The sequence below is a fragment of the Stomoxys calcitrans genome, chromosome 1, assembly GCF_963082655.1.
Source record: "Stomoxys calcitrans chromosome 1, idStoCalc2.1, whole genome shotgun sequence".
In the NCBI taxonomy this organism is placed as follows: Eukaryota; Metazoa; Arthropoda; class Insecta; order Diptera; family Muscidae; genus Stomoxys; species Stomoxys calcitrans.
The window spans coordinates 40,270-112,358 of record NC_081552.1 but is presented as its reverse complement, the minus strand read 5'-3'; the positions used below and the strand labels follow the sequence as shown (position 1 = coordinate 112,358).

General features: G+C 38.6%; 2 protein-coding genes and 1 long non-coding RNA gene across 4 annotated transcripts; 1 reads left to right on the top strand and 2 right to left on the bottom strand.

The window, feature by feature from the left end:
* Positions 1 to 20,354: 20,354 nt before the first annotated feature.
* Positions 20,355 to 20,993, top strand: LOC131994257 (uncharacterized). Its single transcript, XR_009396579.1, has 2 exons — positions 20,355 to 20,385; positions 20,539 to 20,993. It is a non-coding gene; the product is annotated as an uncharacterized LOC131994257 (long non-coding RNA).
* Positions 20,994 to 25,974: 4,981 nt separating this feature from the next.
* LOC106094086 (uncharacterized) lies at positions 25,975 to 65,851 on the bottom strand. Of its 2 annotated transcripts, none has more exons than XM_013261260.1 (12): positions 65,665 to 65,851; positions 65,290 to 65,407; positions 64,688 to 64,791; positions 64,521 to 64,635; positions 63,457 to 64,458; positions 63,279 to 63,394; positions 56,076 to 56,532; positions 55,808 to 56,007; positions 55,559 to 55,758; positions 55,082 to 55,505; positions 26,169 to 26,272; positions 25,975 to 26,112 (listed from the first exon to the last, which is right to left on the bottom strand). In XM_013261260.1, exons 1-12 carry the CDS (start codon positions 65,755 to 65,757, stop codon positions 26,043 to 26,045), a joined length of 3,003 nt encoding a protein of 1,000 aa, XP_013116714.1. In that variant the 5' UTR covers positions 65,758 to 65,851; the 3' UTR covers positions 25,975 to 26,042. The 2 variants fall into 2 exon arrangements, with proteins under 2 accessions (XP_013116714.1, XP_013116715.1); XM_013261261.2 differs by having other exon boundaries at positions 65,661 to 65,750.
* LOC106094085 (fibroblast growth factor receptor homolog 1) lies at positions 37,812 to 42,192 on the bottom strand. The gene is made up of 2 exons (XM_013261258.2): positions 38,850 to 42,192; positions 37,812 to 38,796 (listed from the first exon to the last, which is right to left on the bottom strand). The coding sequence occupies exons 1-2, from the start codon at positions 41,601 to 41,603 to the stop codon at positions 38,224 to 38,226; spliced, it is 3,327 nt and encodes a 1,108-aa protein (XP_013116712.2). The 5' UTR covers positions 41,604 to 42,192; the 3' UTR covers positions 37,812 to 38,223.
* Positions 65,852 to 72,089: the final 6,238 nt, after the last annotated feature.

The following is a 72,089-nucleotide window of genomic DNA, read 5'->3' as shown; positions in this document are numbered from 1 at the left end:
GTGTGCCCAGGTTCGAATTCCGGCCGGGCTCTCAAGAATTGTTCAAGTTTTGGAGCCTGCTAGGACGAAGACAAATAACTTTTACAATTTTTGTTTGTTTCTCTTTCGAGACGAGTTCAATGATCGAAGATTTTCTTTGCAAATGGAAAAGGAAAGCCAGAAATCACAACACACACCAACCGATATTACCTCAGATAAACCAATCCCATGGCATACTGGCTATGTCGCTAGGTGCTGTGCGAACATAGCCAGCAGTGGGTCACAAGCGTCGCCGTCGTCGCCTTCGGCGTCCTCGTCGTCGGACTATGTGACCCCCCCGACCTCTCCCGTACGGCAATTTATGCAAAGACAGCACCCTAGCCCTACTATTGCCAGGCCAGTGCCCGGAAGTGTATCGTTCTTGCAGTTAAACTGCAATGGACTGCGAGGCAAGATTGATGAGATTGTAGATTTTATGAGTCGGAAGAGCATATCGGTCGCAGCGATCCAGGAGACAAAGCTGACTAACACCTGCAGCTTGCACAGTTGTCACGACTACAATGTGCTACGTAAGGTTCGCTCAAGGAATGGAGGTGGGGGATTTGCCTTCGTTATACACCATTCCGTGCAGTATAGACCTATCTCGCCTGCGCTTGACGTTAGTGACCCATACATGGAATGTATGGGGGTAGCAGTCAGGTCAGGTACTGCCGAGATAGAGATATACAACGTGTATATACCGCCGGTTGGTAGCTGTGTCCCGATTAATGGCCAGGCCTACAGCCCCGACATAAGTGGGTTGCTATCTGGCCATAGTCGTCTGGTTCTGGGGGATTTTAATGCACATCACTCGTCATGCCATTCTCCCCTAGGTAACGACCAGCGTGGCATAGCTTTGGCAGAGCAGATAGATAGCTCCACGTTTTGCACGGTGAATGAGGATGCCCCCACTAGGATTACGAGGAGGTGCAGCAGCTCGCCAGACATCTCAATCGCATCCCCTGATCTCCTGAGTGACGTATTCTGGCAAGCCGTCATCTCTTTGGGGTCAGACCACCTCCCCATAATCCTCATCATCGACCGACCACCCGACTTCATAACCTCTGAGCGCCGGACGTTCATCAATTACAAGAAGGCCAATTGGACTGGCCTCAGAGAGTATACCAATCGCCGCTTCAATGAACTGCCACCCCCCTCTGATGTGCTTGTGGCCTGGAGGAAATTCCGAGACATCATCAACGCAGCAGCCGCTCGCTTTATACTAGCCGGTCGAATACCGCAAGTGCGACCCAATTTCCCGGCGCAAGCAGTGGTACTCGCAGACGAGCGTGATGGGATTCGTGCTATGGACCCCTCTAACCCCAGAATCAGCGAGCTGAATCTGGAAATAAACAGGGTAGTCAACGAACATAAGCGGAATTTGTGGCTGGAACACTTGGGGCAATGTAACTTAGGCACCGGTGCAGGCAAACTGTGGGCCACTGTTAAGTCTCTCTCGAACCCCGGTAGACGGGACGACAGGACCTCAGTCACTTTTGGCGAGATAACCGTGACTGATCCGAAGAGATGCGCCAGGTTGTTCAACCGTCAATTTATTGTGCATCCCGAGAGAGACAGGGCAAGGAGGAGAGCCATTCGCCGTATTCGTGGTCTCCGAGCCGATGAACAGCCATCACAATTTACCGTGGGCGAAGTTACGAATGTCATCTGTGGCGCCAAACTTCCAAGGCGTTGGGCCCCGACGGAATCTCTACATTAATGCTGAAGAATCTGGATTTACCTGGAGTTGAGTACCTTACCACTGTCCTTAACCTGTCATTGAACACTCTTATAGTTCCCGATGTCTGGAAAATGGGCACAGTGATCCCGCTACTGAAGCCTGGTAAAGACCCGAGTTTGGGGGAGTCGTACAGACCGATCTCCCTTCTCTCACCAGTGGGTAAGACGCTTGAGGCATTACTCCTCCCGAGCCTCGTAGGAGAATTTCCATTTGCCGAGCATCAACACGGATTTCGGAGACTGCACAGCACAACAACAGCTTTGCATGCCACCACCACACACATTTGCCGTGGCTTCAATCAACCCAGGCCATGTGATAGGACGGTCCTCGTGGCACTGGACCTATCGAAGGCATTCGACACGGTCAGCCATGCCAAATTATTTGAGGACATCGCCAACACGTCCCTCCAGCCAGGCCTGAAACGTTGGGTCGCGAATTATCTGTGTGGCCGCCAGTCATTTGTGGAATTTAGGGATAAGAAGTCAAAACACCGTAGAGTGAAACAGGGAGTTCTCCAAGGTGGGGTGATATCTCCGGCTCTGTTTAACCTCTACCTATCCTCCATCCCACCTCCTCCAGACGGCATAGAGATCGTATCATATGCGGACGATTGTACGATCATGGCATCAGGCCCCCCACCCATTGATGACATCTGCGATAGGTTGAACGTCTACCTCAACGAGCTTGCCTCATATTTCGCTGCAAGAAATCTGAAGATATCCGCCACCAAATCTTCAGCCACACTGTTCACTACAAATACGCGTGAGGTGAATTCTGAGCTGACTGTGATGGTCGATGGAGAAATGATTCCGACCATCAAGTGTCCCAAAATACTTGGGACACACATGCCACAGCAATCTGCAATAAAGTCAAAAGTAGAAACAAGGTCCTCAAGTCACTTGCCGACAGCACTTGGGGTGCAGACAAAGAAACCTTGTTGACCACGTACAAAGCAATTGGCCGGTCTGTGGTAAGTTATGCAGCGCCAGTGTGGTCACGTCAACTTTGTGACACGCAGTGGAATAATATTCAGATCTGTCAGAATGCCGCCCTCCGAACTGCGACGGGCTGTCTCCTTAGTTCTCATGTGGACCACCTCCATCAGGAGACAAAGATCCTACCAGTGCGAAGATATAACTACATGCTGTCTAAGCAATACCTTTTGGGCTGTTATCGCAGAAATCATCCAAATCATCATCTTGTGGATAGATACCCACCGCCCAGAAGCCTTAAGGTAGATCTACACGATCTAGAGCGTGAGGTCCAGCGCTACAAGAGAGAACCTCTAGATCAAGCGGCATATCAAGCGGGTCTGAACAACCGCCACCCATTGCACCCGAAGAAATCGACCTCCCCCGGCAAACCAGAGTGGTTCTGGCTCAATTACGTTCCGGCAGATGCAGCCGCCTCAATTCCCACAGAGCTAGGATTGATGCCGACGTGCAAGATGTATGTCCCGATTGTAACCAGGGACCGCACGATACACGTCACCTGTTTAACTGCCCGGCCAGACCCACTCGACTCAGACCCAGATCCCTGTGGACGCACCCCATCTTAGTCGCGGAGTTCCTGGGTCTTGACACAGAAACAAGCAGACGAAAGATAGTACACAATAAACTGCCACAACAACAACAACAACAACCTCAGATAAACCGAATTTACATTTTAATTGATTTAACACGATGTCATAATATCTATATAGTTGAAATATAAGCCTTAAATGTTCTTTTAGATTTTTACACGCGATTAGTACATCATTCAAACAACAGAACACAAAATCTAAGCCACGAAGTACACTATCCATTATTCGTTGAAAATTTTGAGCGGCATTTCTTAACCCAAACATGGCATGTTCATATATTCAAACAAACCAAGAATCTGGACGACGCACTTTGCATGACATGGAGAACCATTGGTTTTTTATATGATGATAAACGGTATGCTGTGGAAGTCGTTGCAAAACATTTAACACTTTGTAAATATCTGGAAATTCAGAGAGTACCGGTAATACTACTCCATGATACTCTCGTAAGTTCTGCTTTGGTCTTCATGAGTCCTTGGTTTCGGCAAATTTTTTTCGACCAATCAGATCAGAAGGAAGAAGTTTATTTATTTTTAAAAATTTTCAAAATTCCCAATAGCTCAAGAGGCTTAACCACAAAACCAACAAGGTGGAAGATTTAAATAGTTTTCACTAGGTAATTGTAGCGGTAAAAAAGCTACCAAGTGAATGCCTTTAACCATCCACGGTAGACCAGGATAGTTCTGGCTCAAAGTACCCATTTTTCACTATTTGTCAACTATGATGCAGGATTCACTGAATATGGTTAAGCCAAGTGATCAGCCAATATACAATTTTTTTAATTTTTGGCAGTACTTGGCATTGAGGATGTCAACTTATTCCCATTTTACATTCATTCTTTGTTTACGTTTTCTTCTATTTGATGACATTTAATTAATATTATTCATGGTAGCTATCCACTTTATGTTTGAGCAAGTGATCGAACCTTCTATTTGTGAATCCTGACTTTGATGGAAAAATTTAAAATGCGCTCTTTGATTACCCGTTACCATAATTCAAAAGAGTTTATCTGCCCGTACTTGCCCCAATCTTTTACAGGCAAAAAATGTGAAAAGCCATTGTTCAAGAATTGTGTACACAGAAAAAATATAGACCTAAATTTAAATATGATTAAATATGGTATTGGCTTATAGTTTAGTAGTTTTTTATCTCTCCATACCATATAATGTATTTAATTATAATTGAAAAGTAAAAAAAATATTATGCAAAACGTTACGCTAAAATAGTGAAAAGCTTTAAAAAAATTAGGACATGAACAAACGCAACAAATTGGAGAAAATTGCAGAATGCAAACGTGGTATATATAGATAGTTACAAATTATTAATATTATCTTATTTTAATAGTTTATTATCCATATAGAGGTATATTGACTTGGCAAACGGCGCTGAGAACGGAAGATAACATATGTAGTACTTGGTTCTTATTACGATTAATTTTAAATATGTATATTCATTAATTTGTTTATAATACTATTTACAGATCATGTCCCCGACAATGAAAAGAGGTTGTTCTTTTTTTCATACACAAAAAAAAATATAGACCTAAATTTGACCGATTTAACATGGAATTAACTTAAAAGAAACTTTTCAAACAAGGTGTTAATTGCTTTAATTATTTTTTACGACAAGTGATTGGTAAGAGATTGCCATACGAAGTGTTTAGTAAACAAGGCATACGTTGGACATATTTTTGATTATACGAATTAAACTGTTATTTAATAGTATAAATTGCGTATTGACCAAGATTACATTGTGTCCTTCTTCACACATATGTAATGCGAATGAGCCGTATATATATCTAGCTTCATCACAAAGTGGCGTGGCTAGACAAAAAAAAAACAAGAAATTAAAGGCGTGGTTTTTATCTCTACATAAATGTAATTTTTTGTTATAATTTTGAAGTTAAACAACTTTATTGTGAAAAAATTGTCGCTGTCGGTTTCACCGGCAAGAAAGAGAGGCTAAAAATGCAATCGACAATTTTTCTTTTTTAGAAGCCTGGGACCATGAGGAATAAAATATATATATTCCTATTAAAAGTTATACGCTTTACAACTTAAAATCTCCTAAAAAAACCTAAATAACGAATTGTGATAAAAATTGTATAGAAAATTTCAAAAGTTATTAAAAAAAATATTTATATTTTGCAGGATTTACTAATAGAAGGTTGGGTCAAACATAAAGTGGATAGGCCCCATGCACATCATTAAGGATGCCAAATCTGGCGATTGAAAATGTCATAAAATAGGAGAAAACGTAAAATGAATCTAAAAAGAGAACAAGTTGACATCCTCAATGCCAAGTACTGCAAAAAATTAAAAAAATTTATGTGGGCTGATCGCTTGGCTTAACCTTATTCAATGAATCCTGTAAATTTTGGTTGATAATTTTAAAACATTAAAAAGCCTTAAAAAGGAGTTGACCTAGTTTTATAAGTAACCTGAAAACTACTTTACTACGTTGTTATGTTGTCATGTGTTTATGAAAATCTTTTTCTTTAGTCAATAAAATACTTTTGAGCTCAATAAGTTATGAGCCCAGTCTTGTAAAAAAAATATTTTTCACAAGGCAAAAGGCGTAGAGTTCGGCCGGGCTGAACTTTGGATACCACCACCTCGGGTATATATGTAAACCACTTTTCGTCATAGTCCGGTGAATAATCCATAATTTATGCCCCCATATCAGCTATATCAAAATATGATCCGATTTGGACCAAATTCTTCACGCACATTGATTGGTCTAATAAGTACAAGTCATTGTTCAATTTTGTAAAACAAAATATTGATCTTTTTGTAGCTATATCCAAATATCGACCGATCTGAACCATATACGACACGGATGTCGAAAAGCCTAACATAAGTCACTGTGTCAAACTTCAGTGAAATCGGATTATAAATGCGCCTTTTATGGGGCTAAGACTTTAAATCGGGAGATAGATCTATATGGCAGTTATGACCAAATCTGCACCGATCTCAACTCACTGTCCCAAATTTCGGCGACATCGGACAATAAATGCGCCGTTTATGGGCCCAAACCTTAAATAGAGAGATCGGTCCATATGAAAATAGAGAGATCGGTCCATCGAAATTTGGACCGATCTGGCCCAAATTGAAGAAAAATATCGATGGGCCTAACGCAACTCATTGTCCCAAGTTTTGGCGACATCGAACAATAAATGTGCCTTTATGGGCCCAAAGCCTGTAGTGGCGCATGTCGATGTACCCAATATGAATATATTTCTTGGAATTGGCCCGCCTGATAATAGATATGGACATTCCTGTTTTTTTTCCAACCCCAACGCGAGTTAACATACAATGTGGATGCTAGAGTATTTTTGTTGTTGTGATTGCTTGTCTCATGTTGTTCCCTTATTGGAACATATTTGGAGCTTTGCCTATGCTGTTTTTCTTCTTCTTCTTCCTTGTAGCACTGTTACAGTTGGATTCACTTACATTGACCGCTGTTGATGATTCAAAGCTTAGTGTGATCATGTGTTATAATCACTTAGCTAACAGAGACGCATCATAGGCGGTAGCCTAGGGGAAGCGTTACAGCCTACGAACCGGTGAGCGTGAGTTCGAATACCGGCAGCAGTGTTTCTTTATACATTTATATTTTTTATTTATTTATTTTTTTTTTTGTTTGTTTCATTTCATTTGTTTTCTTTTTTTTGATCATTTGATCACATCAAAGTTCAAATGAGTTGTGTAATTTTTTTTCCTTTTGGTTTTCTTTTTTTTGACAACTATTGGATAAGGTGGAAAATGGTTTTGGTTGTTAACATCCACACATATAAGTCCGACCAAATCATAGGTTTAGAGCACTTTGTCTCCATATTGAAAAGTTGCTATAATTTCCCCTTAGCCATAGTGGTGAATGTTAACTTCTTTTCTATGTTCTTTGTAGCTTTTCTTTCGCATTGGAGTTCCCATACACTCACAAATGGATTATTATTGTATTTGTGGCATGTATGTAAAAGAAGACATTTTTGGTTTTGAGAATTTTAATTTGTGGTAGTAATTCAGCAATTTGCCCCATTGTTTAGGTCAAGGCTACAAAAGGTGGTAGCAGACTGATTTGAGATCCATTTTGCTCCAACCTTGCAACCGTGTGCACCCAAAAGTTTAAGTTTTTGTGTCGTAAAGGACTTGAGATTCTTTAAAAGTGTAAAAGCGTTATCCTTGCTTTAGTAAAAAAGGGATTAAATTTTTTTTTGTTGGTGGCAGTTCTCCTCAATTTTTATTTTTTTATTGTCCTGCAGAATCGATGTTTATTTATAAAATCGCGGGTAAATAATTGTTGCAAGTGTTGGTTTCCTGCATTTTCTTTTTGCTGAGGGTTTTATCCCCAAAGCTGGAGTGTTGGTCCCCTGTGATCATTTGACTCCTGGATTAATACATTTGGTAAGGTGGCATTTTTTCTAAACAATTTCTCAATTTCTTTTGAGAACTCATTGTTCTGTGGGCCTTGTTTCTCTGATTCTAGGATTCCCCCTTTCCCTGTGCTCATATGGATTTCTCTGTTTCTGCTGTGCAGATTTGGCTGCCTGAGAGAGTCTAACAAAAGTCTTTTCATTTTTTTTGATCAGTGGATTCTGGTGTTTTAAATGGATCGTTTGTCTTGGTTTCAAGTACAAGAAAAAAAAAGAGCCGTCGGGATTGGTGCAACTCATTTAGTTTTTGTTTTTCGGGAATCGAAACAAACGCGTTTTGGTTGAAAAATCACTCTCGAAAAGGAAAAAAAACTCTTGCGTGCTAATTCTTAGGTTTTGTAACTTGCTAAAAAAAAAAAAGACCTTAAAAAAATAATTATTTTTCCGTATTTTTGCCCATGTAATTTGCCTCAAGTGTTATATAGTTTAATTTTTGCTCATTTGTAAGGCAGAGATGGAGAACCGAATCGGAAGTGAAACAAAAAGTTAATGCCTAATTGAGAGTTTTTTTTTGTAAAAGTAGTTTGGCAATCCAATGTTTTACGAAAAGGCGAATATAAAAAAAACCGATAGAGTGAATCGTATCAAATGTTAAAGACTATATTGAAAAAAGTGATTTTTTGTGTATGCCGCGTATTTTGTTAAAAACTTGCAATTGGCTGGAGTTTGCTGGTTTGTTTTAATAACCCCTCACCCCTCGAAAGGCCTTTCAACGTGGGAGCTCCAACAAAAACCAAGTAAGTGCAAACTGTTATACTACCACTGAGCAAAGCCAAACAGATTTATTTTTTTTCGGAGAGTGAGAGAGATGCCGTTACCTCTCTCAGGTAATTTTTGTCAAATTAAATAATTTTTTTCTTTTAAATTAATTTAAAAATGTTTTAAATCTTCCCCCATAATTTTTAAATTGGAATTTTTGCAAGTTGGCAACTTTCAGATGATCTGTTTGTGCTTGTTCAGTTAAATATCCTGCATATACATATATATCTGATTCTGTGCTGGTGGATATGTCAATGCTAAAGTGTTAACATGCTATTGGAACCTCTGTTAACTATGTTGATTCGCTGTTAACAAGACTCTCAGAAAATGTTCTTGGGTCTGAAAAGCACTGCTTCGATTGAAATAGCTTTGATACATTTTTTTTGGCAATATTTTTTATATGAATGTACGTTTTGTGCCTTTTGATCATTGACATATCTAGCCCAGTATGCCTATAAAATATTGTTTTTACATTTGATACCATTTTTATTGAAATTTGGCTGCATATTAGTCAAAACTTCGCGATTTAAAATTAGTTTTTCGTTTTATACAACCGAGTGGGTTGTGTTGATGTATGTGTGATTAGAGGAAAAAAATGAAGTAAGGGAAAAAAGGGGTCAATGCACTCACAGCTGTTTTACTTTAACAGAAGTACAAATGGAAATACACTCACACAGCTACATATCATTTTTTTCATAATGAGCCTTTTAAATGAAGTTTGTTTCACAGCCGATTTAGTTTTTTTTCTGCCGTGCTATGAATTCAAATAAACTCGCCTATTGATTCTTATTTGATATAGTATATAAATATTTTTTTTCATGCCGTGTTTTTTTTTAACCCTTCTTGTTAAGTTTTGAGATTTAATTTAAATGATTAGTTTTTTTTAAGAGTTATGAAAATAATTTTAGTAAATTAAAGGATCAATTTAGATATACAAAAAAATTGGTTGTTAGCCTTGACTTTAATATTTCTTTTATTATATTTTTTTTTGTCTGTTTTTAAAGTATGATGTGATTCATCTCTATAGTGAGCGACCGGATTTGATAATGAACTTTTTCTTAATAAATTTAATGAATTTGTTAAATATGGAGTAAGCCCAAACCTTTGAGTTTGATTTGTAGGGTCGGTAAAGGAAGGTAGGGTAAATATTATGGGTTTACCAACCAAGAAGCGATTTCTTTGGATGCTTTTGGTAAACAGGAAGGGAGGGCATGCTGTGCAGCTTACACCTTAGCACAGCCGATCGAATGATGTCGGAAATAGATCCTCTGGTGTTGTGACCCCCTTATACTTTGTGTATTTGTCTATTCTATCTGACTTTCTTTTGTTTTGGTTTTGCTATCATTCGTGCACGCATTAACATTAAAGCTGGTAGTTGGTAAAATTAAACGATGAACATTGGCAAGATCCCCCCCATCCGACGAGCAATAAGGCCGGTGAAATATGCGTGCCATGCCGTTTTGTTTCATCTATAGACATTTATGTGGAGTTTTGCTCAGACTAGACCCTTGCACACTACAGTTTTTGGCGCCCAACGTGGGGCCCGAGTGAATTAAAAATTTTTTTTATATTGAACGGCTTGATATTTCAGATATCGTAGGATTTTTCACTCAGCTCCTAGTATTTTTCCTCTCTTTTCTTTATACTGCCTTTATTTTTTTCCCCATTTATTTTCTTTTGTCGGGATAACTAAACTTCGTTGGAATTTATATGTTTGATATGCAGCGGTGCTGAAGCATATAACCAGGAGTTAGGTTGTCCTGCCCTTTTTTCTCTCGTGTGAAAGTTTCAGTTGGTGTTCAGGTTGAATGAATACAGGTTTTGGACTAGGCTCTAATTCTGGCTTCAGCGTATATCTGATTGGAAACTTTTATTATTTGTTTTCTCTATTTGCGATTTGGAATGTATGAATATTATCGAGGATGTTTTTACCCATCGTAAATAACCATTTTTCTTTCTGTCTCCCCTATCAATTTGTTATTCTTCTCCTTAATTATTTCCATCTATTTTCGCATAGTTTGATAATTTTTTTTTATTACTATCCTACCTTACCTCCTATGCCCGAACAAATCAAACTTGGTTTTCTTGATTGAATTGTTGTTTTTATTTACTTTTTGATTTTTTTTTAGTTATTATTTTGTCTTGATTTACCTTAGATTTTGATTTTTTTAATGTTATTTGAACATGCCCCTTGAAAGAAGTTCTGAACATATTTCAGCTGCTGGAACAGCTGTTGAGGGTAACTTGCTTTTATGCCAGATTTGTAGTTCTGTTATTCAGAATCCATTACTTTTAACAGAAACCTCCTGTAGACATTCCTTTCATAAAATATGCATTACGAATTACATTAAAACTCAGTCTGATTGTCCAGTGTGTGGGTCGAACATAGTCAAGGACAGCAAAAAGTCCGGTCTTGCAACTTCGCAGAAAACAACTTCATCGGTTGCAACTAGGTCGTCTGCAAAAGCCAAGAGCTATGATGCCAATAGGGCTGAAGGATCCTCTAACCAGGATATAACTACAAATTTAGATGCTAGTGCAGGTATGTCACTACCTCAACCCAGCTTGACTTTGGACAGCATAAAGGACTTAGTGACTGCAATGATGAATAGGCAACAAACAGAGATTGTTCAGTCTCTTTCCAATCAGGTAACTTCGTGGGTCGAGAAGAGTGTTGAGGTTAGTCTTGCTCGTTTAAATATTAATCAGGCTCCACAGATTGCTAACGCATCTTCGCCGGTAGTCAATAGAAACCGTCCCTCTATGCTGAATGTAGGTGAGGTTGAGCAGAGGACATTAGAGCAGTTGCTGGGGTTGCCATATTCAAATAATGAACAGGTGAATAATGATTCTGGTAGAAGTAACCATGATGGTAATTCTGCAAGCCGATCTCGATTTAGTGCCCCAAATTTAAGCCATGATTTAGCCTTTCGTCCTGATAAGGTTAGCCAAATAATTGCCAATTGGAAGATTAAGTTCAATGGTAGTTCGAACAGCTTACCTGTTGATAATTTTATTTATCGTGTTGAAGCCCTAACTAGACAGACATTAAATGGTGATTTTGACATCCTTTGTCGTAGCGCAAGTGCACTTTTTGAAGGCAAAGCCAGTGACTGGTTTTGGAGGTTCCACCGTACTGTACGTGTTGTTCAGTGGTTCGATCTTTGTAGAGCATTACGTCAGCATTATAGGGACTCCAGAACTGATATTGACATAAGAGAATTAATACGCGACAGGAAGCAAAAGCCAAACGAACCGTTCGACACTTTTTATGATTCAGTCATAGACTTGGTCGATAGACTTGATAAGCCCCTTGATGATAAAACGCTGGTTGAAATCTTACGTCGCAATCTACAACCAGATATCCAGCATGAAATATTAAATATGTCGATTAGCTCGGTTGGTCAATTGCGTGAAATTTGTCGGCGTAGGGAGTTCTTCCTACAGGATATGAGTCGTAAGCATGGATTCTCCGGTAGCAGGCATAATCATTTTTCAAAGCGTGCAGCAGAAGTTGAATTCAATGAAGTTAACGAGCCTGAATTACTTGAGTTTGAAGAAGTTTCGGAGGTCTCATCTGTGTGTTGGAATTGTAGGCATACAGGTCATAGATACCAAGAATGTTTAGCTGATCGCAGTGTTTTTTGTTATGGTTGTGGTACTCCACAAGTATATAAACCCAATTGTAGGAAATGTAATGACAATCCAAAAAACTTCCAGAGCTCTGCACTGAGAAGTGCACCCAGACCGAAAACTTGTCAACAATCCTCACAGACCATGTAAAAATATTTTCTCGTTCAAATTTTCCTTCGGATACTCAACCTGAGGAAACCCCTAATACTGAATATTCAAAGAAAAATTATGATACCCAGGATAATACTGTGATTCAAAGTACTTGCCCTACTACTACAGGACCTCGTCCAATAATACCTTTTCATGTGAGGTTAAAAAATTATCTCAAGGTCAGAGACAGGATATTCAATGAAGAGCCTAGGGTTGCCAGGTCAAGCAAAAGGATGAGAAAATTTTGGAAAATTGTCAAGAATTTAAAAAGGGACTTTAGTGTTTCAGTACTTGAGAGGCCAGGCGATGTTCGTCCTTATGCTGAGGTGCGTTTGTTAGATAGAAATGTGATAGGTCTTTTAGACACTGGTGCCTCCGTGACGTGTCTTGGTGCTCAAGCCGCTATAGATTTTCTAGGATCTCAGATTCCTTATAAGAAATTAAACACCACTGTCAATACGGCAGATGGTAAACCTCAAAGGATTGCGGGTGTTTTTACGACTGAAGTGGTTTTTAGAAATAAAAGTGAGCCCATTACTATTTATGTGGTTCCTAATTTGTCACAGGATTTGATACTTGGCATTGATTTTTGGAGGAAATATAACCTTCTTCCTCAGTCTCTTTTAAATGGAATTTCCAGTTTATCGTTCTCAGTAGGCGATGCCCAAAATTTAGACCAGAAATATCTCTCGGTGGATCAGAAGTTTCAGCTGCAATGTGCTATTGATTTATTTCCTTCGTTCGCGAAAGAGGGCCTAGGGAAAACGAATGTTATTTGCCATACTATTAATACGGGTGGTGCAACCCCGATAAAACAAAGGCATTTCCCTGTCTCTCCGGCGATTGAGAAGCTAATCTACGAAGAGCTTGATCGCATGTTGGCTATGGGTGTAATAGAGGAGTCCACTAGTCCTTGGTCTTCACCGATTGTTTTGCATAGAAAACCAGGCAAGAATCGCTTATGCTTGGACAGTAGAAAACTTAATGCTGTTACAGAGGGGGATGCTTATCCACTTCCACATATCGATGGTATCTTGAGTCGTTTGCCTAAAGCTGAATTTATATCCAGCCTTGATTTGAAGGATGCATTCTGGCAGATACCGCTAGATGAATCGTCGAAAGGTAAGACTGCATTCACGGTTCCTGGGAGACCCCTTTATCATTTTAAAGTTATGCCATTTGGCTTATGTAATGCCCCGCAAACCATGTGCAGGCTTATGGATAGGGTGATACCGGCATCTCTCAGAGCTGAGGTTTTGGTCTACCTGGACGATCTTCTAGTGGTATCTCCCACATTTGATCGGCATCTAGAGGTACTCAAGGAAGTGGCTAAGTGTCTTCGTAATGCTGGACTTACAATAAACGTAGGAAAAAGCAAATTTTGTATGAGAGAAGTCCGATATTTAGGCCATGTAGTTGGGGACGGGACCATTCGTACCGATCCAGGAAAAATCTCGGCCATTACTGAATTCCCGGCACCGAGATCGGTTAAACAAGTCCGACGATTTCTAGGTATGTCAGGGTGGTACAGAAAGTTCATCAGGAATTACGCTGCTATTTCTAGTCCCTTAACTGATTTGTTAAAGACTAATCGAAAATTCGTATGGACCGAGGAGGCCCAAAAATCCTTTGAAGATTTGAAATCCATTCTTAGCTCAGCCCCTGTTTTGCACAGTCCTGATTTTTCACAGCCGTTTTTTATACACTGTGATGCCAGCAAAACAGGAATAGGAGGAGTCTTGGTGCAAAAGAATGCGGAGGGCGATGAGTTTCCTGTGGCGTTTATGTCTAAGAAACTTAACCAAGCCCAACGTAACAATAGTGTCACTGAACAAGAATGCTTGGCAGCAATGCTTTGCATTAAAAAGTTTCGAGCTTATGTCGAGGGACATGAGTTCACGGTGATTACTGATCACGCCTCTCTTAAATGGCTCATGTCCCAAACTGACTTAAGCACGCGGCTAGCTAGATGGGCCTTGAAGCTTCAAGGATACCGGTTTAAAATTGAGCATAGAAAAGGGTCGCAGAATATAGTTCCTGATGCGCTTTCGCGTACGAATACCGATGACTTGTCCGAAATATGCGGTCTGTCCGAGATAAGAAATGAACGCGGGGTTTTTGTTGATTTAAAATCTGAACATTTTTCCTCTGACGACTACAAGGACTTATTGAGAAGGGTTGAAGATAATATCGATTCCACTCCCGACTTGAAGATTATCGATGGTTATTTATACAGACGAACGGAACACGCCGTTGGAGAACAGCTTGCTGATGACATGATTTGGAAGCTATGGATTCCTAAAAGTATGGTTCCAGAGGTATTGCAGAAACATCATGATGACCCCTTGTCTTCGCATTGTGGGATTAATAAAACATTGGAAAGAATTCGCAGATACTATTTCTGGCCTAACTTAGTTTGGGATGTTAAGAATTATGTTAACTCGTGTGAAGTTTGTAAGAGTACAAAGCACCCTAATGTTGTTATGAGACCACCCATGGGTGACACTGGTTCATCCCATAGATTCTTTCAGCGCTTATATGTTGATTTCATAGGACCTTACCCTCGATCCAGTTCAGGGAATATTGGAATTTTTATTGTCCTTGATCATTTTTCAAAATTTTGTTTTCTCCGCCCGGTTAAAAAGTTTACAGCTGATGCTGTTATTAAGTATATGGAAGAAGATTTGTTTCACGCATTTGGTGTACCAGAGAGCGTTATCTCGGATAATGGAACGCAGTTCAAAGCAAAGAAATTTAATGATCTTTTGAATTTTTATAAGATTTCTCATATTTATACCGCAGTTCATTCGCCACAGGCTAATGCCTCTGAACGGGTGAACCGATCCGTCATTTCTGCTATTAAAGCATATGTAAAACCCGATCAAAAAAATTGGGATGAAAAACTAAGCCACATTGCGTGTGCTTTGCGTTCGACAGTACATACTGCCATTGGGACTTCCCCTTATTTTATGGTTTTTGGTCAAAATATGGTGACTAATGGTTCTATTTACCAACTGCTAAGAAAACTGAATGCTTTAGAGGATAGGGCGATACAATTTAATAGATCGGACACCTTTGATGTTGTTAGATCTAAAGCTGCTAATGTGATGAGAGTGCAACATGATCGTAATGAAAGACAATACAACCTACGTTCGCGTGAAGTGTCATATAATGTTGGTCAAGAGGTGTACAGGCGAAGTTTTAGCCAAAGCAGTTTTGAAAAAGGATACAATGCTAAACTTGCACCTACGTTTATTAAATGCAGGGTTCGTCGTAGAATTGGTACTTGTTATTATGAACTTGAAGATCTTCAAGGCAAGTTGGTTGGTACATATCATGCAAAAGATATGAGGCAATAGATTACATCTCCATGCGGTATCAGACTTAATCTCCAATTTGTCCATTAAGCCTGATTTTGGCGGGGGGTATTTGTAGTGGCGCATGTCGATGTACCCAATATGAATATATTTCTTGGAATTGGCCCGCCTGATAATAGATATGGACATTCCTGTTTTTTTTTTCCAACCCCAACGCGAGTTAACATACAATGTGGATGCTAGAGTATTTTTGTTGTTGTGATTGCTTGTCTCATGTTGTTCCCTTATTGGAACATATTTGGAGCTTTGCCTATGCTGTTTTTCTTCTTCTTCTTCCTTGTAGCACTGTTACAGTTGGATTCACTTACATTGACCGCTGTTGATGATTCAAAGCTTAGTGTGATCATGTGTTATAATCACTTAGCTAACAGAGACGCATCATAGGCGGTAGCCTAGGGGAAGCGTTACAGCCTACGAACCGGTGAGCGTGAGTTCGAATACCGGCAGCAGTGTTTCTTTATACATTTATATTTTTTATTTATTTATTTTTTTTTTGTTTGTTTCATTTCATTTGTTTTCTTTTTTTTGATCATTTGATCACATCAAAGTTCAAATGAGTTGTGTAATTTTTTTTCCTTTTGGTTTTCTTTTTTTTGACAACTATTGGATAAGGTGGAAAATGGTTTTGGTTGTTAACATCCACACATATAAGTCCGACCAAATCATAGGTTTAGAGCACTTTGTCTCCATATTGAAAAGTTGCTATAATTTCCCCTTAGCCATAGTGGTGAATGTTAACTTCTTTTCTATGTTCTTTGTAGCTTTTCTTTCGCATTGGAGTTCCCATACACTCACAAATGGATTATTATTGTATTTGTGGCATGTATGTAAAAGAAGACATTTTTGGTTTTGAGAATTTTAATTTGTGGTAGTAATTCAGCAATTTGCCCCATTGTTTAGGTCAAGGCTACAAAAGGTGGTAGCAGACTGATTTGAGATCCATTTTGCTCCAACCTTGCAACCGTGTGCACCCAAAAGTTTAAGTTTTTGTGTCGTAAAGGACTTGAGATTCTTTAAAAGTGTAAAAGCGTTATCCTTGCTTTAGTAAAAAAGGGATTAAATTTTTTTTTGTTGGTGGCAGTTCTCCTCAATTTTTATTTTTTTATTGTCCTGCAGAATCGATGTTTATTTATAAAATCGCGGGTAAATAATTGTTGCAAGTGTTGGTTTCCTGCATTTTCTTTTTGCTGAGGGTTTTATCCCCAAAGCTGGAGTGTTGGTCCCCTGTGATCATTTGACTCCTGGATTAATACATTTGGTAAGGTGGCATTTTTTCTAAACAATTTCTCAATTTCTTTTGAGAACTCATTGTTCTGTGGGCCTTGTTTCTCTGATTCTAGGATTCCCCCTTTCCCTGAGCTCATATGGATTTCTCTGTTTCTGCTGTGCAGATTTGGCTGCCTGAGAGAGTCTAACAAAAGTCTTTTCATTTTTTTTGATCAGTGGATTCTGGTGTTTTAAATGGATCGTTTGTCTTGGTTTCAAGTACAAGAAAAAAAAAGAGCCGTCGGGATTGGTGCAACTCATTTAGTTTTTGTTTTTCGGGAATCGAAACAAACGCGTTTTGGTTGAAAAATCACTCTCGAAAAGGAAAAAAAACTCTTGCGTGCTAATTCTTAGGTTTTGTAACTTGCTAAAAAAAAAAAAGACCTTAAAAAAATAATTATTTTTCCGTATTTTTGCCCATGTAATTTGCCTCAAGTGTTATATAGTTTAATTTTTGCTCATTTGTAAGGCAGAGATGGAGAACCGAATCGGAAGTGAAACAAAAAGTTAATGCCTAATTGAGAGTTTTTTTTTGTAAAAGTAGTTTGGCAATCCAATGTTTTAGGAAAAGGCGAATATAAAAAAAACCGATAGAGTGAATCGTATCAAATGTTAAAGACTATATTGAAAAAAGTGATTTTTTGTGTATGCCGCGTATTTTGTTAAAAACTTGCAATTGGCTGGAGTTTGCTGGTTTGTTTTAATAACCCCTCACCCCTCGAAAGGCCTTTCAACGTGGGAGCTCCAACAAAAACCAAGTAAGTGCAAACTGTTATACTACCACTGAGCAAAGCCAAACAGATTTATTTTTTTTCGGAGAGTGAGAGAGATGCCGTTACCTCTCTCAGGTAATTTTTGTCAAATTAAATAATTTTTTTCTTTTAAATTAATTTAAAAATGTTTTAAATCTTCCCCCATAATTTTTAAATTGGAATTTTTGCAAGTTGGCAACTTTCAGATGATCTGTTTGTGCTTGTTCAGTTAAATATCCTGCATATACATATATATCTGATTCTGTGCTGGTGGATATGTCAATGCTAAAGTGTTAACATGCTATTGGAACCTCTGTTAACTATGTTGATTCGCTGTTAACAAGACTCTCAGAAAATGTTCTTGGGTCTGAAAAGCACTGCTTCGATTGAAATAGCTTTGATACATTTTTTTTGGCAATATTTTTTATATGAATGTACGTTTTGTGCCTTTTGATCATTGACATATCTAGCCCAGTATGCCTATAAAATATTGTTTTTACATTTGATACCATTTTTATTGAAATTTGGCTGCATATTAGTCAAAACTTCGCGATTTAAAATTAGTTTTTCGTTTTATACAACCGAGTGGGTTGTGTTGATGTATGTGTGATTAGAGGAAAAAAATGAAGTAAGGGAAAAAAGGGGTCAATGCACTCACAGCTGTTTTACTTTAACAGAAGTACAAATGGAAATACACTCACACAGCTACATATCATTTTTTTCATAATGAGCCTTTTAAATGAAGTTTGTTTCACAGCCGATTTAGTTTTTTTTCTGCCGTGCTATGAATTCAAATAAACTCGCCTATTGATTCTTATTTGATATAGTATATAAATATTTTTTTTCATGCCGTGTTTTTTTTTAACCCTTCTTGTTAAGTTTTGAGATTTAATTTAAATGATTAGTTTTTTTTAAGAGTTATGAAAATAATTTTAGTAAATTAAAGGATCAATTTAGATATACAAAAAAATTGGTTGTTAGCCTTGACTTTAATATTTCTTTTATTATATTTTTTTTTGTCTGTTTTTAAAGTATGATGTGATTCATCTCTATAGTGAGCGACCGGATTTGATAATGAACTTTTTCTTAATAAATTTAATGAATTTGTTAAATATGGAGTAAGCCCAAACCTTTGAGTTTGATTTGTAGGGTCGGTAAAGGAAGGTAGGGTAAATATTATGGGTTTACCAACCAAGAAGCGATTTCTTTGGATGCTTTTGGTAAACAGGAAGGGAGGGCATGCTGTGCAGCTTACACCTTAGCACAGCCGATCGAATGATGTCGGAAATAGATCCTCTGGTGTTGTGACCCCCTTATACTTTGTGTATTTGTCTATTCTATCTGACTTTCTTTTGTTTTGGTTTTGCTATCATTCGTGCACGCATTAACATTAAAGCTGGTAGTTGGTAAAATTAAACGATGAACATTGGCAAGATCCCCCCCATCCGACGAGCAATAAGGCCGGTGAAATATGCGTGCCATGCCGTTTTGTTTCATCTATAGACATTTATGTGGAGTTTTGCTCAGACTAGACCCTTGCAAGCCTTAAATCGAGAGATCGGTTTATATAGCAGCTATATCCAAATCTGGACCGATCTGGGCCAAATTGAAGGGGAATGTCGATAGGCCTAACACAACTCACTGGGACACTGACAAAATCGGACAATAAATGCGCCCATTATGGGCCCAAGACCGTAAATCGATAGACCGGTCTAAATGGCAGCTATATCCACATCTGGACCGATCGGGGCGAAATTGAAGAAGGATATCGACTGGCCTAACACAATTCACTGTCTCAAATTTCAGCAAATTCGAATAATAAATGTGGCTGTTATGAGCCTAAGACACTAAACCGGCGGATAGGTCTATATGGGTGCCATATCAAGATATAGTCCGATATAACCCATCTTCGGAATTAACCTGCTTACTGCTTACAAAAAAAAGAATCTGTGCAAAGTTTCAGCTCAATACCTCTATTTTTAAAGACTGTAGCGTGATTTCAACAGACAGACGGGCAGACATGGCTAGATCGTCTTATATTTTTATGACGGCCAAGAATATATATACTTTATAGGGTCGGAAATGCATACTTCGATGTGTTGCAAACGGAATGACAAAATGAATATACTCCCATCCTTCGGTGGTGGGTATAAAAAACGACAATTCCGGATTTTCAAGAAAGGAAAAATGCAATTCACCAAGAATTTGAAGCCGCTACCAGGTCATACGGATTGGCTTATATGGAAAACGAAATTAAGGAATGTTCTAGATTTCTATGAAGGCGCTTTAGATGTGGTAGACAAAAACATTTAAGCACCATGTCCCTCGCAAGATAGAGCTACAGATCCTCAAATTAGAGAACACAAAAAATGGAACAATTTTTCCGTAAAGCAAATTGTTATGCGAAGAATATTATTACCAACACGGTCATTGATGAAGTATATTAGAAGATTATGGATAAAGAGAATGCCAATGAAGCATGAAATGCGTTGAAGAACATTTATGAAGCTACATGAAAAGACTAATTGTTTAAAATATGTTCAGACATGTTTTCTTTCGGATGACAAGATAATCAATATGCATCGACACATATTGCGAAACTAAGAGGTTTATGGGATGAATTAAATGCTGGGTTGAGATCTTAAGTAGAAAATATACTGCCAGATTTGCTCTTGGTATGCAAAATCCGTCATATTCTTCCGTCGTCTTATGAAATGTTCAGAAAATTTTAAGTTAGGAATTCAGTCCTACTTACAAAATCATTAATTGTTTGTGTATCCCGTTATGATACCAATAGCTATACTGACCTCCCTCTTACTTCATTTCAGTAATAGCCTCGTCTTCTCACGATCTGGATCGCCCCATTTTCTCCGTCCTACCGACCGTTTCGCTGTTCCACAATGTTGCGTGCGCATTCGTTCTCCGTCCTACCGACCGTTTCGCTGTTCCACAATGTTGCGTGCGCATTCGTCGACCACTCCCTTAACTCGGACTGCGTCGAACTGAAAGGCTTCGTGTTAACCAAGTTTATTGACGGCAGTCCTCAGGCATTCGTCGACCACTCCCTTAACTCGGACTGCGTCGAACTGAAAGGCTTCGGGTTAACCAAGTTTATTGACGGCAGTCCTCTGGCCTTCAGCGCCAAATCGTCTGCGGTATCGTATAAGAAGCAAGGAAAGTTTTGGCGATACCGATATAAGGGGCTATTATGGATGGCAACTCAACTCTAGTTGCGTTGCCAGGAAATAAAATCATGAAATAAAAATTAGTATAAATTTGTAAATTTTTGTCAGTTTCATTCGATATCAGAGATAAATTTCCCCTTGACAACTCACTTCAGTTGGGTTGCAATCCATAATCGACCTATAAGTTTCTGGCCTAGGCAACACCAGGTGTTGCCAGGTGCAAACTGACTTTTCTTTTGGAAAGTTTGACATTTAAAACCATAATCGTACTCAGAACGTTTTGAAGTACGACCATCATTTGTGTTGTTTACAGTGACTTGTAGAACATTAAGGCAACACCAGGTGTTGCCAGGTGCAAACTGACTTTTCTATTGGAAAGTTTGACATTTAAAACCATAATCGTACTCAGAACGTTTTGAAGTACGACCATCATTTGTGTTGTTTACAGTGACTTGTAGAACATTAAATTGCCAAAAAATGCAATTTACTCGTGAACATTTTCGTGAGCCCATTTTTCACAACTTTCAACGTGGTAAAATGAAATCATTGTATGGTGATGAAGATCCATCCTATAGGCTTATTTTTATTCCCGCTCATTAAGATAAAAATAAGTGCGTCGCCAGAATATACTGTTGAAGCGTTCAATAACCATGTCTCAATCGGAGAGAGAAAAGTGATTCGACAATTGGTTTGTGCGCATGCAAAAGTGTGTAAATCATGCTGGAGGAAACTTTAAAAAACGATAAAGCCATTGTATTATGAGGCCAGAAATGTATGTAGCAGCCCTCGTATGTGGAAAACATATTTAAATTTAATTGGATAGACATTTGACTTGTTGGTTTTACCAGACCTTCCAAAGCTTCTCGGTTGGAGAGTATTGGTAAATTTGTTGTACTTGGCGTTGATTCAGCAATGTGTTGTACACACTCATAAACACAATTTTGCTGAAAATAGTCTGCTGTCTGCTGAATATTTCGTAGTTAGTTTTGCTGCTATTGAAGCAGTAGTTCTGCTATTGCCGCTGTAGTACTGCAATTTCACAGTAGCCGGCTTACTGCTGAAAAGTCTGTTGTTTGATGAAAATGACTGCTGCTTAATTGTGAAGGGAACATACATATGTAAATGTGTGTCTTAGTGGATGTTTATAATCATGCCTAAAGTAATCAAAACAAGTAACAGGCAACCATAAAAAGTAGCATACAATATTTTTTCAACAGACTTGTGTACTCAAAACAGCAGATTTTGTTACTTGAAATAGCAGCAAGAAATGTTTGCTAATACGGCTGGCCTATGTTTGCTGAAACAGCAGTATTGTCTGCTTTCCCATTTTCAGCAGACAAAAACTGTTATTTTGGCAAACAAACAACAGAATAACAAATTTGGTTGAGTGCAGGCGACGACCCTTCAACGGGTCAATCACTAGAACTGATCGTCGATACACATTTCCCGGGACATTTTCCAACGGACAACGTGGTACCAGAAGAGGTAGTCACTGGTATACATTCGGCGGAGGTTATCAGGGAAATTGTGTCTAAAGCCTAGTACTGACTTCGACTTTTCACACGAACTGTTAAAACGCTCTATATAAAATGGTGACGAAGATAATGCGAACATATGAGCAAAATAGTAGCGACATGTTGCTGCACCGGTATAAATTTTGCCCAATTTTAATTGCAAGTGTAAAAATACTCGCGAAATGCGCTCTGCTTCAATACTGTTGTCTTTGTTGTGTGTTGTTGTTAAAGTTTTGCTTGTGTTTTGACAAAGAAAAGAGTACGTCAGATTTCGCAACAATTCAATAGGCATTTTCGCTGTGAATGAAGTCAGTACTAGACTTAAACCGAAAATCCTTTGGGCGATAAGAAGTTTTGACTCCTTTAAGTCGCCAGACCCTGGTGATGTAACACCGATTGAATTACAAACTGTGTCTGATAGACTGGTTCCTTGGTTTAGGGAGATTTACTCTGCTTTTATCAGCATGTCATATATTCCTGTGGGATGGAGGGACACTAAAGTCATTTTCACTCCGAAAACAGGAAAACCTTATCACACGAAGGCGAAAGATTTTCGTCCGTATATATATATATATATATATATATATATATATATATATCCGATTATACACTGTCTAATCGGAAAACATGCTGACAGACTAAAGGTTGCCAGCAACAGCTTTTGCAGAAGCTGTTAGGACATCGAAGAAGAAGAGGCTATAGAACACCTTCTGTGTGTGTGTCCGCACTGGCAGTTAAAAGCAGTTCCACTTTAGTTTCTCATTTCTTTGAGAACCTGACTAATTTAGCGGATGTGAACATTCGCAAGTTGTTGGGCTTTTTAAAGCGATCTGGTGGTTCAACGGTAGGAACTAGAAGCTATCTTCCTTCTTCTGCGGTATCACAATGGACGGAAACGTTCAACGGTAGGAACTAGAAGCTATCTTCCTTCTTCTGCGGTATCACAATGGACGGAAACGTTCAACGGTAGGAACTAGAAGCTATCTTCCTTCTTCTGCGGTATCACAATGGACGGAAACTTTCAACGGTATGAACTAGAAGCTATCTTCCTTCTTTTGCGGTATCACAATGGACGGAAACGTTTAAGTGATTCTAATGGCAGACTGCCACTTAAACCTAACCTAAACCTAAGCTTAACCTTACCGAACCTATGTTTACACTGAACAGTTTACTATTGGCAGACTTCCACTCAAACCTAACCTAAACCTAAGCTTAACCTTACCGAACCTATGTTTACACTGAACAGTTTACTATTGGCCATATTTTATTGTATTGTATTATATTTAATATACTCCAATTGTTAATAAAGGATTTTATATACATACATATAATATAATATATAACACGGAGTGGCTATGATACTCGATTCATCTAGAGGAGCTTCACGAGGATCGCTACCTCCAAATGCAAATATGTGGCTACTAAAACAAGAATGACATTGCTGAGTTAATAATTAAAAGATGTAAGATAAATAAAAATAGAAACACACTCAAAGTTTAGACGTATGGGAAAGGAAAGCTCATTGAGCACACTAGGCTCTTTTGGTTTTCCTAGCTTTTCGAATAGTATTAATAAATCTGTCTATTAAATTAGTAAACAAAACCACAACTGTACTTTTATCAATACCTTGTGAAATCACTTAAAAACAATTCAATAAATAACAATTTACAATTTTTCTTGCAAGACCGTCATGTTCAACTTGGAAAACAAATAATCGCATTATGGAAAAATTATCATTCGCAACGAAACTGCCTATTAAATTTCGTCTGTTGCGTTGGGTCGATAGGCACGACGTTTATTTTAGCTGATAAAGTTTGACAGTTCGCCCGGGCGAAAAGTTTAACTCAGTTCTAGGTTTAACAGACATAAACCTAAGAAATTAATTAGTTTTAGGGTTCTCTGGAGCCTAATTCTGGAATCCGCAATCGACTTATCACGATCGAGTTTCACATTTTTTGGATTAGGGCATCCGTTATCGATCAGTTCTATTCGAAACTTCGAATAGAAATGTGCCAGTTGTTGCGCGCAGCAATTCACCTATCGTAAAAAAAAATTTCGTATTTTTCTCAAGAAATTAGACAAAAAATATTTGTTTTATAAAATTAAACAATAATTATAATATATTCACTTTTTTGCTCCCTTAATTTGGACAAAAATTGCTTTCATGCTTAAACCAAAATTGGCAAAGCTAATTTCAAATTGTCTACAAACAAGACCAAACAATAAATTGGGTCAATTAACCACTTAATTGAATGTAGACTGATTCAATTCTTCTTTTCACTTCTCACTTTATTCAATTGTACGTTGGCTGTTTTCCTCCTTGTGCCTGCCAGGAAAAAAAGGTGAAGAAGCACTGTTGACTGTGCTAGAATCGACGTAAACCACATATTTATAAGTCCACTTTCACATAAAACAACAATTTATTCCGTAAAAACAATAACATATCATTAAAAAACTATGGCATATATTTTAAAACGTGTTTTTATTTATTTTTCCTACTAATAAACCCATTTATTCCGGTTGGCGATATCGAAGTCGAATGTCGAGATTTTTACAAATTGATGTTATGGTTGTCGAAGACGAATTTCGGTATCACGTAAGTCGAATTCGACTGTGAAAATTGGCGACAACGATCTATATATAAATTAATTGCATTCTTAACTAGTTAGGGCCTTTTTGTCAAAAGAGTATGGAACCCACTTTTATATAATTTTTTTTATTTACCACAGCATTTTTCTATTATCAAACTGTCGAAGGCGAATATATTACAGAATAACTTTATTAACAAACACCGTTAGCTTTGTTTACCTTTGAGATGGCATCGACGGATCGATTTTTTTTTTCTTTTTTTAGTGCAGCAAGAAAGATAACAAAATCCACTTCACACATTTTCGCCCAAAGAAAATAGCCTCCGCTGTTTGCAGCGTGTCGTTCCGTTCATTCGCAGGTTTTGGATTTGACTGGGAAGCGACATCGTTAGTTAATTTGCCTATAACATATATGTGTTGGCATTAACTAAATCGGCTAAAGATTATTAACAAATTTAATTTCTATTTTGTAGAAATAATTAAACATCCATATCTGCTTTGATATCAACTCAATCGTTTAAAAATGTTCAACAAATTTGAATTTTAAATTGGCTGTGTGCCAATTGATAGCAAAGTTGTAGGGTTTGTAAAAATATTGCGTTTGGTGTGGCGAATAATTTTTGAGTAGCCAGGGGCTAGTAAGATTTCAGACAGTGGCAAAGCTTATTTTGACGTTTATAGATCAGAATCAATGTTGCAATAGATACGCAGGTCTAATTCAATTGCAATAAAAGCTTTAGTCCAAACAGACTTTTATCTTTTAACAACGCCCAAGCATTTCAATGTTCTTATTGCAAGTTTACTAACAATGGTTTTTAAGCAAGTAACGGGTGATTTTAAATAATTTTTGATTATTGCTTAGCTTGTTTTTGGCAGAAATGTCAATAATTTGCATGGTGAGAAAGTTATCGTTTGGAACAGCTGCTTTGTGGCAAATCTTGTCTACCTTTACCCAATTTCATAGAATGAAACAAACATAAAATCAATATATATATTTAAATAAAATTAATTAAAAAAGTTGGTGAGCATTATTAAAATGCAAAGCTTAGGCTAATGTGGCACGCTTAGAGACAAAATCCCGGGACGGTTTTTCTTTATTTTTAAATCTGGCATACCTGAAAGTTGGAAATTATAAATTATATTTCAAAACATTTTTAGTTTCTTAACTTACGCTTTTTGATATCGAATCACATCGGCCATGCTGAGAGTTGGTCGGGTTGAGTTAAAAGCTTCAATTAGGTGGGTCTGCTTTATTATAATTCGGTCTGGTAGTTTCTGCAAAGACGACAAATATATAAACGTTTACAGACAAAAAAAACTTGTATGATATATTCGATCTTTTCTATTGACAACTTTGTATCTTTTAAAATAAGTTCGATGTGACTGCTATTACCATTTTTCGAGTTTATATTATTTTTATAAATATTTCTAAATTATGCCTTCGACTAGCATAATCAGATAAAAAACTTTAACATTTGATTGTTTTAAATCTTTTTTTAAGCTCTGATGAAGCCAGTCAGAAGAAGACCAAATATACATTTAAAATAATTTATCCAAGACCCAGAAAATGTGCAAAATACGCGTCGCAAAAGGCTAAGTTCGCTGAAACTGTGTCATTTGCGCTTGCACAAGAGACGGTGAGAGTAAATATAAATTATTTTCTTTTATTAAATTGGAAAAAGTTTTATTTGGAGAAAAAGGACAATTTTCAAATAAATTCGTTAATTCAGTTAATAACTGTTTTAATTGGATTTTTTAGCTTATCGTAAATCCAAATTACAAAATTGTTAATCAATAATACAAATTCGTTTATAGGTCCGATTTCAGCGAATGTTTATACCCTCCACCATAGGATGGGGGGTATACTAATTTCGTCATTCTGTTTGTAACTACTCGAAATATTCGTCTGAGACCCCATAAAGTATATATATTCTTGATCGTCGCGACATTTTATGTCGATCTAGCCATGTCCGTTCGTCTGTATGTCGAAAGCACGCTAACTTCCGAAGGAGTAAAGCTAGCCGCTTGAAATTTTGCACAAATACTTCTTATTAGTGTAGGTCGGTTGGTATTGGGCCATATCGGTCCATGTTTTGATATAGCTGCCATATAAACCGATCTTGGGTCTTGACTTCCTGAGCCTCTAGAGTGCGAAATTCTTATCCGATTGGAATGAAATTTTGCACGACGTGTTTTGTTATCATATCCAACAAATGTGTTAAATGAGGTTCAAATCGGTTCATAACCTGATATAGCTCCCATATAAACCGATCTTGGGTCTTGACTTCTTGATCCTCTAGAGTGCGCAATTCTTATCCGATTGGAATGAAATTTTGCACGACGTGTTTTGTTATCATATCCAACAAATGTGTTAAATGAGGTTCAAATCGGTTCATAACCTGATATAGCTCCCATATAAACCGATCTTGGGTCTTGACTTCTTGATCCTCTAGAGTGCGCAATTCTTATCCGATTGGAATGAAATTATGCACGACGTGTTTTGTTATCATATCTAATAAATGTGTCAAGTATGATTCAAATCGGCCCATAACCTGCTATAGATGCCATATAAACCGATCTTGGGTCTTGACTTCTTGAACCTCTAGAGTGCGCAATTCTTATCCCATTTGAATGAATTTTTGCACGTAGTATTTTGTTATAATATCCAACAACGGTGCCAAGTATGGTTCAAATCGGTTCATAACTTGATATAGCTGTCATATAAACAGATCTGGGGACTTGACTTCTTGAGCTTCTAGAGGGCGCAATTCCTATCCGATTTGACTGAAATTTTGCATGACGTATTTTATTCTTACTTTCAACAACTGTGTCAAATAAGGTTCAAATCGGTTCATAACCTGATATAGCTGCCATATTATCCGATCTGGGATCTTGACTTCTTGAGCCTCTAGAGGTCGCAATTATTATCCGATTTGCCTGAAATTTTGTACGACGGATTATCTAATGACCATCAACATACGTGTTTATTATGGTCTGAATCGGTCTATAGCCCGATAAAGCTCCCATATAAATCCATCTCTCTATTTTACTTCTTGAGCCCCCAAAGGGCGCAATTCTTATTCGAATTGGCTGACATTTTACACAGGTCTCCAACGTATAATTTAATTGTGGTCCAAACCAGACCATATCTTTGTATCGCTTTAATAGCAGAGCAAATCTTTTCTTATATCCTTTCTTGCCTAAGAAGAGATGCCGGGAAAAGAACTCGACAAATGCGATCCATAGTGGAGGGTATATAAGATTCGGCCCGGCCGAACTTAGCACACTTTTACTTGTATAATTGAATGTTCAAATTTATTAATTGTACCATGTTTTCAATTTTTTTCTGTATCTGCTTTTGCCTTTACGACTTAAAATCCCGGAAGAACATCAGCAGTAAAACATGAAATAAATCCCACAGAAGCAAGTCCGATAAAACAGGCTCCAAGAAGTGTTCCCCTGGTAAAAAGGGACGAAGTCCAGAAGCTTTGCCTTTATGGCTGAAAATCGAGGAAGAACATCAGCAGTAAAACATGAAATATTGGGTTGCCCAAAAAGTAATTGCGGATTTTTTAAAAGAAAGTAAATGCATTTTTAATAAAACTTAGAATGAACTTTAATCAAATATACTTTTTTTACACTTTTTACAAGCTAAAAGTAACAGCTGATAACTGACAGAAGAAAGAATGCAATTACAGAGTCACAAGCTGTGAAAAAAATTACCACAAAAGCAAGTCCAATAATACAGGCTCCAAGAAGTGTTCTCCTGGTAAAAAGGGACGAAGTCCAGAAGTTAGTAAGGGAAATAGAAGAAAGCGGTGTTATAGAACCAACAAATCCATGGTGCTCCCCTTGTCACTAAAAAGGACAACTATCCACTTCCAAGAATTGATGACTCCCTAGCCGGGACAAAATTGTTCTCCACCTTTGATCTGCAGAGTGGTTACTGGCAGGCAGAGACTGCAGAGAAAGACAAAGAGAAAACTGCATTTGGCGTTAATGACGGTCTCTGGCAATTCCACGTTATGCCGTTCAGACTCTACAACGCCCCGGCTACATTTGACAGACTTATGGAGCGTGTATTGAAGTCAAGATTGATATACCTGGAGGATATCATAGTCATGGGAAAAACGTTTGACGAGCATCTTAAGAGAAATTTGTTTTGGATACGGACGCTGGCGCATATGGTATTGGAGGTGTCTTGTTGCAGCAAGTCAACGGTCAAGAAAAGGTCATCGGATACTACAGCCGTACGTTATCTAAACCTGATAGGAATGACTGCGTAAGGAGAAAGGAGTTGCTAGCAGTTGTAGAAGCCATAACAAACTACCACAAATGTCTATATATGGCCAGGACTGATGCCCTGGCAAGGCGATTATTCAAAAATGAATGCTGGCATTGTTCAAAGGTTTGAAGATTGAATCTGGTGAAGATTGGGTAGTAGAACAGCAAAAAATCCCATTCTGGAAAAGATAATTCTGGCAAAGGAAGAAGACAAAGGACCAACCCGAAAGGAAACCGCAACGGAAAGCCCTCTCCTGAAATCAAGTGTCCAAGAAGTGTTCCCCTGGTAAAAAGGGACGAAGTCCAGAAGCTTTGCCTTTATGGCTGAAAATCGAGGAAGAACATCAGCAGTAAAACATGAAATATTGGGTTGCCCAAAAAGTAATTGCGGATTTTTTAAAAGAAAGTAAATGCATTTTTAATAAAACTTAGAATGAACTTTAATCAAATATACTTTTTTTACACTTTTTACAAGCTAAAAGTAACAGCTGATAACTTACAGAAGAAAGAATGCAATTACAGAGTCACAAGCTGTGAAAAAAATTACCACAAAAGCAAGTCCAATAATACAGGCTCCAAGAAGTGTTCTCCTGGTAAAAAGGGACGAAGTCCAGAAGTTAGTAAGGGAAATAGAAGAAAGCGGTGTTATAGAACCAACAAATCCATGGTGCTCCCCTTGTCACTAAAAAGGACAACTATCCACTTCCAAGAATTGATGACTCCCTAGCCGGGACAAAATTGTTCTCCACCCTTGATCTGCAGAGTGGTTACTGGCAGGCAGAGACTGCAGAGAAAGACAAAGAGAAAACTGCATTTGGCGTTAATGACGGTCTCTGGCAATTCCACGTTATGCCGTTCAGACTCTACAACGCCCCGGCTACATTTGACAGACTTATGGAGCGTGTATTGAAGTCAAGATTGATATACCTGGAGGATATCATAGTCATGGGAAAAACGTTTGACGAGCATCTTAAGAGAAATTTGTTTTGGATACGGACGCTGGCGCATATGGTATTGGAGGTGTCTTGTTGCAGCAAGTCAACGGTCAAGAAAAGGTCATCGGATACTACAGCCGTACGTTATCTAAACCTGATAGGAATGACTGCGTAAGGAGAAAGGAGTTGCTAGCAGTTGTAGAAGCCATAACAAACTACCACAAATGTCTATATATGGCCAGGACTGATGCCCTGGCAAGGCGATTATTCAAAAATGAATGCTGGCATTGTTCAAAGGTTTGAAGATTGAATCTGGTGAAGATTGGGTAGTAGAACAGCAAAAAATCCCATTCTGGAAAAGATAATTCTGGCAAAGGAAGAAGACAAAGGACCAACCCGAAAGGAAACCGCAACGGAAAGCCCTCTCCTGAAATCATATTGGCTCAATGACACAGTCTGCTTCTCATGAATGGGTTTCTGTACCGAAACTAAAAAAGCGAAGATGGGAAGACTAGCCGAAATTTAATTATCGTACTAGATTTCAAAATTAAAGATGTATTAGCAGAGTTCCACGATGGCCCAAGTGGAGGACACCTTGGAATAACAAAAACAGCCGAAAAGGTGAAACAACTATATTACTGGGTTGGATGCCAAAAATCCATTGCCGAATAGGTAGCCAATTGCGAAAGGTGTATCAAGGCTAAAGGTCCAACAATCATATTGGCTCAATGACAGGACACCATTTGTAAAGTGAAAACTGCATTTGGCGTTAATGACGGTCTCTGGCAATTCCACGTTATGCCATTCGGACTCTGCAACGCCCCGGTTACATTTGGCAGACTTATGAAGCGTGTACTGAAGTCATGCTTGATATACCTGGAGGATATCATAGTCATGGGAAAAACGTTTGACGAGCATCTTAAGAGAAATTTGTTTTGGTAACGGACGCTAGCGCATATGGTATTGGAGGTGTCTTGTTGCAGCAAGTCAACGGTGAAAAAAAGGTCATCGGATACTACAGCCGTACGTTATGTAAACCTGATAGGAATGACGGCGTAAGGAGAAAGGAGTTTCTGGCAGTTGTAGAAGCCATAACAAACTACCACAAGTCTCTATATATGGCAAGCACTGATACCCTGTCAAGGCGATTATTTAAAAATTAATGCAGGCCACCATTTGTAAAGTACACGATTCCGTTCACCATCGAAATGGTTAGCAATCGGATGAAGACTAGATACGACGGTGCGGCAAATACTGAAGGCTTCCAAGAGAGACAACTGGTACTACTGTTTAATCCACAACGAAAGAAGGGATTGTGTCCGAAATTGCAAACACCTACAAAGTCATCAAAAAAATAAATGACGTCCTATCCTATATCGCATTTAAAAGGACGGATGTCCAAGGTCAAAAATGAAAGTGGTGCATCTAGAGCGGTTAGGTTCATAAGGAACGGGAACTGTGTATATTCGGAACGAACAGGCTTAACCGGGCGGTAGTGTTACAATAGCTTTTTCATAAGTTTTAATTGGGTTTCCTTCAGTTTAATTTCCGTTGTTTTAAAATTCTAATTGTAACAGTTTTCTTATTACGTCATCACACATTGTTTCTAGTATCCCCTGGAATTTCTTTATTGTTCTTTGTTGATATTCTCTTATTATTAAGTTATAATCAAGTCTGCTTTCGTTTAGCTCAATATATGTAAGTGAATGTGTTTGCCTGTATTCAAGTATCATGTTATATATATATATCTGTTTATGTTTACCAATGCTGATCAGCTTAAGCAGAGATCAATAGAGGGCTTATCGCGAAGTTACCAGACTACTAATTATTCTATGGTAATTGTCATAAAAATTTAAATTATGTATATTCCCCAGAATCGTCAACGTCGGATGCAACAGTGATAAGACAGGGATACGGAGCATACCTGGCATCACTTTATCCGCCTTTCGACTCTCCGACACCGCCACCTACGTCGGAGCTGCAACGGTTGGTGCGATGCGAACTCTAACCATATTTCGAGCGGCGCCAAGCCCTGACAGAGTTCTGAATACTAACGACCTAATAACACTTTATATTGGTTACACCGCTACCTTTGTTAATGGGATTAGGGAGGAGGTTTTAGACGTGACAATATGTTCGGAAAATCTAATCGATGACGTTCAGGATTGGAGGGTCTCCATGGAGCACTCCTTTTCAGACTATCACTACATTAGGTTTAGAATACCACGGTCATCGCCGAATCCGATAAGCTTCCGTAATAAGTTGAAAAGTAACTGGCCAACATTTGGAAGACTACTCAGAAGAAGACTTAAGCAAAATAATTTAGATTGTCCAAGCATAGAAGACATTGACGAAAATGTCAACAGGATTACGACTGCACTGGTGGGGTCCTCCGAAGATAGTTGTCCTCTTCGGGAAAGAAAATCAGCCCAAGAAAAGACCTGGGTGACCGGGGAGATTCGCAATATTGGGAAAGAGGTCCGCAGACTTTTTAACAGAGCACGTCGTAAAAAATCGGATGTATATTGAGATGTGTATTACACGCGGCTCAAGGAATACAATAAGATTATCGGAGCGGCAAAACGTGCCTCCTGGAAGCTTTTCTGTGCCCAGGTCGATAGCGTTAATGGCGCCGCCAAGATGAAAAAGTTTATCTCAAAAACCCATGTCCAATCTGAAACTTGAGAAGACGACATGGCAACTATTTTCACAGCGTGCCTACGACTTGGGTGATCACTATAAATAACCTATAACGGATGCTGACTGAGGAGGGAGTCGGGTTTAAGGGCGTGGGCGACAAACGCATGTAACACTGTGGAACAGCGAAACAGTCGGTAGGACGGCGAAAATCTTATGGGGTGGTCCAGATCGTGAGGGGACAAGGCTATTACTTAATGGAAGTAAGGAGGTCAGTATAGCTTTTGTTGTCATAGCGGGACATATAGGACTACGAGCTCAGCTATGCAAAATCGGTACGACAAGTGATGGCATGTGTAGGACATGTAGGGAAGGTGATGAGACGTTGGAACATTTCCTGTGTCATTGCCCGGCTTTCGCGGCCAACAGACACCGGTATTTAGGTGGGTACACGATACTAGACATGGACCAACTTATGGGAGTGGTATGGAAAACAATTAAGGATTTTGTAAGTAGCACGGAAATCCTAGCCTAAAAATTTTAATTTTTGAGGTTACTTTTTAGTTTTAGAGCGCACAAGCCAATCGGCTTAGGTGTGCGTCTACAGTTGCATGGGGCAGATTAATATCTAGACCCTCTTTTCAATTTAACCTGCCTGACTGAGTATTCTCGAAACATTGATGTGGGCAGCAAGAGGTATATAAGGCAGTGACACAACGCAACACGGTCTTATCTTAAAACGGGTATTTTAAACGTATCAGCAAAAAGCAGTTAGCGAGTTTTAAAGCAAATAAGTAGATCAATAAATCATTGATAAGTAAAGTAATTGTTAACGAACTGTGTTTCAATTGAAAAAACTTGCACAATTCGGAGTTTTTACGTTCGCCGTTTGCAGCGCCAAACTAAAGAATAACTCATCATACGAGCTATATCATTTTTCTTTTTTTTAAATCGTTGAGCATAGACTCATTTTAATATAATAAGATTCATGATAATACAAAGACTAATGATATTTGCACATTTATTGCCATTCTGCCATGATTGAAACATATCTCGCCCGCTGCGAATTTCTTGCATCAGAAGAAGCGGTTGACCTACATTCAATACTTTTATTTCGTAATATCCTTCCTGCTGTTTTCCAAATCCACTAACGGAGATGCTTTGATCCCGTTACGCCAATTTGTATCGAGTTAGAACGCATTTATGTAGATAATAGTACGTAATTGTGAGCTCCAATCGTTAAATCGGTCCACATACATATACATACAAACATGAACCGAATAGGAAAACGGGTAAAAGATTCCAACTTTATAAGCTTAAGAAGTTCACATATGCAAATATTGCACGATATGAAACGTATTCGACATGGATATCGGGAGGTCCAATTCAAAAAACGATTCCAAATTTCGGCAGAATCTGATCTGTTACAAATATCAACACATTTTTTAAGTAAGGAGACGTATCCATGGTGCAGAGTTCCACATACATATGCATACAAACATGAACCGAATAGGAAAACGGGTAAAAGATTCCGACTTTCTAAGCTTAAGAAGTTCACATATGCAAATATTGCACGATATGAAACGTATTCGACATGGATATCGGGAGGTCCAATTCAATAAACGATTCCAAATTTCGGCAGAATCTGATCTATATACCTATCTGAACCCTATATGAGACATAGAAATAGACAGGTATAATGAAATTTACTGTTACAAATATCAACACATTTTTTAAGTAAGGAGACGTTCCCATGGTGCAGAGTTCCACATACATATGCATACAAACATGAACCGAATAGGAAAACGTGTAAAAGATTCCCACTTTGTATGCTTAAGAAGTTCACATATGCAAATATTGCACGATATGAAACTTATTCGACATGGATATCGGGAGGTCAATTCAATAAACGATTCCAAAGTTCGGCAGAATCTGAACTGTATACCTATCTGAACCCTATATGAGACATGGAAATAGACAGGTCTAATGAAATTTACGTTTACAAATATCAACATATTTTTTAAGTAAGGAGACGTTCCCATGGTGCAGAGTTCGCCTATGCCACCGAACGTCTGGGTTCAATTTCCGGCGAAAATAAAAACTTCTCTACGAAGCAATGCGGTTCGGACTCGCCGTAAAGAGCTTTATTATTGAGTTAAAATTTTAATTGAACGTCTGTCATTAATATGAGAGAAGTATTCCCTGTTCCTTAAATGGAGTCTTCATGGGAAAATTTATAGCAATATTTATATTGAGACCGTAACAATGAAAATCTAACAAATGTACACTTTAAAGCCCTTTAAATTTAAAAGAAATAAATTAATTAAGCTTGCACTAGAGCTAGTGTTCATTATTTTAACTTTTATAAATTGGAAATTGTATATACAGCGGTCAAAAAAAGTATTCATCATTAGCAAAATTGATAATAAATTCACTTATTTTGGGTAATTGAAGAAAATTTAAAGTAAACAAATAATGCAGTTTTATGCAATAGTTTATTTTTCGTAATATGTTTTAAAATAAATTCAAAAAATAAATTTAATTAGCGCAAAAAATGCAATTTTATATAATAACACCAAAAACAGAACAAAAAAAGTATTCATCATTGATGTGCTATCATCAAAGTCAAATTCAAATATTATTTGGGAATCCCCCTTTTCTGTTTTATTTAGTAAAGGAGGCTTTGCCCTTGACAGCAAATATTTAATTTCATTGAAAATATAGTTTTTGTCAAAATGGGTCGTAAGCAAAACGAGGTTTCTGATGAGGTAAAAGTTTTGATAATAAAACACCACAGGAATGGTTTAACTCAAAAAACTATCAGTGAAATATTAAATAGACCACGATCTACTATACAATCCATCATCAGAAAGTGGACAGAAACGAAAACTGTTGACAATAAACCAAGATCTGGTCGACCAAAAGCACTTTCAGTTGGAGATGTGCGTTGGCTAGTGCGGCAAGTTCAGAAAACTCCGAAGACAAATGCGACCATTCTTCGTAAAAACACTATGGAATATTTAGGGAAGGAAGTTACTACACAAACAATTCGAAATACACTCAAAAGGCATAGTTACAGAGGAAGAACTGCACGTAAGAAGCCCTTTATAAATAAAATAAACCGAGTGAAAAGGCTAAACTTCGCAAAAATGTATGTAAAACAGCCCGAATCATTTTGGAAAACAGTCATTTTTGCAGACGAGAGCAAGTTTAATCTTTTTGGGTGCGATGGAAAGGTCATAGTGTACAGAAAACCAAATACAGAGCTTGAAGAACGAAACACAGTTGCTACTGTAAAACATGGTGGAGGTGGTTTAATGGTTTGGGGGTGTATGGCGGCTTCAGGAGCGGGAAATCTTGAAATTATTAATGGAGTAATGGATCATAAGTATTACATTGACATTTTAAAGAGGAATTTAAAAGATAGTGCTGTAAAACTTGGGCTTGGTAATAACTTTCAATATTATCAAGATAATGACCCCAAACATTCTGCTTTAAATACCAAGATGTGGATGCTGTATAACTGCCCCAAAGTCATTAAAACTCCTCCTCAAAGTCCCGACTTGAACCCAATTGAACATCTTTGGGAACATCTCGGACGCAAATTGAGAACGCGCAATTTTTCGAGCAAGAGTCAAATGCAACAGGTGATAATGGAGGAATGGACTAATATAGACCAAAATATAACCGCTAAATTAGTCCAATCGATGTCAAACCGTTTAAAAGAAGTTATAAGACGCGGTGGTCGAATAACAAAGTATTAATTTTTTTAAATTATGTTATTTATTTTTTTGTTTTTTTGCAATGATGAATACTTTTTTTGTTTAATTTTTTGTGTTCAGCTGTAAAATGGCCCTTTTTGTTCCAATAAATACTATAAATACTGTAAAACTTGGGCTTGGTAATAACTTTCAATATTATCAAGATAATGACCCCAAACATTCTGCTTTAAATACCAAGATGTGGATGCTGTATAACTGCCCCAAAGTCATTAAAACTCCTCCTCAAAGTCCCGACTTGAACCCAATTGAACATCTTTGGGAACATCTCGGACGCAAATTGAGAACGCGCAATTTTTCGAGCAAGAGTCAAATGCAACAGGTGATAATGGAGGAATGGACTAATATAGACCAAAATATAACCGCTAAATTAGTCCAATCGATGTCAAACCGTTTAAAAGAAGTTATAAGACGCGGTGGTCGAATAACAAAGTATTAATTTTTTTAAATTATGTTATTTATTTTTTTGTTTTTTTGCAATGATGAATACTTTTTTTGTTTAATTTTTTGTGTTCAGCTGTAAAATGGCCCTTTTTGTTCCAATAAATACTATTTTTTTCTTTAAAAACAATGAAATTGTGTACATATATATCACACAAGCACTACTGCATCATTAGTTTAATATGTTTTTATTCCAATTGTCTTTTGTAGACTTATTAAAAAAAACATTGAATGATGAATACTTTTTTTGACCGCTGTATATTTTTGACAACTGTTATATATATCAGTTTTTTATGACGTTTATTAATTTTTCAAAACCTATTGCTTTTCTTATAAAAATAATGGGGTTGCCATTAAAAAAATATGGCCTATACGTAGTAGATGGAGGCCACCGTGGCGCAGAGGTAAGCATATCCGCCGATGACACCGAACGCCTGGGTTCAAGTCCCGGCGTGAACATTAGAAAAATTTTCAGTGGTGGTTATCTCCTTACTAATGCTGGCTACATTTGTGAGGTATCCTGCCATGTAAAAACTTCTCTCAGGCACGGTACTTGGACTCGACATAAAAAAGGAGGTTCCTTATCATTGAGCTTAAACTTTAATCGGACTGCACTCATTGATGTGAGAAAAGTATCCGCTGTTGCTTATTCCAATGTTCACGGGAAATTAAGTAGTAGTAGTAGATATAAAACTCGTAGAACATATGATGTAGCAATTCATTTAAAATTTTCGTCTGTTACGATAAGTCGATAGGCACGACGTTTATTTTAACTGGTAAAGATCTTTTATTCTCGATAATCTATAAATATACATAGATACGAATTTACAATTTGGTTCTTAGCGTAAAAATATTTTATCCTTTCGAACATAACATAGTATTCAATTTGATATTCGATATTTCGATGTGTAATAAATGAAGTAAATGTACATGACAAAGAGATTGATGTGTTTTATCTTTTATACAGGTAAAATAGTAGAAATAACTTTGGCAGATACAGACATATGTATGATTGCATAAGACCATACATTTTGGCAAATCGAGTAGTCTTAAAAATTAAAGGTTTTCTGCTTTACGTCTGTCGAACTCTTTTGGTATGCCGGTATTCATTGGAAAATAGAATAACACATAATGTAATATTAGACACGTCTTAATTAAATTTATATGTATATTGATATCTGTTAGAAGTCGATTCGAGGAATGTTTCACCATCAGAATCGTCGTCACTGGATGGTGGTGTTTCAAGCATGGGTATTGATAGGTCTAAGTACTCGTCGTTGGACGTTGCACTAGATAGTTGTAGTAATTTGTCGAGATTCTCCACTATTTCCGAAAATGTTGGTCTAGCACTCGAATCAAAATGCCAGCACTGCCGCATAAGCATATAAATATTGAGTGAGCAACGAGGGGGTTTCTCCATTCGCTGGCCAGTAATTAAATAGCCATACAGTTCTTCAGCTGACATAATATTGGGATATGGCTGTTCACCATACGTCAAAATTTCCCATAGCAAGACCCCATAAGACCAAACGTCCGACTGAGAATCATAGAATTTTTCTTGAAGGGATTCCGGTGCCATCCATTTTATGGGAAGTCTTCCATTGGTGTTCTTTCGATAATAGTCGGTGTCTTGGATATCGCGCGCAAGTCCAAAATCAGCAATTTTCATAATGTAATCGTCACTAACTAGGACATTGCGAGCCGCCAAATCTCGATGAATACACTAGAAAAATAGGCATTATTGTAGGTGTACCCGAAGAAAAAATAACTACTTACCCGCCTCGATGCTAAATATTCCATGCCTCGTGCTATTTGAAAAGCAAACGAGGTTAAATGTTTCTCGTTCAAAACCGGACCTTCTTCCAAATACTCCGTGTTTCTTTTTAGACTGCAACTGCCCCAGTTCAATACCGGCCGGTTCTTTTTAAGGAAATCCTTTAAATTCCCATGGGGTGCGTATTCCACTATAACCCAAAGTGGCCCGTTTTGACTGCAACACCCTAGTAAATTGATGATGTTTTTATGCTTTCCTATCATTTTCATTACTTCCATCTCTCGCACTAAGCTTGCCATATCCGCATCCGTATGCTCCTCTTTTACCATTTTAACCGCCACAATAGTGGCAGTACTACCATTGGATGAACCACGACCAAATCCACTGCCTTGGGCCATTACTACACGACCGAAAGCACCCTCCCCCAGTGTAGATCCAAGAGTAAGCTGACTACGAGCTATTTCCCAGTTCGAGTCCAACGGAAATTCATATTCGTTGAATCCCTGTGTAGGATCTGAGTTTGTAGACGTTGTGAAGGTGGTACGCTGCTTCTCAATCTTTATAACGGGCATCTGTAGGTCACACGAACTTCCTTCAGATGTGGGTGGCTTGTATATTATTACCTTCTTAGTCCACTGGTGAACTGTTTCAATTCTTTGTTTAAGTTCTTTTTCATGCTTTAAATTACGAAGAACATAAATTATAAATATGGTGCCAAATAGAAACAACAATACCACCACGATGCCAACTGTTGTTATCCACGCGGGATGACTTCGCTGCAAACCATCTCTCTGAGGAAGTTTGTCCACGACTTTTAAATACGCACTTGCCACCGTTTGCCCTAAGGAGCTGGCTGCAACGCATGTGTACCAACCTTCGTCGTCGTGCGTAGTATTAACAAAGCTGAGAATATTTGGTTTATCCGGGTCTCTTTCCATTACCACGACATCAGTTGTTTTGTTTGAAATTTCATGTACGGCGTAATTTTGTGCTAATTTTTCAAGCTTCTCAATAGACTCATTTTTCTTGGAGTACTTCAACCAAAATATATACGGTTCTAAGTCAGAAACCACTCTGCATTCCAGAGAAGAGCTGCTATTTGCCACAACAGTTTGATTCTGCGGGAATTTATCACTTATAATGGGCCTTGAACGTAGTCGATCAAAAATTGTAATCTTTGTAGCATGCTCAATGCAACCAAGTTTATTACATATTTTGCATTTATAAACTCCGGAATCCTTTGTTATAGCGTCGTCCATTTGAATTGACCACTTTTTATACGTGACTTTTCCAATGTGGCGTTCAATCTCCGTATCATTTTGAGTCCATGTTATGTTTGGCATGGGATTGCCCGTAGCTGGGCATGATAACTGTATGGAACTTCCAGCCGGTTTGTGGAGTTGCTTTATAAGTTTTTTGGTGTTTTTGAATTCAGGTGGTCTCTCCTCGATGTCGTTAATAGACTTATTTTCGTACTCTACTTCATGGTCTGATAATTCGTCATTTTCTTGCTGCTCCAAATTTAGGGTGTTCAACAGGGGAACAGCATCAGAGGAAAACATTCTAGTATTACTTAATAACATTTGTTTTGAAGATGGTTCAACAACATTTAAATATCCACTCGCCAACTTCTCGCCAGCTACATTTGATGCCAGACACGTATACCACCCCTCGTCTTCCTTCTGTACTCTGCCAAGTCTTAATATATGTGGTTCTTCACGTTGTGTTATCATCTTCCTTACGTGAGGCTCTTTCAGCACATCTAATCCAGTGCTAGTTAGGTTTAGGGGCATACTGTGCCTAAACCAAATTATGTGGGACTCAGGTTCGCGAACAGCAATGCAGTCAAAAAATGTATTGTCATCAATATTAACCGATTGGTTATGAAGACTTTCTATGATTATCAATGGAGGCTGCATTTCGCTAAGCACCACGTTTAATTCGGTTGAACTATGAGTATTAACCGATTGATTATGAAGACTTTCCATGATTATTAATGGAGGCTGCATTTCGCTAAGCACCACGTTTAATTCGGTTGAACTATGAATGCATTTCGTTAAGTTACACTGTTGACAAGTATATATACCTGAATCTGCCCCCTTGAGGTCTACAATGGTAAGAGATGACTTTTTAATCTTCATTCTTGGCATATATCCATTCAAAGCAGTTTTATTCAGCGTCCAAGTGGTATTCGTCGCAGAACGAATAGACGGTAGGCAACTTATTGTGACGGCATCTCCATAATATTTAACAATACTTTTATTGAATTGAATAACAAAGTCAGACACTTCAAGCTTCCCTGGTATGTCAGGCGCCTTTTCACTGGAAAAAGGTTTAATTTGGCAAAATGCATCGCAGATACCTATTGTAACATTGGCCCACTTCTTATCGAATTGAGAAACACAGCTATATAAACCCTTTTTTTCCGAAGTAATCCTCAAAATTTCTAGGGACTTATTGGCATAAACAGCCGTTTTGTTATGGTACCACTGAGGCTGCTCAAAAGGGCAAAAAATGTTTATATTTTCATAAGCCTTCACTTGTTGCGATTGCAAGACCGCTTCCACTAAAAAAATTTCTCTGGCGTAGCCTGCATGTATTTTGTCACTGGAACGTTTAGGTTTATTTGTTGATGCGCAAACTGCATTCGCACAAATTAATATTATAATAATCCTTAGTACTGCTACAAAACCTTTAAGCCTCATTGTTACAAGATTATTTTGCAAAAAAAAATGTAAAAAAGGCCGTTTATCCATTCACAAATATAGATTTGATTATATGAAGTTTTGTGGTAGACCGATGTTAAAATGACGACATTCTTATGTAGAATGGCTTCCTTCTCTATTAGATTTGTGTTGGTAGCGTCTCCATACCCAACAACAGCCGATACTTTATTCAAAAAATCGTATGTGCGCTGCCTTCATAATGAGTTTGGCCAAGTGCTTTAGTGTCGGTCGGTACAATATTTCTGTAACCGGGCTACCACTCAAATAGGCATTCGTCGCTGTTGGGCTAACATTTTCTGTTTTTTTTTTTATTTAAACGCTTGCATGGTATTTAGTCGAGCTCATTACTTTGTATTTAATCCAACGGAATTTTTGCAAAATATAATTTAAATATATTGTATTTTTATATTTTTTAAGAACATACGTCCAACTAAGCCGTTTTATCGCATTCTATGCACTATTTTTTATCACAATGGGCTGTTTTTTACATTTTCAAATATATTACTTTAAACTCAGTTTTTTATTTCGATTTGTATATTTTCTTGAATTACAACTTCCGCTTTCAACACTAGCAATTCCGATCAATACCATTCGAACCAAGAGCTCATTTACAACTGAAGACATCAAAATAATCTAAAAGTTGGCTTACGCTTTGTGCACGAACACAGAAAAGCAATAAGCAAACCAAACTCAATAACGACGTCACGGCCGGATCGTCACAAATGATATATCTAAAGCTGGCTTACAAAAACATACAACCAATCAAAATTGCAGTTCATATTCCATACATGTCTGAAGACCAGGATTATAAGATTTACTCCTGTGTTATGACTTCACTGTTGCTTTAAACGTTTTGTACACTACCTGAGAGTGCACAGCGTTTAACGATGTACCTACATGCAATGCTAAGAATATTCTTCAGTATGGTGGTTTTGCAGTTTGAAGGTTTGTTATGCATTATCTAAGCCCAAGTGTAAATGTCTTATGTGCTGCTTCCCAGATTTTTCATAATTTATGCATACTTCGATTGTTTTTTGTTTACTTTGTGCGATTGCAGCACTGAAATAAACAGGTACCTCCTCTTACGATCTTTATTATTCTTCTGTGCGTTTCATATTCTCTATTCACCAATCTGGCTCATTGAGTATGTTGCGTGTGCGTTTACTGAATATCAATAAGAAATATCCGTTACGTGACTTATTTCTTCCTTTGGGTTTTAAAGAAAGTCTTGAGCATAAAATGTTCTAATCCGAATTAGACTCGTGATAACACAAACTCCAATACCATATCACTTTACCCGCATAATAAGATAAATTTATTGGAAAGATAACAAAAGAAACCTTCAATCTCTCAGGCAGTTCACTGATAAACTGATATCATCTAAAGTTTAATTATTATCTCCATAATACTATCTACACCACAATTCCAGTTTATATGTCCAAGGCAAAAAAGGAGCCAACGAAAAGAGAGAGATAGATTAGGTAAAGTAGCGACGGGCCAAGGCCACTGGTGGGAATCAAACCCACGACCCCCGCACTGGCAATTCGGACACGCTATCAACTCGGTTAAGGGGGCGCCAAAAAATGCCTATGATGATCGGTTCGGACGAAAATTGGCATACAAGCAATACCAACGGCATTATATACAAAACTAGCTGACCAGGCCCCGCTTCGCTGCGCCTTCTTTTACTTTATATGGAACAAAAATTTTCTTGGAATATTTATTTTCGAAGATCTTTTAGTGAAATACCACGCTAAAGCACGAGAGGTGGTCCCCCACATACTTGGCCCTGAAAAAATATCAACATCGTGCTCTTCTCTCAAATACCATTTATTTAAACCCCATATTGCCATTGGCTTAAGAGGAGTTTACAGGATGAGGCGTTCCCCAAACACAGTTGGCCCCTAATGTTGATATCAGATACGTGGTCTACTCCCACATACCTTTAATTTTAGCCCCATATTTCCATGGTCGGCAAAAATGACCGGCTTGGGGGGTGTTTTGGGGCATGGGCGGCCACTCAGTGAGTTGGCCTTGAAAATATATATCGGATTCGTGTTTAACTTTAAAAACCCTCTTATTTCAGCCTCATATTACAATAGTCAGAAAATACTTACTACTTGGATGGTGTTGTGGGGGTGGGGTGGCCCCATAGACACTTTTCCCGAATATTGATATCAAATTCGTGCTTTACTCCAAAAGACCTTTCATTTGAGCTCCATATTGCTATGGTCGTAAATTTTGGCGGTGTTGTGGGGGTGGGGTGGCCCCATAGACACTTTTCCCGAATATTGATATCAAATTCGTGCTTTACTCCCAAATACCTTTCATTTGAGCCCCATATTGCTATGCTCGTAAATTTGTCCCCTTTGGGGGATGTTTTTGGTGAGGCGGCCCCCCAAACACTTGGTCCCATATTTGGATATCAGATTCGTATTCTACTCGCAAATACCTTTCATTTGAGTCCCATATTGCCATGGTCGCTAAATATGTCCGATTTAGGGGTGTTTTGGGGCTTGGGGTGGTCCCCCTAGCACTTGGTCCGACAATTGGATATCAGATACGTTTTCTTATCCTAAATATCTTTCATTTGAGTCCCATATTGTCTTGATTGGCCTAAATATATGTTTGGTAGGTTTTAGGGTGGGGCAGCCCCTCCCCCCCCCCATATTTCCTTGGTTGGCAAAAATGACCGGCTTGGGGTGTTTTGGGGCATGGGCGGCCACTCAGTGAGTTGGCCTTGAAAATATATATCGGATTCGTGTTTAACTTTAAAAACCCTCTTATTTCAGTCTCATATTGCAATAGTCAGAAAATACTTACTATTTAGATGGTGTTGTGGGGGTGGGGTGGCCCCATAGACACTTTTCCCGAATATTTTTATCAAATTCGTGCTTTACTCCCAAATACCTTTCATTTGAGCCCCATATTGCTATGCTCGTAAATTTGTCCCCTTTGGGGGATGTTTTTGGTGAGGCGGCCCCCCAAACACTTGGTCCCATATTTGGATATCAGATTCGTATTCTACATTCAAATACCTTTTATTTAAGCCCCATATTCCCATGGTCGGTAAATAAGTCCACTTTGGGGGGTGTTTTGGGGAAGGGGTGGACCCCCAGAAACGTGGTCCCACATTTCCATATCAGATTCGTATTCTACTCCCAAATACCTTTCATTTGAGTCCCATATTGCCATGGTCGCTAAACATGTCCGATTAAGGGGTGTTTTGGCCCTTGGGGTAGTCCCCCTAGCACTTGGTCCGACAATTGGATATCAGATACGTTTTCTTATCCTAAATATCTTTCATTTGAGCCCCATATTGTCTTGATTGGCCTAAATATACGTTTGGTAGGTTTTAGGGTGGGACAGGCACAGATCGGTTTAGCCGTTTCTGAGTCTATAAGGAACACACAAACAAACAAACCTACAAACTAACACAAATTGATTTTTATATATAAGAAGATATGGTATGGACTTATTTTGAAAAAAGCTCCAAAAATCCAAATGGGGCAAAAACAGGCAAACATTTGTTGAACATATATATAGTCAAGGATCCCCTGAATTAGAAAAACCAAGATTTGAAGCTGGATATGTTTGAATAGTCAACTATATCTCCATGTTTTTCAAAAAAAAATATTACAATTTTTTAAAGTCTTTAGAAATTTATTATTTTACAATTGCAAATTTTTGATTTCCACTGTAACAAAATTTGTTAAATTAGTTCAACGCCTAAAACAAATAGGTTTAAAGTTTCAAGGTCATATGAATTATAGTTCAAATGAGGCAAAAAGGGGCAAAACTTTTTTGAACATATATATAATCGAGGATTCCCTGAATTAGAAAAACCAAGATTCGAAACATCTTTGAATAGACAATTATGTCTCAATGTTTTTCAAAAACAACATACAAATTGTAAAGTTTCAGAAATTTATTATTTTACGATATGCAAATTTTTGTCATTTTAAAAATTGTCAATTGTCAAAAATTTGTCAAATTACTTCAACGCCTAAAACGAATAGGTTTAAAGTTTCAAGGTCATTTGCCTTGCAGTTTTTCCGAAAACCATGTTAAATTGAAAAACCAAAAAATAAGTGCATGTTCATGAACCTACTACACCAGGTTAGATGGCCTAAGTGATTATACCGGAATAAGAAAAATAATTTTATATCCTTTCGAATGGTGCATAATATTTTTTATAGCTTGAAATTTTTATTTTCAATTAAACGATACTTTTGAGGTCGAATTCCCCACAGTGCGGCGTGCCTCGTCGTCGGGCTATGTAACCCCCCCGACCTCTCCCGTGCGGCAATATACGCAATAGCAGCATCCCAGCCCCAATATTGCCAGGCCAGTGCCGGGATGTATATAATTTTTGCATCTGAACTGCAACGGTCTCCGTGGCAAGATCGATGAGATTGTGGAGTTTATGAGTCGGAAGAACATATTGGTCGCAGCGATTCAGCAGACAAAGCTGACCAACACCTGCAGCTTGCACAGTTGTCACGGATATAACGTGCTACGTAAAATCGCTCAAGGAATGGGTTGGTGGATTGGCCTTCGTGATACGCATTCCGTGCAATATAGATACGCATTCCGTGCAACTCGCCTGCTACTGGCGCTAGCGACTACATGGAGTGCATGGGGATAGCAGTCAGGTCCGGTACTACCGAGATAGAGCTATACAACATGTACATACCGCCGGTTGGTAGCTGTGTCCCAATAAATGGCCAAGTTTACAACCGCGTCATAAGTGTTCCAGGAATCTCGATTGGTTCTAGGGAACTTTAATGCGCATCACATTTCGTGGCATTCTCCCCTAGGTAACGACCAGCGGGGCATGGCTTTGGCAGAGCAGATTGAAGGCTCCACATTTTGCACAGTGAATGAGGATGCCCCCACTAAGATTACGAGGAGGTGCAGCAGCTCGCCAGACATTTCCATTGCATCCCCTGATCTCCTGAGTGACGTATCCTGGGAAGCCGTCATCTCTTTGGAGTCATAACATCTCCCCATAATTCTCACCATCGGCCGGCCACCCGACTTCATAATCTCTGAGCGCTATACTTATCAATCAGAAGGCCCATTGGGTTGGCTTCAGAGAGTATACCAATCGCCGCTTCAGTGAACTGCCATCCACCTCGGATGTGCTAGTTGCCGAGAGGAAATTTCGAGACATTATTAACGCAGCAGCCGCTCGCTTTATATCAGCCGGTCGAATACCCCAAGTGCGGTCCAATTTTCCGGCGCTGGCAGTGGTACTCGCAGACGAGCGTGATAGGATTCGATTTGCGGACCCCACTAACCCCAGAATCAGCGACCTTAATTTGGAAATAAACATGGTAGTCAACGAACGTAGGCGGGATTTGTGGCTGCAACACTTGAAGCAATGTAACTTGGGCACCGGTTTGGGCAAGCTTTGGTCTACTGTTAAGTCACTCTCGAACCCCGGTAGACGGGATGACAGGACGCCAGCCACTTTTTGCAACGTAACCGTGACTGATCCGAAGAAGAGAGAGTTGAGTATCTTACCACTGTCCTCAACCTGTCTTTGAACACTCTTATAATAGTTCCCGATGTCTAGAAAATGGGCAGTGATCCCGCTACTGAAGCCTTCTCTCACCAGTAGCCAAAGACGCTTGAGGCATTGCTCCTCTCGAGCCTCGTACGATAATTTCCATTCGCCGAGCATCAACATGGATTTCGAAGACTGCATAGCACAACTGCTTTGCTTGCCATGTGATAGGACGGTCCTCGTGGAATTGGACCTATCGTAGGCATGCCAACCTATTCGATGACATAGCCAACACGTCCCTCCACCCAGGCCTGAAACGCTGGGTCGCGAATTATCTGTGTGATCGCCAGTCATTTGTGGAATTTAGGGATAAAAAATCGAAGCACCGTAGTCATGGCATCAGGCCCCCCCACCCATTGACATCTGCGATAGGTTGAACGTCTACCTCAACGAACTTGCCACATATTTCGCTGCAAGAAATCTGAAGATACCTGCCGCCAAATCTGCAGGCACATTGTCCACTACAAATACGTGTGAGCTGACTGTAATGGTTGATGGAGAAATGATTCCGACCATCAAGTGTCCCAAAATACTTGGCGTCATATTTAACAGCTCTTACACATTCTCCCCACATGCCGCAGCAATAAGTCAAAAGTAGAAACAAGGTCCTCAAGTCACTTGCCGGCAGCACTTGGGGTGCAGACAAAGAAACCTTGTTGACCACGTACAAAATAATTGCCCCGTCTGTGGTAAGTTATGCAGTGCCAGTGTGATCTCGTCAGCTTTATGACACGCAGTGGAATAATATTCAGATCTGCCAAAATGCCGCCCTCCGAACTGCAACGGGCTGTCTCGTCAGTTCTCATGTGGACCACCTCCATCAGGAGACAAAGATCCTACCTTTGCGAAGACATAACTACATGTTGTCTAAGCAATACCTTTTATTTATTTCAGTCTATGGACTGTTATCGCAGAGACCATCCAAATCATCATCTTGTGCATAGATATCCACCGCCCAGAAGCCTTAAGGTAGATCTACATGATCTAAAGCGTGAGGTTAAGCGCTAAAAGAGAGAACCTCTGGATCAAACGATATATCAAGCAGGTCTAGACAACATTCATGCAGACACGGTAGCAGATGCGGTAATTAGCTACCGGGTGAATGTAGTCCTTGGAGAACGACCGCCTCCCATTGCACCTGAAGAAATTCCCCTCCCCCGGCAAATCAGAGTAGTTCTGGCTCAATTACGTTCCGGCAGATGCAGCCTCAACTCCTACAGAGCAAGGATTGATGCCGAGGAGCAAGATGTGTGTCCCGATTGCAACCAGGGACCACACGATACACGTCACCTGTTTAACCTCCCACCCAGACCCACTCGACTCAGACCCAGATTCCTCTGGACGTACCCCATCTTAGTCGCAGAGTTCTTGACACACAACAGAATCAAGCAGACGAAAGATAGAACACAACAAACAGATTTGATCCAGGCGTTTGGCGTCCTAGGTGGACATGCTAACCTATGCGCCACGGTGGCCTCTGAATATTATTCAAAACAAATCTGAACAGGGTTGAGTAAAAATTGGTAAATATTTAGCTATTGTTACAAATATGTTCGCTGCTATCTCAGACATATAAAATTCCAAGCCAGGACGGTAATACCCATTATAAAATATGTCAATAAATGTCTTTTTAGTATGACTTTTACTTGATTTTTGTTCAAAACATAACGGCGGGCAAATAGACTGATTTGGATCATATGGATCTCACTAGGTCCATTCCATTTTCATCTTTCAAATTATAGTGAAATCTGACGAATAAAAGAGAAATCATGGCTTAAGAAATGCAATGCAATTAACAAGTCATTTAAGTGTAAAAAAAATATGCAGAACTGCAATTTAGCTATTGTTACAAATATGTTCGCTGCTATCTCAGACATATAAGATGAAAAAATTCCAAGCCAGGACGGTAGTACCCATTATAAAATGTATCAAAAAATGTCTTTTTAGTATGACTTTTAGTTGATTTTTGTTCAAAACATAATGGCGAGCAAATAGACTGATTTGGATCATATGGATCTCACTAGGTCCTTTCCATCTTCATCCTTCAAATTATAGTGAAATCGGACGAATAAAAGAGAAATCATGAGCTTAAGAAATGCAATGCAATTAACAAGTCAATTAAGTGTAAAAAAATATGCAGAACTGCAATTTAGCTATTTACAAATATGTTAGCTGATATCTCAGACATATAAGATGAAAAATTCCAAGCCAGGATGGTAGTACCCATTATAAAATATGTCAATAAATGTCTTTTTAGTATGACTTTTACTTGATTTTTGTTCAAAACAAAACGGCGTTCAAATACACTGATTTGGATCATATGGATCTCACTAGGTCCATTCCATCTTCATCTTTCAACTAAAAGTGAAATCGGACGAATAAAAGAGAAATCCTGAGCTTAATTTTTGACATTTTCTCGGAGGTGTTCAAAAGGGCGATGTAGCGATATATATATATGAGAGTTATATCCTCATTTGATACATTTATGTACAAAAAAATAGGGACAGCGGCTAGACAGACAAATAAAAGATTCTAATATGGATTTGAGTCCTATATTTCCATTATCGTCCAGTACGTCTATTTGAGCGGGGTTTTGGGTAGGAGCGGAACCCTAGGTATTATCAATTTCATACTCTACTTCCGAATACCTTTCATTTGAGTCCCATATTGTTACGACCGGTCCACTTTTATTTTTGGGTGATGCTTTTGGGGTAAGGTGTTTGTTATCATATTAATACTCTGCTCCCGAATACCTTCCCTTTGAGCCCGGCACGGGATAGCTGGGAGCACCACACAAGCTGGAACATTGAGGTCCGATCCGTGTGGTGTTCATTGCTGTCATAAGAAGCTTAGTTGCGAGCTACCCGGCGCGTCCACAGGTTGCGGATAGTGAAATGCTCCATATAGGGTATGTAACTGCAGCCGCGGACAATCAGCGGTATCGAGCGGTGATTCTCAGTGGGCGGTCGGTTGTCACCAGCTCTTGCACAAATACTGAGTGCCTACGATGCTCGAAATGACAAGGCGAGTTATTGGTGCCCACGACGATCGGTTCTTCGGACCGAAATGAGCTTGCTCACCAACAGGAGCTTGACGAGGATCGCCACCTCCACATGCAAATGTGGTTACAACAACAACATTTCATTTGATTCCCATATTGTTCCGATCGGCCTACTTTATTTTTGGGTTGTGCTTTTGGTTTAACGGGGAGGGTCCGATATCAAAAAATGGTATAGCCTATTACTCCTCACAGACCATCCTACATAATCTGTGAAAATTTCAAGAAAATCGGTTCAGCCGTTTTTGAGTCTATGCGGAACAAACAAACACACTTTTTAATGTAATAGACTAGCTGCTCTACTCACAAATACCTTTCATTTAAGCCCCATATTGTCATTATTGGTTTATATTTCCATTTGGCGGGCTTTGTAGAACGGCCATCCCTCTAGACAGCCTACCCCAAATAAGAATGTTTTTGAATTGTTATAAACAAGCTAAATTCCCTTCCAATGTCAAAAAATTGTGTACCCTATTACTCCTTCCAGACCATCCTACACAATCTGTGAAATTTTCAAAAAGTCGGTTCAGCCGTTTTCGAGTCTATGCGGAACAAACTAACAGGCGAACAAACGCATTTCGAGTTTTATGTAATAGACTAACTGGACAGGACCCCTCTGCTGCGCTTTCTTCCACTCTTTTATTTTAACTGAGCCCTATACTGGCACGGTCAGGAAAAATTTCCTGTTTGGGGGTGCTGGTACGGCCTTTCAGATATTTCGCCCCAATGTGAATATCATATTAGTACCCTTCTCCCAAATACCTTTTATTTGAGCCCCATATTGTCATTATTGGTTTATATTTCCAAATGGGAGGCTTTGAAGAGGGTCGCCCCTCTAGATATCCTACTCTAAAGAAGGATGTTTTTGAGTTATTGTAAACAAACTAAATTTCGCCTCAATCGCCCCACCCATCTCCCAGATCTAGCGATTTTGAAAATGGGGTAAGGGCAGGTTCCGCCCATTAAAGTTTGGATGTTAGATTAACTTCATTTTCTTGGTTTTGGTGGTGGATTGGAGTAACCAAACCTTTTGTTCCGAAAGCGAATATCAAATTCATACTATACTCCGAAAAAACACATTTGAGCTACATATTGCTAGAGTCGGTATATATGTGTGGTTTTGGGGGGAGTATATAAGGTGAGGCGTCCATGAAACACTTGACCATAAAACAGATATCAGATTTGGGCTCCTTTGTGCCATAATCCACAAATGTGTCCAATTGGAGAGGAATTAAATTACTGACCGAGATACTTGAATCCTCATATCAATATTTGATTCGAACTCTGCTGACATAGACCTTTCTTTTAATTCACATATAATCTTTTTTTTTTTCTTTTAATTCACATACATATATAAGATTTTCCGGCGTAGTTATTTGATGGATCTTATAATTTTTTTATTACATTTATAAATATAAAAATAGACTTCCACACAATTGTTTTCATGTTTTAAACGAGTTTTTGTTAAGCGAGGTAAACTGATAAATTATTATTGTAAAATTTTTGTAAATTCAGAAGTTTATTTTTAAAAATTTTTTTTATAAAATTTTAAATGTTGAAGTAATGTTAACTTCCTATTGTTTTTATTATTAATTATTATTGATAATGTTTTTTAATATAGAGATTAACTGCTTTTGAGTAGTATTTATTTCCTGATTTATTTTTTAAGAGAAATTTTAATGTTAACTTTTATTATATGTACAATAAATTATTTTGGTAATATTAGTTAAATTTATGAGATTAACTATTTTTGAGTAGTATTTAATTCCCAGCCAGATTCGTAGTCAACTCCCAAAGATCTTTCATTTGACACCCATATTGCCTCAATTGGTAAATATCTTCTGTTGAGGAGTTTTAGGGGTGGGGCACCTCAGACACCAATGAATAAATTTATATAAGATTTTTAATCTTTTCAATACCTAACATTTGATATCCATATTATCCCAATCAGTAGATATAGGGTTGCCCAAAAAGTAATTGCGGATTTTTTAAAAGAAAGTAAATGCATTTTTAATAAAACTTAGAATGAACTTTAATCAAATATACTTTTTTTATATTTTTTTCTAAAGCAAGCTAAAAGTAGCAGCTGATAACTGACAGAAGAAAGAATGCAATTACAGAGTCACAAGCTATGAAAAAATTTGTCAATGCCGACTATATGGAAAATCCGCAATTACTTTTTGGGCAACCCAATATGTCCTGTTTGGTGGACTTGGAGGGTGGAGAGGCCCTCAGACACCGAGGAATACATTTTTGTCAGATTTGTACTCTTGTACCAATATGTCCTGTTTGGTGGACTTGGAGGATGGAGAGGCCCCTCAGACACCAAGGAATACATTTTTGTCAGATTTGTACTCTTCATTTGATACCCATATTGCCCAAAGCGGTAAAAGTGTTCGGTTGGTGTTTTTGGTGGTGGGGGACACCCCGACATTTTAATGCAAAGTTACTACTCTACTCTTAAATACCTTTCATGCAAAATGTCGTTACTTTGTGTTACTTTTATTTATATTTTACTTTTCTCTTATATTTTACTTTCTGATATTTGAAAATGGTTTTCACTTATCCTTCCGATATGCGTGTTCTCGACCCTCTTGAACAATTTGTACCAAACACCGAAGATCTTTTTTAACATTTTTAACGTTTTGGCAACCGAAATTTCATTCCGCACACAAAATTTAATGAAACTACTTTATTGAATGATTTCAGAAAGACAAGACAATCACTTATGATTATTTTGATGTAATATTTGGCAATGATGTCACTGGCAGTCATACCAACGTAAATTAAGTCTTTATATTTTTTGCCCACACTAGTACTAGCATTTTGTTTCTTATTATTTTAAGGTTTATTGTTGTATTTATTCATCCGATATTATTGTTTTCCCCTAATGTTTTTACTCTGTTTGCTAAAATAAGGATTTATATTATTATTTATTATTTTTATTTCTTTGCGTAAATAGTCGATTCCAATTTATAACTTATAATTCAAATATATTAACCCATGTCGAATCTTATCTAATAAGATATAATTATATTAAATCAGATCAAATCAGGCTTTATCTGTCACATCTCTGATCGAAAAGACCAAATTGTATCCAATTATATCTCTGTATCATGCTAAATCTGTTTAGATAAAATTGCTTATAACCGTTTTCGGGTCCAATTTTTTTATATTATGACAGACATAATTGTATCTAACTATTTACAACTTTTTAATATAAATCGCTGTGTTTCACCTCACTTTCACCTTTCGAAAACTTTTCACTTTCCCGCTGTCAATATTAGCTGTTCATGAAAACATGATTTGTCTACAAAGCTATATGATTTGCAGATTGAAATTTAAAAAATCGCTGTATTAACGGCAGCAGTAGACGCTCGTTCAAATAATTGAAAAAAAAAAGAAATAATTACCAGCTGTTTGACACACACCCTTAAATACTAAACAAAAATCAACAACCAAATGTTGACGAAATTTGTGCTGTTTTGTTAAAATTGATTTAATTTGTCATAAAAATTATGTTATTGTAAAAATATAGCTGAACCAAAAAATAACATGTTTTGTTCGTTGTAAATTAGGGCAATTTTGTTTGTATTCCCTGCCAAAAAATTTATGCAAATTTTTCACATTCTTCAGGGGAGAAAAGGAACACTGAACTACTCAAAGTGAAAAGTTTTTGTTTAACTAGATAAAGTAAGTTGCAGATCATAATCGAATGAATTGCGAAAATTATTCGCAACATGAAAAAAATTTTTTAACAGAATTATTCTCAACGCGGTTGACTATAAACGTCATATTTATAAAATATTTTTATATTCATACCTTAGCGCTTTTGAGTCGAGCTTTATGACCAAGCGAATGTAACACTCAAAGGAGATTGTTTAAATGAGTTTTGAAGAAATTAATAATCCACTCATCTCCTTTCAGGTGTAAAAAATATATATAAATGCAATTTTGCCAATACGAAAGGAAACTTCCCTTTTATTAAATAGTACAACCTAATTCAAGTTTTAAGATCAATGAATGATGAGTAGGGAGGGAAATCCAGTGGAGTAGGGGTACAACTAAAAAAAAAACAAATGAAATTACAGGTGAGCACATGGATCTACTCATCTCTTTTAAGCTGTAACAAATAAATGCACCAAGTTATAATCCCTACTCCAGTGGAGTAGGGGTACAATTAAAAAAAAAACAAATGAAATTACAGGTGAGCACATGGATCTACTCATCTCTTTTAAGCTGTAACAAATAAATGCACCAAGTTATAATCCCATGTCCAATACAAAATCTAAGTAAGGTAACTCAGACAATTTTAAAACCATTTTGATAAGACAGTTATATCAATCTACGACCCCCGCGTGAGTGAAGCATGCAAGCAATCGCATCGCAGCCGGTTGTAAGTACCGGATTGACCAGATAGAATCCTCCATCGGCAACGGCTGCACTGCTACAGCAAGATCACTATTGGCTCGGCTATTGGGGCGCTTATATCGGAGCCAGCTTGGCGCATGTTCGAAATCGTAAATAAGTAATAAATAATCTTTTCGCTGAACCCACATAAAAACATAAAATAAGTAAACTAAATACTTTTCTTTCAATTAGAAATCCCTGCAATATACTATTAAGTGTTAAGATATACTGTTAAATTTTAAAATTGCCATTCATTTTAAAAGTTTTATTAACCAAAAAAATTGAATCGGTTACACAACTTATTGATATTACAAGCTCGAAGATGTGAGTATTTTTCGACACAAATTTTTAACATAACAATTTAAAACAATCGTCCGGAAATGTTAAAATGTGATGGTGTTGGAATTTGAATGTTATCTCTACCCACTAAAATAAACAAATATACATATATATATTTTTGGTACTTACCTCTTGTCCAAATTCTGAAATAGCTTCCTTAACTGCGATCATATTAGCAGACGTGAATATACTCTGAATATCCGCTCCTGTATAATTTTCAGATTTATCAGCAAAATATTCTAGTTCTACGGCTTCATCTAGATATAATTTGTTAGAGAATGATTCAAATATTGCCAGCCTAGATGGAAAGTCTGGCAATGTACATTCTACCAATCGGTCAATTCGTCCAGAACGTAATAGTGCTGGATCTAATAATTCTGGTCGAGACGTAGCAGCAATAACGGTAACACCGTTTAAACCCTCAACACCATCAAGTTCAGTTAATAACTGATTAACTACACGATCAGTCACGCCAGTGGAGTCGTGACCACGTTTTGGTGCTAAACTGTCGAATTCATCAAAGAACAGTACACAAGGTTTTGCATTTCGTGCCCTAAAATAAAGAAATTTATCATTGCAAATTGGTTTTTGCTTTATGGTTTTTACCGATTAAATAAATTCCGGACGTTCTCTTCACTTTGGCCAATGTACTTTGCCAACAGTTCTGGGCCTTTAACTGATATTGTTCGAAGATTCCACAACTTTACAAGTGTTGACACCAAGAATGTCTTTCCAGTTCCTGGTGGCCCATAAAGAAGTACTCCAGCTTGATTTCGCAACGGAGACTCGTTGAAAATGCTCGGATACTAATAATGAAAAATTATTTTTAAAAAATTATTCATTATTATTACTCACTCGCGATGGCCACATCAGGACCTCTTCAAGCACAGATACTACAGGCTCCAGACCTGGAATATTGTCTCCATGCATTATGCCATCAGCATTTGGATCGTTGTCTGTTAGCTGGTGATTCTCTATGCCCTGTAGACAGTATGAATTTGTATTTTCTAACGACTCTTTCAAATGCTCGTTTAAAAGTATCGGATGATTTTTGCCTTTTAAAAAAATTATTACATATTATTGGAAATTAGTTGTATGCTGCATAATTCCCCAAAATACTCACTTAATCTGTAAGCATAAAATATTGCACGTTCAACTAATTGAACTAAATCACCTTTATTGTAGCCCTCCGTTAGTATAGCAAAGCGTTCAAAATCTAGACTCTCAGATTCAATATGGCTGCAGAGCTCCTTTAACACAGTTTCTCTATCGTATTTTTCTAAACTTGGGAGACTTGCAATAGTTTGAAATAGGTGACGACCTCTTGGGGAGTATAATCGTTTATTAAGTGATTGAACCTCATTTGCCGTTGCTATTACTGCAATGGGATGGTGACTGGTATATTGGACAATAAGCTGGTGCACAATGTCTGCAATACGATTAAAATATTCGCTATCTTGAGCAGCTTGATCAGTCGATGCGTGCGCTAATACATCCAGATTTTCCAGAACCAGAATAGACGGAGCATTTTGCAAACAAGTTGTAAAAACTGTACGCAAGTCCTTTTGTACGGATTCAGCCTGGAATAGAAAAAGGTCAAAAATTCTTCTTATAGTATCTAGTATTTTATGCTAAGCTATTTGATGGTCGAGGCTTTTTACCAGGGTTTGAATTGCCGACTTCAAGATGGTAACAGCACAGAAAAATTAAATTTTCTTCAAATTTTTCATTAAAAAATAAAAAAGAAAACTTATTACTTAGCTATGACCATGAAAAATAAACCAGCAACCGCAACAGCATAAGCCAAAAAGAAAAAACAGAATAACTTAACTTCACTTCTTAAGCAAACAGTTAAAGCAAACCGATAGCTAACAGAATAACTTAACTTGACTTCTTAAGCAAACAGTTAAAGCAAACCGGTTCACAAGCAAAAACTACATGAATCGATTTGAATTGCTTAACTGCCAGCATTTAGGTGTTGTTTGAAACGCATCGAAATATGCATTTCTTGCCCTATAAAGCATATATTAGATCGTCGTAAAATTCTAACATGTTTGTCCGTAGGTAATCATGCCACAACCTTTAAAAATTATAATGTTGGGTTGATATTTTGCACAGACCATAATAAGAAATAGCTGGCATATAAACCGATATTCCGATTATGGGTCTAAAGTTTATAAAAAGCGCCCGTTTACAAATTTTAACATATCAAGTTTCCGATGCGGCCACCTTATAAAATACGCCTTGATACTGACGGTTAAGAAGTTCATATTGCTTGGCTTGCTTTGAATGCTTAAACTGTTTGTTTCGGAAGTCAAGTTAAATAGTTCTGTTTTTTTAATCGCTTCAGCTGTTGCTTTTGCTTGTTTATTTTTCATAATCACAATTAGAGGAAATAGTCAAGCATTGAAAAATATTCAAGCAATTCAAACCCTGCTTTTTACTCCTTTTTTACCCTTTTCTAGATTTTTTTTGTTAATGATTTTTTTTGTTTAATGAAATAGCCAGTTCCGAATAATAAATATCCATATACCCTCACGCCATCACGCACAGAACACTTCTTTGAGCAGCGGTTTTGATTTTGCGTTACTTTTCTTTTTGTTATTGTATTTTACACAAGAAGTTAAAGCTACAACAGTTCTTTTTTCGGAATGTAAGTGTTTTTGTATTCCCCGACATACTAGATTACGAGCAAAGTGATGATAACATCCGCAGATACCTTGTAATTGCAGCCAAAGAGAGGCCAGAGAAAGAGGAGACTGTCAAAGAGTCAAACTATAAGCCCATTGGATCCTATAACTTTTTTCAAGTAAAAAAGGTCTAGACTACATTTCAAAAGAATACACCGATGTTGTTGAGCTGAGGCCGAATGATCTATTGCTTAAGCCGAAAAGTTCATCAAGTGTCGCATGTAGACACAATACCCGTAATTATCACATACCACAAATCATTTAACTCAATTCTAGATAAGGTAGGTATAAGAAGAGCTCTTAGAAGGATTAAGGAAGCAAAAAGTCATCAAAGTTAAAATGATAATGAAGATAGATCCTGTAACAAACAAAGTTTAACCTACTGGTGCTGCTTTCTGGACTTTTGACCTTATTAGACGCCCGACACATATCGAAATCGGCAAAAATGGAACCTAAACCACCATAATTCAGAAATAATCAATAAAAAAACACAGTAAAAGGAAATAATGCATCTCCGATAGCACCAATAAACACTGACTAACCAACAACAAGTAAACTGGCTGCCATATGCAAAACTTTACCCACGACTTCAACTATAACCACCTCAGCTAATTCCACCCAACACAACAATATCAACAACAAATCTTACACATAATACCCAAGAAGAAATAAAAACAAAAAAACATGGAAACAAAACGACTCAAAATAAAACCAACAACACAAAACTTAAAAAATCAACTGCAACAACTTTATCTAACCCATCATATGAGATAGATATGAACGCCTGTTTCCCTACTACAGGCGAAATCGACATTGAAATGCTTACACCAGGACAGATGCTTTCCCTTAATTTGTATGAAATTTATGATAGCTTTAGAAAAAATTAACAAAACCATGAAAAAATCAGAAATTTTGAACATTTAAAAAATAACCTGTATTAATAAATCTTTAGTATTACATAGTTAAAGTTAATTACTTATTATTGTTTTTAGTATTTTTAATATTTAATGAATTCTGGTCCAAATAGCATACTTTTGCATTGAAACGTCTAAGGTCTTTTGTGCCACAAATGTGCTTTAGAGTTTCTGGTCTCTAAATACAAGCCAAATCTAATAACTCACATCACTAGCTCAAACATTAACTATCTTCACCTACCTGGATATACTGCGGAGTAGATAACAAAACTATTCCCATTAGCCGCCCACTTAATACTCGCCCCAACGTGCCAAAGATTCTCCGGCTTCAGAAAATATCAATAAAGAGGCTGCACAAATAAAGAAACTATTGAGGAAAGACGCTACTATTCCCATTTAGCCGAAACTATTCCCATTAGCCGCCCCCGGAATACCGACATCGCACGGATTGGTTTAGTATATCTATATCGAAATTGATTAGTTTGTGGAATCTACATAGAAGAACTTTAACGCGCAAAAGTGAAAAAAAGAGTGCAAACTGGCAAAAAAAAAAGAGACATGGGCAAAATTTCTTAACTGCTTAGATCCTTTTATAGACGATCGCGTGTTGGGCAAATATCTTAACTGCTTAGATCCTTTTATAGATGTTCGCGTGTTGTAAAAAAAAGTAACAAATTCAAGATCACCTGGTTTTGACAAATTTGCTGCAAACTGGCAAAAAAAGAGACATGGGCAAAATTTCTTCACTGCTTAGATCCTTTTGTAGACGATCGCGTGTTGGGCAAATATCTTAACTGCTTAGATCCTTTTATAGATGTCCGCGTGTTGTAAAAAAAGTAACAAATTCAAGATCACATGGTTTTGACAAATTTGCTGCAATTAACATGAACGATTAAACCATTTCACACCCAGAGCTCTGATGCTGCTTTTACTCCTGAACTTATTAGTTCCAAGTTACATTTGTGCTTAAATAATGCTAATGGCTCAAGTAAAACTTTCTCTGGGCTTGTGGTGCGTATTGAAGTCAAAGAGTTCAATAATATCCTGCGAACTTTAAAGGGTCCCACGCCAGCAATGGATAAATTGACGTACTCCAAAGTAAGGTATTTACATGTGTGTCTTAAAAAACGGCTATGTACTCTATATACGAATATTCTTTTAACCGGCGTTTTCCCACACGATTGGAAAATGGCCACCTTATCTATGTTTCCGAAACAAGGTAAAAATCCCGGACTTCTTAAAGAACACAGGCCTATTTCTTTGCTTCTAGTCCTTTGGAAAATACTGAAGAAAATTGCAGTTAATGTATACGCTTAACTAAACACAAATTTTCTAATATACAACTTGCTTTCCCATCTGGACGTGGCACACATGGCTAAACTCAAATCTTGCTGCCGGCAAACATAGTCTGGTGATTTTAAAAGACTTAGAAAAAGCATTCGATCGGGTCTTATTTACAACAATTTTTGAGGAGCTTGTTAGTTGGCAAGTCCCTAAAATTATGTTCAGGTTTTTTATCTCACATTTAACAAATCGTAGAGGTAGATGGTCATCTTTTTACTACATACCCGCCTGAGAATGGAATACCTCAGGGTTGACCTCTGTCTGTTATTTTGTACAACATATACTCATTGGCCACAACATTAGAATCCTTGACTTTGTAGGTCTATTTGCAGATAACATATTTGCTGCAGTATCAGGAAGCTCCGACGATGTTAATACAAAACTTGTAAGGATAAACGACAAGGTAAAAGACTGGGCAAAGGGTAGCAAATCTATTATTCCTTTGGCAAAAGCTGAGCTACTCCATGTCTGCCGCAGGCATAGGTGTCAGACAGATTTAGTAATCTTCGATTCAATTTATATTTCTACCAAAAACCAAATGAGAATTCTTGGTTTAACATTTGCAAAACTTGCAATTGGATGAGCACGTTAAGCAGCTTTTAACTAAGCTTGGAAATTTAACAGAAATTAAGGGCCGCATATTGATATAGCGATAGACTTGGCAAGATCTTTAACATACGCTACGTTTTCGCGTGGTATACCGATATGCGGTTGGACAACCCAAGCAAATAAATCCGAAATAAATATTAGCCTTAATGCTATATTTAGGACAGCCACAGGGTTACTCCGGTCCACTTCTATCGAATGCTTAAGAATTGAAGGAAAGTTCATACACTTTCAATTATTGGTTGAAAAGTCATGCATTAAAATCGCATCCAAATCCATCACCTTGCCATCAGATGATCTTCATTCAATTTTCTGGAATAGCATCAATCATCAGTCACTCAACACCACTATACATATACTATTTTGGACATATTAAGAACTTTTGGCATATCTTTGCGAAAACGATCGAACGCTGTGGACAAATCCAGAAACGAAATAAGAATAGATTTGAGTTTGAGCGAATACAAGAAAAACTCAACTGTAGCAGAGTGTTTCCACACATTGCTGACGGCTAAAATAGGGGAATATTTCCCCTATCAAATTCTTTTTATTAATGGTTCTTTTGATGGAACGTGGACTTTTTTCGCTGTAGTTGAGCAAATTTCTAGTAGAGACCACGAGGCTGTTTGTGAAGCAAGGCTACCTGATAGAACAGGTATATTTACAGCAGAGCTCGCAGCTATATTTAATCTTCATTCAATCTTTTGGAACAGCATTAATCATCAAAGCCACTTATTGCACTAATGTATACATGCATAATATTTTAGGCCCATTAAGAACTTTTCTAAAACAACCTAATGCTGTGGACAAATCCAGGAACGAAATAAGAATAGATTTGAGTTAGAGCGAATAGAAGAAAAACTCAACTGTAGTAGAGTGTTTCCACACATTGTTGGCGGCTAAATTAGCGGAATATTTCCGAATATGAGAAGATGGTGCGGACTATGGGCATACACATAAACCAGTATTCGCGATGCTTTATGTTCTAAATACCATAAAAAACCTCGAAAAAGAAAATCTAAGTTAGGAATTCCGTGCTACTTCATTCTCAATTGTTTTCCATAGCACACCCCCAAGTTGGTTCATGTCGGGTATTGTGTCCCCACCTAAGTACCGGTGTCTGTTAGCCGCGAAAGCCGGGCAATGACATAGGAGATGCTTTAACGTCTCATCATCTTCCCCACATGCCCTGCACATGCTTTCATTTACCGCACAGATTTCGCATACTTGAGCTCATAGTCTTATGTGTCCCGTTATGATACCAAAAGCTTTCTTTCAGTATTAGCCTCGTCATTTTACGATCCGGATCTCCCCATAGGATTTTCGCCGTTCTACTCACCGTTTCGCGTTCATTGACCACGCCCTTAATAATGCTAAATGTGTCTTTCAACTAAATTCTACTTGAATTATCAATTTTCAATCAAACAATCGCCAAATTTAAACATAGTTTGTTCTTAAATTAACTTTTTTCGAAAGATGGGCTGATAGAAATCGAATTCGGTCGAAACTTAGTGTTTTTAAAGGATGGAGTGATAAGCAAATTGATAACTTAACCGAATTTGGTAACAATTGGAAATTAATCTCTAAAACATTTTTAATATTTCAACCATACATGGCATAAAAGCCAATAATTAGAAATTTACATTTACATCTTGCGTCCCTTGCTACGAGTGCAATTAAATATATCAAAATAGCAAAAATATGGCTTTCTTATTAATCTAAGAAAATCTAAGTTAGGATTTCCGTGCTACTTAATTCTTAATTGTTTTCCATAGCACGCCCCATGTTGGTTCATGGCTGGTATAGTGTCCCCACCTAAGTACCGGTGTCTGTTAGCCGCGAAAGCCGGGCAAAGACATAGGAAATGCTCCAACGTCTCATCATATTCCCCACATGCCCTACACATGCTTTCATTTACCGCATCGATTTTGCATAATTGAGCTCGTAATCCTATTTGTCCCGTTATGATACCGAAAGCTATACCGACCTCCTTCTTACTTTCTTTCAGTAATCGCATCGTCTTTTCACGATTCGGAATATCTCCCCATAGGAAAATCGGTAAGGTTTGGTTAAGAAGATGGTGCGGATATTAATCCGCCCCATGCCACTATGGGCATACACATAAACCAGTATTCGGCATGTTGTGTGCTCTAAATACCGTAAACAAATCTCTAGAAAGAAAATCTAAGTTAGGAATTCCGTGCTGCTTCATACTCAATTGTTTTCCATAGCACACCCCCAAGTTGGTTCATGTCTGGTATTGTGTCCCCACCTAAGTACCGGTGTCTGTTAGCCGCGAAAGCCGGGCAATGACACAGGAAACGCTTCAACGTCTCATCATCTTCCCCACATGCTTTCATTTACTCGCAGTCCTATGTGTCCCGTTGTGATACCGAAGCTATAATGACCTTCTTCTTACTTTCTTTCAGTAATCGCCTCGTCATTTTACGATCCGGATCTCCCCATAGGATTTTCGCCCTTCTACCCACCGTTTCGCGTTCGTTGACCACGCCCTTAATATTCTACTTAAATTATCAATTTTCAATCAAACAATCGCCAAATTTTAACGTAGTTTGTTCTAAAATTAACTTTTTTCAAAAGATGGGCTGATAAAAATCGAATTCGGTCGAAACTTAGTGTTTTTAGAGGATGGAGTGATAAACAAAGTTATAACTTAACCGAATTTGGTAACAATTGGAAATTAATTTCTTAGACATTTTTAATATTTCAACCATTCATGGCATAAAAGCCAATAAATAGAAATTTACATACCTTGCGTCCCTTGCTACGAGTGCAGTAAAATATATCAAAATAGCAAAAATATGGTTTTCTTATTAGTTCGTCAAGAATCCGTTCAACAACGACAGTCTTTCCAGTTCCAGATTTTCCTACAACATAGTTCCAAATATTATTATTGTGTATTATATGTTCGAAACTATAATGATCTCACCAGTTAAAAGAATATTACCCTGTTTTAATACCGAATTGTTCGAGTCTAAACAGAGACTTGTTTTCAATTCGCTTGTTAAGTCCTCCACTTTTAAGTTAAATTCTCGTAATTCAATTACGTCCTTCTTACAAAGAGGTGATTTAGTAGTTGTGGGTTGAACTTCTATTACATCGTCTACTTTCCGCAATAAATCTGCTGCATATATTTTATTTTCTTTAAGCAACTGTGAGTCAATAACACAGTATCGAAAGTGTTCTGGCAATATGCCAACGGTAACTATAAGGTTCTCATCCGACTCTAGTCGCACAACTTCGTCTTGATTCAATAAAAGTTTACCTCCATTAGTTTTTTCTCGAACAAACCGTTTGAATGAATTTTCCAAAACCTTGTAGTGAGTTTTTTTGTTCGAAAACAATTCAATTTTCTCCAAAAAGTTTATGTTTATGGGCTTAGGCTTCAAAACAACTTTTTCTAGTTCTTTCACTTGCAGTAAATTCATTAAATTTACATTCATTTCAAGTGTTGGATGAATATTTTGCAAATTTTCGCTTTCGTCGACTAGTCGCACTCGAACATAATATTCGCGGTCCGCCATTGTTTTAAGGGAATATATTGACATAGCATCCATATGATGAGGCCAATTTTCTTTGTTAACGAAGACGTCGGAGATCTGTGAGCCATTGGACCACTCTCCAGATATAATTCGAAACTCTACAAACTTTGCTACTTCTCTATTCAAGTCCTTTTTTAAACGTTCCATTTTGTCATGTCTGTTGGTTTTTGACAAACTTTGTGTCCGCTTCAACTGTTTCATTTCACTAACTGTTGTTGAGCGACTTATATAATTAGAACCCTCTTGTTTATTGCCATTGACTTGTGTCAATGTTTTACTTCGCGATATATTTTCGGTTTCTAAATTTGTGCCGCTCTGCAGATTGGGTGCAATAACTAGTTGCGTTGTATGATCAATGCGTCCATAGACAATATTTGGCTTTAAGCGATCTACGTAAATCGTCATATATCAAATTCACAATAATTTTTTTGTACAAAAAGTCTTAACTTGCCTACAGTCAAAGCTACTTGCATAGACTTATTTATCCACACCACTAAAATTTGGTTTGAGTTGACAATTTTTGTTTGCTCCAGCGTTGTTCGTGAGATTTGTTCGCTGCTCAGCTCCTGAAATAGTTTATTTAAATAAATTGTTTGATCGTACTCTCACTTTACTTACTATTATTTCCCAATCTTTTAATGAAACTGGGGTCAGAAACACGTTTCGTAGTATTGGAACATCTACCACAAGTGTACACTTTACCGTATCATTCTCAGTCAACCCTATTTTTAAGAATAAAAACAATTTTATTTGTATTAGCATATTAAAAAAATAAAATTTTAAATCATCATACTAAACTATTGAATTTGTGTATCCACCATCAGAATGCCAAAGAATCATATATATATGTAGGTTTTAACATAAGAGAAAAAAACAACAATGGACTTACGGCCGTATTCACAAAACTTAATGAACCCTGAAGATAGGTTTATTTGACAGTTTTATAAAGAAGATCTGTCAAATAAACCTAGATATTTCAATGCTTCATTAAGTTTTGTGAATCTGTGTGATTTGCAAGTCAAATTTGAAGTTCTTCAGTGAAAATAAAGACAAATAATTGCAGGTTAAAAACCCATATATTTCAAGTTATTTTTAATACACATGTGTCCATGAACATTCCATTACTTCTCACATATCAATGAGTGTTGTCTCATTCAAGTTTAATCTCAATGATAATACAGATATCATAGTTATTTGCACAAAAAAATGGTTTATCTTACCGATCTCTTTTGCCACCCTCGCATTTATAGCGATTGTATTATCTTGACTATTGCTTTCCGTGGCCCATGGCATATAATGCAGATGTCCACTATATTGTAATTGTATGCAGCCATTATCCTAAAAGAAAAGCATTAAGATTACGACTACTTGTTAAGTAACGAATATAATCAAAGGTCAAATTTTTATATCGTCACCCAAATCTCAATTGCCTAACAAAGATGTTCTTTGATAAATTAAATGAATATTCATGGTATTTTAGTACTAAAAGATTTGTCTAGACATATCACAAATAGCAAATTGGCAAATGATACTCAGCGCCCTTGTGTGTTTAATTGACGATATAAACTTATTGTCGGATCATGCTGCTTACTCACGTATGTTGACACTACTTTATAGTAATTTTCTGGCAAAAACGCAAAATTATTTTTCTTTGTGCTGAACACAACTTTGAAGGTGCGTTTAAACATCTTGAACCTCTTGAGTTGTATTTCACTCCCGGGAAGTCTATTAATATTATTTATTCAATCCTACTTGTCGCAGTGTGAAATTAACCAATTTTCAATAACAATTTATAATTGCGGAAATCGATTTTTGACTAAAGTTTATCGATAAAAAAATAATCGCAACATGACGTTTATACTTTGACTATTTGTAGAATAAATCGAGTAATGTTTTCCATTAAACCATTTGGTAGAAGCTCGCGAACATAAAACCCAGTTGGACACAAATATGCTCAACTCCAAGGCAACTCCTTTACAACTGTTTAAGTGAAGTTTTCCATTACAATTAAGCTTAACTCTAAGGGGAACCCTTTACGAATGTTTTAGTGATGTTATTCAAAAATAAAATTTTAATAGGTACTATCCTTTAAGGGAGGCCATCGTGGCGTAGAGGTTAGTATATCAGCTTATGAGGCTGTACACCTGGGTTCGAATACTGGCGAGAACATCAGAAAACTTGTCAGCAGGGGATAACCATCCCCTCCTACGCCATATAAAAAGTGATGTTATTCAAAAATAAAATTTTAATAGGTATTAACCTTTAAGGGAAGCCATCTTGGAGTAGAGGTTAGTATATCAGCTTATGAGGCTGTACACCTGGGTTCGAATACTGGAGAGAACATCAGAAAAATTTTCAGCAGTGGTTATGTTGTTGTTGTTGTTGTAGCAGTTTATTGTGTTCTATCTTTCGTCTGCTTGATTCTGTTGAGTGTCAAGACCCAGGAACTCCGCGACTTAGATGGGGTGCGTCCACAGGGATCTGGGTCTGAGTCGAGTGGGTCTGGCCGGGCAGTTAAACAGGTGACGTGTATCGTGCGGTCCCTGGTTACAATCGGGACATACATCTTGCACGTCCGCATCAATCCTAGCTCTGTGGGAATTGAGGCGGCTGCATCTGCCGGAACGTAATTGAGCCAGAACTACTCTGGTTTCCCGGGGGAGGTCGATTTCTTCGTTCTCCAAGGACTACATTCACCCGGTAGCCAATTAACGCGTTTGCTACCGTGTCTGCATGAATGTTGTTCAGACCCGCTTGATATGCCGCTTGATCTAGAAGTTCTTTCTTGTAGCGCTGAACCTCACGCTCTAGATCGTGTAGATCTCCCTTAAGGCTTCTGGGCGGCGGGTATCTATCCACAAGATGATGATTTGGATGATTTCTGCGATAACAGCCCAAAAGGTATTGCTTAGACAGCATGTAGTTATGTCTTCGCACTGGTAGGATCTTTGTCTCCTGATGGAGGTGGTCCACGTGAGAACTGAGGAGACAGCCCGTTGCAGTTCGGAGGGCGGCATTCTGACAGATGTGAATATTATTCCACTGCGTGTCACAAAGTTGACGTGACCACACTGGTGCTGCATAACTTACCACAGACCGGCCAATTGCTTTGTACGTGGTCAACAAGGTTTCTTTGTCTGCACCCCAAGTGCTGCCAGCGAGTGACTTGAGGACCTTGTTTCTACTTTTGACTTTATTGCAGATTGCTGTGGCATGTGGGGAGAAAGTGTAGGAGCTGTCAAATGTGACGCCAAGTATTTTGGGACACTTGATGGTCGGAATCATTTCTCCATCTACCATCACAGTCAGCTCAGTATTCACCTCACGCGTATTTGTAGTGAACAGTGTGGCTGAAGATTTGGTGGCGGATATCTTCAGATTTCTTGCAGCGAAATATGAGGCAAGCTCGTTGAGGTAGACGTTCAACCTATCGCAGATGTCATCATTGGGTGGGGGGCCTGATGCCATGATCGTACAATCGTTCGCATATGATACGATCTCTATGCCGTCTGGAGGGGGTGGGATGGAGGATAGGTAGAGGTTAAACAGAGCCGGAGATATCACCCCACCTTGGGGAACTCCCTGTTTCCCTCTACGGTGTTTCGACTTCTTATCCCTAAATTCCACAAATGACTGGCGGCCACACAGATAATTCGCGACCCAACGTTTCAGGCCTGGCTGGAGGGACGTGTTGGCAATGTCCTCCAATAATTTGGCATGGCTGACCGTGTCGAATGCCTTCGATAGGTCCAGTGCCACGAGGACCGTCCTATCACATGGCCTGGGTTGATTGAAGCCACGGCAAATGTGTGTGGTGATGGCATGCAAAGCTGTTGTTGTGTTGTGCAGTCTCCGAAATCCATGTTGATGCTCGGCGAATGGAAATTCTCCTACGAGGCTCGGGAGGAGTAATGCCTCAAGCGTCTTTGCCACTGGTGAAAGAAGGGAGATCGGTCTGTACGACTCCCCCAAACTCGGGTCTTTTCCAGGCTTCAGTAGCGGGATCACTCTGCCCATTTTCCAGACATCGGTTACTATATGAGTGTTCAATGACAGGTTAAGGACAGTGGTAAGGTACTCAACTCCAGGTGAATCCAGATTCTTCAGCATCAATGTAGAGATTCCGTCGGGGCCCAACGCCTTGGAAGATTTGGCGCCACGGATGACATTCGTAACTTCGCCCACGGTAAATTGTGATGGCTGTTCATCGGCTCGGAGACCACGAATACGGGGAATTGCTTTCCTCCTTGCCCTGTCTCTCTCGGGATGCACAATAAATTGACGGTTGAACAACCTGGCGCATCTCTTCGGATCAGTCACGGTTATCTCGCCAAAAGTGACTGAGGTCCTGTCGTCCCGTCTACCGGGGTTCGAGAGAGACTTAACAGTGGCCCAAAGTTTGCCTGCACCGGTGCCTAAGTTACATTGCTCCAAGTGTTCCAGCCACAAATTCCGCTTATGTTCGTTGACTACCCTGTTTATTTCCAGATTCAGCTCGCTGATTCTGGGGTTAGAGGGGTCCATAGCACGAATCCCATCACGATCGTCTGCGAGTACCACTGCTTGCGCCGGGAAATTGGGTCGCACTTGTGGTATTCGACCGGCTGGTATAAAGCGAGCGGCTGCTGCGTTGATGATGTCTCGGAATTTACTCTCGGCCACAAGCACATCAGAGGGGGGTGGCAGTTCATTGAAGCGGCGATTGGTATACTCTCTGAAACCAGTCCAATCGGCCTTCTTATAATTGATGAACGTCCGGCGCTCAGAGGTTATGAAGTCGGGTGGTCGGTCGATGGTGAGAATTATGGGGAGGTGGTCTGACCCCAAAGAGATGACGGCTTGCCAGGATGCGTCACTCAGGAGATCAGGGGATGCAATTGAGACGTCTGGCGAGCTGCTGCACCTCCTCGTAACCCTAGTGGGGGCATCCTCATTCACCGTGCAAAACGTAGAGCTATCTATCTGCTCTGCCAAAGCTATGCCACGCTGGTCGTTACCTAGGGGAGAATGCCATGACGTGTGATGTGCATTAAAATCCACCAGAACCAGACGACTATGGCCAGATAGCAACCCACTTATGTCGGGGTTGTAAGCCTGGCCATTAATCGGGACACAGCTACCAACCGGCGGTATATACACGTTATATATCTCTATCTCGGCAGTACCAGACCTGACTGCTACCCCCATACATCCCATGTATGGGTCACAAGCAGGCGAGATAGGTCTATACTGCACGGAATGGTGTATAACGAAGGCCAATCCCCCACCTCCATTCCTTGAGCGATCCTTACGTAGCACATTGTAACCGTGACAACTGTGCAAGCTGCAGGTGTTGGTCAGCTTTGTCTCCTGGATCGCCAGGGTCCGGGGTTCTTTTCAATCCCGGCACGGACCAGAAGCGTACGGAGAAGGCACTCCGGGATGTGCCTCTCCCATGACGAAAAAAGACGAACACGTACACTAAGGCGGCAGCTCTTGCCGATGAGGATTCCATCGGGTCAATCCGGTGCGTACAACCGGCTGCCATGGGACTGTCAGCAGTGGTTATCCCCTCCTATGCCATATAAAAACTTAAGACCTGGTTATGCTCTCGTAAACATACCATCAGCTGTTTGGTTTTGGCTTATGAATACACATACAAGCAATTACCGAACGTGTGTCATCCGTAACCGGAAAGTAGAATTCAGTAAAAACTAAATTTTGCGTTCCGTTTTCGTGTCTGCTGATAAAGTTTAAAGTTGAAGTTTGAACAAACTTCAAAACCAAAATTTTTTTTGAAAACTGCTATTCTATGATTTTGCTGTGGAATTTTTGAAAATTTATTGTAAATAGTTAAAGTTTAGGTTGAATGGGTAGCCCACCATGAAAATGTGAGTTCACTCGGTGGCCAGTCTGACCTGTGGTGAAAAGGAAATGAAGAAGTGGGAAAAATGTGAAAAGAAAAAATTACAAGAGAGTTGAGGGTAAGCGCCAATACGGCGACGTCATATGCGCTTATACCGCCACGTATGCGCTAATCTCACTGTACTAGAAACCAAGGCCTTGCGGGCCTTGAAAACTGTATATCCACTCCCAAAATTTTTTTGGGTCTATCGTTATGGCACAGAGCTATGCCAAAAATGTTGTGTGTCGTAGTATAGCCCCAATTCAGTCCCTGTCTCCATCTTAGAGGTGTTTATAAAGACCGAAGTTTCATTCTCTAAAAACACTGTATTCACTTCCTGCTCCTCCCTCCCGCGAAAGCGAATCCCAAAATTCCAAGTAGTCTGCACCCCCTCAATCTGCTGTTGTTGTTGTTGTGGCAGTGTGTTGTACACCGAAACGGCAGCCCTTGCCAATGGAGGATTCCATCGGGTCAATCCGGTACGTACAACCGGCTGCCATGGAGACAGTCCCTGTCTCCATCTTAGAGGTGTCTATAAAGACCAAAGTTTCATTCTCTAAAAACACTGTATTCACTTCCTGCTCCTCCCTCCCGCGAAAGCGAATCCCAAAATTCCAAGTAGTCTGCACCCCCTCAATCTGCTCTCCGAAGTCACTGTTGAAAGTTCTGCCACGTAGCATACAGTCCGTCCATAGGAAGAAATTGGGGTGGATCCCCGTGCGGCTAAGTGTGGTGACTGTCGACTCATCTTCTCGTTGTTAAATGCACTCTCTATATTCCGGAAGGACGCCATCGCTTACTCCTTTAATTAGAGAGACGCCTCGACTTCTCGCATCACTGCGTAGAGATCCGTCTTTTCTTGTTGTATTGAAGTTATCAAAAAATATCGGTATTCTTAGTTGACTTTGAACACAAACGTACAGCGTCAAGAGCCGATGTGTTTTGCATGTGATCATGTAGGTAGATCTACATGATCTGTAGCGTGAGGTTCAAAGCTACAAGAGAGAACCTCTCAAGGGGATATGAAACGTGTCTAGACATTCATGCAGACACGGTAGCAAATGCGGTAAATAGCTATCGGGTGAATGTAGTCCTTGGAGAACGACCGCCTCCCATTGGATGTATGTCCCGATTGTGACCATGGACCATACGATATACGTCACCTGTTTAACTGCCCAGCCAGACCCACTCGACTCAGACCCAGATCCCTCTGGACGCACCTCATCTTAGTCGCAGAGTTCCTGGATCTTGACACTCAAAAGAATCAAGCAGACGAAAGATAGAACACAACAAACTGCTACAATAATGTTTGATGTTTGATTAATAAAAATTAATGAATGAATGAATAACAAAAACTCACCATCGATCGACCACCCGACTTCATAACCTGTGAGCGCCGAACGTTTATCAATCAAAAGAAAGCCGATTTAGTCGGCCTCAGAGAGTATACCAATCGCCACTTCACTGAACTGACACGCCCCTCAAATTTGCTCGTTGCCGAGAGGAAATTCCGAGACATCATTAACGCAGCAGCCGTTCGCTTTTTATCAACCGGTCGAATACCCCAAGTGCGGCTCAATTTTCCGGCGCAGGCAGTGGTACCCGCAAACGGGCATGATGAGATTCGTTGTACGGGCCCAATAACCCCAAAATCAGCGAGCTGAATCTGGAAATTAACAGGATAGTCAACGGTCATTAGCGGAATTTGTGGCTGGAATACTTGGAGCAATATAACTTAGGTACCGGTTTAGGCATGCTGTGGCCTACTATTAAGTCACTCTTGAACCCCGGTAGACGGAACGGCGACGTAACCGTAACCGAGAGTGACAGGACTAGTAGGAGAGCAATTCGTCGTAACCGTGGTCTCCGAGCCGAATAACAGCCATCACAATTTACCGTGGACGAAGTTACGAATGTCATCCGTGGCGCCAAGACATCCAAGGCGTTGGGCCCCGACGGAATCTCTACACTGATGCTGAAGAATCTGGATCAACCTGGAGTCGAGTACCTTACGACTGTCCTCAACCTGTTTTTGAACACTCATATAGTAACCGATGTCTGGAAGATGGCCAGTGTGATGCCGCTACTGAAGCCTGAAAAGGATCCCAGTAAGGGGGAGTCGTACAGACCGATCTC

Excerpts from the sequence above, each read along its gene's own strand:
- LOC106094085 (XM_013261258.2), bottom strand. The coding sequence starts at position 41,603 with ATGGATAAACGGCCTTTTTTACATTTTTTTTTGCAAAATAATCTTGTA. Across the intron at positions 38,797-38,849 it reads AATATTTAGCATCGAGGCGG|TGTATTCATCGAGATTTGGC; the intron begins GTAAGTAGTTAT and ends CTATTTTTCTAG.
- LOC106094086 (XM_013261260.1), bottom strand. The coding sequence starts at position 65,757 with ATGTTTAAACGCACCTTCAAAGTTGTGTTCAGCACAAAGAAAAATAAT. Across the intron at positions 64,636-64,687 it reads TAAAAGATTGGGAAATAATA|GAGCTGAGCAGCGAACAAAT; the intron begins GTAAGTAAAGTG and ends AAACTATTTCAG. Across the intron at positions 63,395-63,456 it reads GGGTAATATTCTTTTAACTG|GAAAATCTGGAACTGGAAAG; the intron begins GTGAGATCATTA and ends ACTATGTTGTAG.